We start from the raw sequence: 72,089 nt of genomic DNA, 5'->3' as shown, positions 1-72,089 counted from the left end.
TTTTTAATTTTATATTATATATATGTTTTTATTTATGTAACATAATACGTTCCTTCAAACCCTGCCAAATATCGTCTCAAAAGATGAGGACGCTTCAACAACAAAATTATTACGAGTACATTTGATACTAAAATATATTAGTGAATAAAAAATATAATTTCATATTAATAAAATCATAAATTTAATAATACTGCGTGCTTAATAAACCCGCTACTTAGAATTGCGTAAGGAATAGTATTGAATTGTAAAATAAAAATGCAGTAACATATTCCGAACAGATAAAGCAAATCTTTTATTTTGTGACAATAGCAAAAAAATACATAAATGCCCATTTTTCTCCTAATAATATTAAATAATATTATATATTACAGTACCTTTAGTAAGAGTGAGAATTAACCCGTTCAGTCCGGATATTAATTCAAATATTGGTACCTACACGAAATTTAAAATGAATCCCTACCTTAATTAAAAAGCTGCAAATTTGATTTTTAATTACTGGTATCTCTAAGTACGTCTATTTTTTTTTTGTTTTTGTTGATATCCGGCATTACATAGAAAAGTGCGTGTTTTTATTGACAGCTACTTTTGTTTGTTTTTTTTTTTTTAATATAAGCGTTCTTATAATTTGCCCAAATATTTAAGTTTTGGTGGCCATTTTCAACGAGTTGTAAATAACTCACTATTAGAAAATGGAAACCATGTTGGGAAAGAGTGAGGTTCGAACCTCGGACCTCTGATCCGTGAGTCCGCAACACTAGCCACGGGACCACAACCCGATTCAAGTTTCGGAGCGAATTATTCCTGTCGGCCTTCTGAATAATATTTAAGGAATGTTTTAAATACTAACATTCCACTCAATCTAATTCATCTGAATGTACAATAATAAAATTTTATACTTTTCACGAATTTCGTTGATTTATTATCATTTAATCGGTGGCCTATTGAAACTTGTTAGCCTCGTGGTGTAATGGTCAGTGCGTTTGCCTACGATGCAAGAGGTCTCGGGTTCGATTCGATGGTTGATATGAAATATTTATTTAAAAAGGTGTTTTCACACTAAAATATTTCACCGTTTTAGACTGGTATCTGAAGCGTAAGACTGATCACCTTACCTTAATGTAATAAAATTGATCGAGATATGCTGCGATTGGTGTACCAATACAGTGCCCTATGCACCATTAGGTGCAGAAAGGGAATGATGATGATGATGGTATTGTAGCTACAAAATTATCGAAAATTAGTTATTGACTCCTGAATACAAAATTGCATCTATTATTTAGTGAAAAATGTTGTTTCTTCATCATATCAAATATCTATGTTTGTTACTTGCATATATAAAAGTTAATAGTAAAATATGAATTTTAAAAAAGTTTTATTGAAATTCCCGACCACGATATTTATGAAGTTATAACATTTTGACACTAAGCCATTGAAATGTCAGAAAATGATTGTACACCACTACTTACCGATATTTCTATGTGTACCGGTTTCAAGACGTACCCGTCTCTTCGTAAGGACGTTAACTACACTCAATTGCAAATTGCCCCTTCACCATAGTAGTTTCATAAAAAGAAAAAACCATCGTGCTGATAGTATATATGCTTTTAGCAGTTATTACTGTCGTACACTGATTACATATTTATGTGGGATTTTCATGAAAGTGTAATTAGTGTCCTGACCTCAGAGTAATAATCCACTAGAGAAGCCTTTTAGCTCTATTGCGTAGAACAAAAGCGTTCAGAATTTTGGTTTGGTTTTTTGTTCAGTTTTTAGTTTAACAACAAACGTATAATAAACAGTTTCGGTTTGCGCTTGCAATACTCGACACGAGTTCCAACGGTCCGTTGTATTGCTGTAATCTGTATATAACTTCGTAGTTAATAATCGTAGAACGATTTTTCTCCGTAGCCAGTGGCGTGTTGTTAACCTAAGGTCCTAACAATGAGACAGGTACGTCTTGAAACCGCTAGACATTGAAAAGTCTTATATACAATTAATATGTACAATTATTATCGTTAAATAAATATATATTTATAATCAGTTTTGGACTTGCGTCATGCGTCAATCTATAGAGAAGCCTTATCACTATGTTTCATAGAACGCAAGCGATGTTGGTTAGCAACAAATTGGCGGCCATTTTGTTTGTTTTGACAACATAGGCAATAACGGTTCTGTCGAATGCTTTTGTCGCTGTGCTTGGCTATTTTGTAAATAACTTGAATACTTACGTTAAAATAAAATAAAAAAAACTATGGTAAATTGTAGTATGTTTGGTTGCAGCAGTAGGAGCGTTAAAGGTGTTAAAGGAGTCAGTTTTCACAGGTAAATGATTTCCAATATTTTTCCATGATTAACATTGATTTTTGGCATTTATTGTCCCGACACGTGTATCATGTTGCTTAAGAACTTTCCTTATATCAACATATTTACTTCGAATACTATTTTTTCTCAATTTAGGGGATAAATTTGTAAATGAAAGTATGTTTACTGTTGATATTGACAGTTGATTATGGGCAATATGTCGGTGCCACACTGAGCATCCATATAAAGTTTCAGTCTTTATCGAGTAGAGGTCGATTCAAATTTTACTTGAAAATATCAACGTCAATATTGAAATCGCATCTTAAATGACGTATCCAAATTTCAGGCCGCTACTACTCACCGTTTCGGAAATGTGACGGACAAACGAAAGAACTCAACATAAGACTTTGGTTCCATGGAGTTGGGCTATATGTCTCAATAAATGTAACATAAGTATATTGTGAATAAAATGAATAAATAAATAAAAATAACAAACACACACATGTATTTTCAGTTTTATAAAATAAATATAGGCGAATTATAGAAAAATAAATTGGAATAACCCTGCAATAATAAAAACACAGGTACAATTTTTATAAAGTATTAACAATGCAAATTAATATCAATTTTTCAATTCTCGACCTGAGTACGGCCCATTGTTTTGCTGCGAACTGTGGCTAACTAAATACACAATAGTCATAGAATAGTTATCCTACGTTTGGGCTCCTCTATAGCTTGGCGCATTATTATTAGGTTTTAGACCTTATGTTCATTAAAGAGAACGTACGAAAAGATTTTTAAAAAACATATAAAATGTTAAAATAATACAAGTATTTTTTGTGTTCTCTGGAATACTTTCAGGTCTGAAAGGGTTAATAATGTAACCATATGTTATATAAAATTTTAACCGCATGCCATAAATAAGCAATCAGGAATCGATGAAAAAAACATTTATAACGGCATAAGGTGTGCGTACCCTGTTAGATTTTTTTTTCAAAGTTTTGCAACCCTAATACGTGCATACTAACGTACCGACATTGAAAAAATAACTCGAAAGAAAATATTGAAAAATACTTCGAAAATCATAAATGATCTCTTTGTAGACATTCCGGGCACATGACCTATCATTGGTGGTATGAAGTAATCACCTTCACATAAAATAATGGTGTAAGCGTTAAAATAATAATCATTAAATTAAATAAATGCAAAGAGTTTTTTTGCAATATTTCAAAACATCAAGCTTATAACTTTATGTATTTTTTAAAAGTTTGATTAAAGGTTTTTTTAAAACGACATTTATTTCAATAATCAGCTTTCATTGCTAAGGTGGATTAGTTTTATTAATTATGGGAGTATAATTCAAATATTTATTTATAAGTTTGCGTTATTGTTTTCTATTGAATATTTTATCAATTATGTTCTTATTATACAGTAAGTGCTTTAAATATAAAATAATTGTAAACTTATTTGTCTTTGATTCCTCTTTTTATTGTAGCGTTTTTAGTTTCGTGTTACCGCAAATGATTGTTCTCGTTATTTATTAAGGAAATCATACAGTCTTTATATATAAAACAAGGTACAAAAGAACAATTAAAAAAAGTAAGGCCTTTTACAGATTTCACACTAATTTATTATAAATTTAGGAGTAGAGGGAAAAAATAATGAATTCTAAAAAAGTAAAAATTAGAAGAAGAGTTGAAATCAAAAGTTAAAATTAAAATCAAAAGTAAAAGTTAAAATTAAAATTAAAAGTTCGATTTAAAATTAAAGTTAAAAGTTTCAATTAAAATTAAAAGTTTTAATTAAAAGTTAAAATTAAGAATTAAAATTAAGAATCAAAATTCAAAAGTTAAAATTGAAAGATAAAATTAAAAGTCAAGCAGGAGATAACATAATATATATTTGAAATAGATTTTGTCCGTAAATCTATTTAAATAAAAAATATATATTTATTGAATGGGTCCTTGTAAACATATCAGATTACCATAAGAATGGGTACCTATGAGGCCATTTATGACGTCAGGTGTGCAACCTTACATGGCTAACCATAGTTACAATTTATAACTATGTAACTTATACATTGTAAAAATGACCACATGATCAATAACAGTAGGCAAATAAAATACAGTCCAAGAAAAATATCCCTCGTTGAATATATTTTACATTAAATTATAATTAACACATTACAACAGAGATAAGGATCATTTTATAAATGGAAATATAGAAGTCTAGGCATTCACGGGGCTTATGACCTGTCATTGGCTGGTTTAAGTGGCCACTTTCCCACACTGTGTAACATTGACCATTCTGCCAATATTTCAACATCTACATATATTCCTTTGATTCTTCCGTCTGTTGACGTTTGTGAAGTTACGATCGGTAAAAAGTAGAGCAATAAATTGAGCGGGAAAATTTCTTGAAAATATACGAAAAAAAAGTATTTTAATAAAAACGAAATACTTGGAAAAATGTCACTAGTTCATATGAATCGACCAATGATAAGAGAGTTTATCGCGGGAGACAAAATTAGCGATTCACAATGTCCTGGTGCCGACGCTTATGTATGGGAGCGAAGTTGGAAAAAGAAGGCTAAATACTGTCAAAATGCGATCTTTTAGATGAATGTGTGGTGAAAAAATGTACGAAAGGTCACAAATGCATTCACCTATATCCAGAATACATAGGTATGGAAATAAGTTTGAAAAAATATTTAATATTTTCAATACTAAATCTGTTAATACATTAAAATGTAATCCCACTCGTTATTTTTTAGAAAAGGAATGAATTTATTTTAAAATATATTACTTAATTTAACTTTGTTTTCTTGGATACATATTTTTGTTTATTTCTTTATATATAAATTATACATTTGTGGATTTATTGCCAAATTCCAACTGATAAAATAATGGTGTTATTAAGATTATTTAAGCTTTCATATTGATCCAAAAAACGTATTATTTATGAAGTATTTTTGTTGCATTATTTTTCTTTTTCATTATTACCCAGCTAAATACTAACTACTTTATGTTTATGTTGAATTATTCTTAATTTTACTTTGTTATATTTATATTTAGAGCATAAGATTTTCATACTTTAATTTTTATCTTTTATTTGTCATCTTGGATATTTTATGTTTCTTTTTTACTTTTTTGTAATTTAAAAAAAATAACTTTAACTAATTTGTTTAGTTTTAATTATTCAGTTGAATTATATAGTTATATTTCATATTATAAAGTATTGAATTTTATTGTGAAAGGTTCCTAGAACCGTTAATGTCAAAAATAAAAAAATAAATTAAATTAAATTAAAATATATGTCGTGATCCATATATTATATTGTAAGGCTGCGAATAGACAGCGAAAGAACGGCTAAAGAAAGACATGGCATGAACAAATTCAACAAATACTTGGGATGGACTTGTCAAAAATCGGAGTAATCGGCGGGCGTACATGAGAAGATGTATGAATGTAGAGTAAGCGAGATGTGCATGCAAAGGCAGAGTAATGTGTCGTTTTATATTTTCTGCTTACCCTTATAGGTAAACGGCGTGATAGTTTATTTGTTGTTTGTTTTAAAATAACCTGTGGCATAATTATCGTAATAAATTATATTTATATTTTTGTCACTTTTGCAATAATATTTACACACATACCCACCCTCATTTCATTATAACACCCACTCACCTATCCTTTCACACACTTACACTCACACAAACACACTGGCATGTATTGTACGAGTATTTAACGTATTTTTGTGGATATCTGTCATTGGTTTTATTCTCTCTGTATATTTTATTTGTTATGTTTTTTTACATGTATTACTCTTGATATCCCCAATAAATAAAAATAAAATTAAAAAAACGTTAAATTCAGCTTGTTCATTATATATATATTTTATGAACCGCAATAAATAAAATATTGAAAAAAACAATTAGTTCAATTAGCTAGCTTACGAACATCCTTTTCTTTTTCATTTCGTTTCGAAGATACATGCTTCGCGCCCCGGGAGGGCAGTTTGTCATGTTTCATTATGGCACGTAAGCTGTGACCTTCAGTTATGATGGAGAGCTTCTCGGAGACGGGACAGGACGACAGGTGACGATGCCCCTCCTGCTAGGAACAGGTGACCACCGACCACCTATGACCTTATACTGAAGTCTACTGAAAGTGACGGTTGCGGTATAATTACCAATAATTATTTATTAATGTATTGTTTAATTTTAACAAGCACCCCGTGTTTAAAAAAGGAACACATTTATTTATTTTTGCTCGTTTTGCATAAAAAACGGCAGTCAAATAATTAACAGTCGGAATAATATCAGAATTACGGAAAACGAATCTAGATTGAAACACATTAACAAGTGTTATTAAAAATTTGTATAAAACCACTTACCGATTTTTCTATGACTACAGTAGCTCAATCACAAATAACTATTGACTTGCTAAGAATTTCTTACCATGGTTGTTTATCGAATTTGCGATCACGGTGGAACATCCGTGAACACCTAATATTAAATGTCAAAATATTTACGTTTCGCGCTCAATCACATATTTGAATTTCACCGTTGCAAATATTAAAAATATTCCAAAACTGCTATTTTGATTTATTATTTATCATGCAAGCCAAATGTCAAAAAAAGCAGTCGCCATAGTAATTGTAATTTAATTTTCTAATTTTTTGTATTAGACACTCCTTACTATTTTGCAAATGCAATATATTGTATTATTCTTTATAGTAAAAGCCAATTTTTCGCCAGTGAACTGTATTTATTTACGAGAAAAACAAAAAACAGACCGACACGAGCGTTGACTTGGAGATTACACACGCGTTGACTAATGACTGCGATAAAGCGAGAATATTCATTATTGTTAATTGTGATCGCTAAATGCTTAACATGTTTAAGCACGTCGATAGTGCTTTGTGATTGAGCTTCTGGTGTCGAGACGTACCCGTCGCATAGTCAACCAACATGCAGAACCCTCTCTACACCTTCCACCTTCACTCACCATACACCTTTAATAACAATTAGTAAAATGTTTGACCACGAAGCTAATGCTTGAAATATTAATTATTTATTTACTTACGTAATAGTTTATTACACATTATTTGAGACACAAATCCCAACTCCATGGGACTAAACGTCTTGTGTTGAGTTAGGACGAGCAATTAAATGACAAGTGATTAAATCATCACAAATATTATATAGGATCAGAAACACAACAATAATAATAATAATAATAATAATAAACAAATATACATAAGTCCTTAAAAATGCCTATTGGGCGTATATATATATAAATAAATAAATACAAATAATAATTATTAATCGAACCACGCCTGCTGAAAATCTGGGGTTTTATATATTTTTTTTTTTACATGTACATATTTTCGATGTAATGGAAATACATATATTTCCATAGCAATAAGAGTTTTTATATGTTATAGACTTTAAGAGATAAGATTATGTATATATATTAGAGCTTAACTATAAGCACCTGCTGACGAACTGCATTTTATGCAGTTCAGTAGGACTTAACAATTTGTATTTTAATTTTTGTGGGGTTTTTTTGATAAATAAAAAAAATAAAAAAATTAACAGAATGATTTTTTATTATCATAGTCACCTTAGTATATTTCTATTCTTGTTTCTTTTTTCTCTTCCTTACCTTTAAATGTATTTTTTAATTTTAGGTTTATTCAATATTTCGCAAATTTTTGTTTTTACATGTATATATATATAAATATATATATATATATATTAAAAGGAATTACCCATTAAACAATCTAATCAATTTTACGTCGATCGATAAGGTGGTTAATAGGTTTCCTAATTTAGGTTTATTAAAAAAAAAGATATTTTTTGATAATCATTGTTCAATAAGTCCACTTATATTTACCACACACTCTTGCATACATATAATACTCACACACCCATACACATATACGCACACCAACACACCCTAAATATATATACTCACCCTCACTAACATGTACAATAATAAAACAGATACACTAAATTTTTTGTGACTAAAACTAGTACTAAGAGTAAATATTATTATGTTATAGTAAAAGTTATACTCATAATGTAATTGAGACACATTTAATGTATATATATTTATACCGACATATTGTAACCATTGTATAAATTCCATAATGTGTTTTATTTTTATGATAAAAATAAAATAAAATAAAATAAAATAAAATAAAAATAAAAATAAAAATAAAAATAAAAATAAAAATAAAAATAAAAATAAAAATAAAATAAACCTATATTAAGAGTGGGATAGAGGGTATATGGAAGGAGGTAATGAAAAATTTACTGCAACACCCAGGCCGGTTGAGAAAAAATCTTTCTTGTATTTTTTTCTTGCAACTGGCGGTTCCGAACCCGCGACGCCAGTTTTACAGTTAGCCGTCTAACTAACTTCCCTACGGCGCCTGTCAAAACTAATTATTTAATTTTTTTAAATTATTAATTTAACTAATTTTTACATTGCTCAATCTGTATTGTAACACGATTGTAACTACATTATTAGATATTAGATACTTGACTCACGCCCGGAAGGTTCCAGATTCGATTGTCGGTGAGAACGTTAAAAAAAGTTATTATTCTCTAGATTGATAGAATGGGTGAGATTTATTCGGCTAAACTTCACCAACTAGGCAACTCCTGAAAATATTTTCAGCTCGTTTGTGTCCCTCCAAATCGAATTTTACTAATTAAAGACAGTAATTATGCGCCTCATGTTTTTCTTCTGAAAACAGAATTTCTCCTCAAGGATCAATGGATTCAAATCCATTGTCTTAATAATTTTAAAAAGAGTAGACACTTTTTTTAATACAATTTTCGTGCACGAGAAGGTCACATGACTTCGAAATTGTTTGAAATATAATAAAAACTGCGACAAACTATTCATAACTAATGAAAAATACGACAGATCGCATTCCAGGGCATATTTTTGACAGATAAGCTGTCATGGCCGCCAGGTGATACTGTTTTTCTAGGAAACCACTCTCTAGTCACCGTTACGACGGGTGTCCACCGCATCACCGTTCATTACGGCCGTTAGATATCAAAACCGCTTTCCTAGTAAACCAGAGATTGTTTAATCAACAATGTTTTGAGTATGTCCAAATGTTTGTAGACAGGCTGGATTTCCTCCCAATTTATTTAAATATGAATTTGATGCAACAGAGATGAAAAATATTTTTGAGAAGGAATGTGGAAGTCTGGGCATTTACAGGGCTTATGACCTTTCATTGGCTGGTTAAAATGGCCACTATACGCACTGGTAACATTCACCATTCCACCTTTGTTTAAACATCCACATTTCTTTTTTTCCTTCCATCTTTCCACTTTTGTGAAGTGAAAGAGCTGAAACCTTTATCATATGGGGCTGTGGCGAATGAAAGGTCATAAGCCCTGTAAATGTCTAGACTTCCATATTCCATTCTCAAAAATGTTTTCCCTCTCTGTTGCAACAAATGAAGATCTACCTATGGAGGAAATCCAGCATCAGGAATTATTTTAAAGCAAGGAAATTAAGAGCCGTACGAATTGAAGCTGACAGACGTCGAACAAAAACAGCAAAAACTTATTAAGTCCACAATACACATATTGTTTAATTGAAATCGGATAACACACATTCAAAAAATCTGTATTCCAAAAACGTTTTTATTTAACAGACCTAAACTATTTAACATGATACCGTGTGTTTGAAAATTTGATAAACCATCAGTATTGAAAAAGAGAGTAAAGTTACAATTTGGTTGACTGACATTGGAAGTAAGGAATTTGAGAATTTATTGAGAATAGTAATCTAAATATAATGCAAGCCCATTGAAGCACTTACAAATGTTATATGTTTTTATTTAATTTCATTTTTATATTAACGTAAACTGTACATGTTTTTTTTTATCTTTTGGGCTATAACTGCTTTTCTATTTCTTAAATATTATTTTTATTTATGGGGATCATATTCGATAACCATATTTGCCGCAACAAATCGGTTTCTTAGAACAGGCATTTGCCCATATAGGAAACGATTGCAACATGGGGCATACTAATATTTCTGGCTTGCCGACCCTTCATATACTGAGCCAACTCATAGTACAAGCAGCGCCTCGATTATGAACGCTATCTTCATCTGTATATATCGAGACGGTATACTTAACAGAAGTTAAGCAAGTTAAGTTAGAAGTACTATCTGTATCTTAACTTGGTATGTTCTACCTACTTGTCATATCGACATCATATGATCGAAACAAGCCAATGGAATGACCCCAAACAATTAATCCGCGTTCTAAGGAAATGACGTCAGCGTCATTAACATTTAAAATAGTTCTCATTTATATTTTAAATAGGCTTCTGTAATAAAAAGTGCTTACTTCGAAGCAATTTTAAACTCCAATAAATCCCAATTCAAGCAAAAAATGCTCGCTTGAACATGAATTTTGCATGACTTTTGGAAATCACCTAGACGGTACGCTTAACGATCGTCTGTATGTATCTACCGATCGACTACAAAGCCGGCTCCTATAACGTCTTGATACATACACTCGGAAAGATAGTAAAACAAATGGAAAAATACAATAACTAAATAATTTTTTTACAATGGTAACTTCCTTACGCCTAGATACTCTTATTTGTTAATAGAACAGAACCTAGCGACATTATTTTCACATCTAGGCGTTCGTTAAAACGAATAATTAATAAATTAAAGTGACAGTTATGTCGGAATTTAATTCCACTTCAAAATTTACTTATTTTTCTCTTATATTTTTAATAGGCTTTTAAGAAAAAAATTGCTAACCTCATAACGATTTAAAATTTAATAAAATATAATTGAAGGAAAAATTGCTCTGGGGAACGAAATTTTTGACACTTTTAATTCGTAGATAAACGTATCGAGAGGGTTCTAGACCCGTCGGTATAAACCGATGTACTTACATCAAAACTTGATGGTGGAGGGTATCGGTAGTGTACCTTTATAGTCGGTTGGGAGACTTTTATCTTCAACTATGACGTCATACTGAAGCTGTACGCTTTCCCTGGATTCATATCGATGTACCTACCCAAAACTTGAAGGTGGGGGGTCGGTAGTAAATCTTTATAATCGCTAGAGGGAATTTATTTTCAACTATACCGTCAAGGTGAAGGTATGACGTCTTAATCTTCCCATCATAATCGAGGTCCAGAATTTGTCAGAGTGTTTTTGTGCCATTTTATAAAATATGAAATGTATGTATAAATTAATAAATAAATTCCATTAAAATCAAAGCTGTACTAGTTTCCACATTCGGCAAGACTTCAATGAGTGCCGACTTAGCATGTACTTCACGCCGCGGGCGCGGGATCGTATCTCGAAAATGAAAACATGCAATTTGCATGCCAAATACTCATATGTATGTCAATCGGCGCATGCGTGTGCTTGCAGCCCTCTGGTGGGGGCAAGTGGTGTACTACCTTTGGTCATTTTTTTTCGTATTTGTTTTTTATCGTATATTAACAGAGATTGTTGTTTTTTTCTGTTTCTTCCTTAAGCTGACAAATTTTTAAAACGCTAGAAATTGCAGCCATTTTATTTTATAGGGATTTTCGAAAAGGTACATTTTTATCCACAGGTACACACATATGAGTGCATCCGTGGATCGGTGGTAGTAAAAATATTTTTTAATTAAAAGAAACAACAGTTTGTAAAAAAAAGTTTCAACAATATTATGACTCGTCATGAAAGACGCTTACAAATGTAAAAAATGTACGTAGACACATGAAAAAGTAAGAACGCGAAAACAAATTATGTGGAATTTTTGTTTTGAATGTAGGTAAAATTGATAGAATTTTTCGCGATCGAATGAATTAGATTCTTCTGAAACGAAAAAGCAATTGTGACAGAAAAATATCTCCACCTTCTATTCTCCAGAATGTGCCCTTGAATTTGAGGTTAGAAGTGTCACAAACTTACGCTTAAACAAATAAAGAAAGCTTTCAACTATACATATGTAATACATTTGATATGTAAAAAAGTAGCAAATAAAGTATGAAAACTTTCTTTTGTTACAAATAAATTCAATTCACAATAACAAACACATTTTGTGTGTAATGACAAGTTTTACAGCAATGTGTTGCCAACTGATACAAATGTAATTCAAATAGAATTTTTTCAAGATATTGCCCGAGATATGATTACTGTCCAAAGGTACAATCATTGTCCAAAAGTACAACCGTCCAAGTGTACACAACTTGCCCCTATGCCTTTGTCCCTACTCAGCACCTACGCCTTGCACTAAAGCTAAGGGCTCGAATGGATGCGATTGAAGATGGAAAAGTAATTTAAGCATGTACCCATAATACATGTAATTTCAATAACAGCTTGCCCACCACATACCGCACACCGCATGTTGGTAGTGCCCACATACACGGAAAAATTGCTCGTTGCGGAACGAGAAAAGCCGTCCGAAGGAGCTCTCTGTAATCTGGTACCCTAAGCATGTTTGTGCCGAAAGAAGGTAATCCAGAAGTACATAACATGTACTTCATTGTACCGAAGAAAGGAGGGTGAGCTGGGAGTAAGTTGATTGGACATGATCAATTCGAAGAAATGATTACAAAACGTTTTTAGAACAATGGTTTTTTTTTGGGAAACACCAGATCTGTACATCTGACGAGACCTATTAAAGCACCACGTATAGTAGCGAGAGGTTCCATTTGGTTTTCGTGGATAGAGGGAAAGAAACGAGACAATAAGGGTAAGAATATCTGCAACAGAAAGGGGAATCAAAATAAATAACTTTTTATAAAATTTACCATTACCTGGACAGCAATTAAATGTATAATAATAGTCTAGTCATTTTAGATTTCATTGGACCATCAAAATCAAAATCTATTTCTTCGCACTATTTCCTAGTTTTCTTTTAGTTCTTGGTTTTACTTGGGTGTAAATTATTATTTTTATAAAAAAGATCGAGTAGTTCCAATTTTTAAATTGCAATTCATATCTGGAGCCTTATGCTGGAAAGGTGTGACACTTTGTCACCCACTCGACAATAGTCGATTGGGCATCCGATTGCTTTGTCATAATGCTATTCTTGAAAACCCTCCGACAATTTCATTACAAAGATAAATGAGAAAGTGGCAAACACTAACAAATAGGTATTTATCTATGGCTTTCCTGTCACACGTAAACTTTTATTGTTTCTTGTCAGACTTCTTCCGTTGAATATTTTGTGTATCATGGTAATGAAAAAAATAAACGAAAATGTTTTACTGAGACACTGCAACATTGATAGTTATTATTTGCCTTTGATATAACACACATCTACATGTTTTTAGAAAAATTTCATATTCATTTAATGGATTTTAAAAACATATTTTATTATATATGTAGGATTAGGGTGCTGAGGGTTGGTTGGAGCTCCTACCTCTAGTTAGATATTGACAAAGAAGACACGAGGTTGCTGTTTAATGCGTATTTATTACATGGCGAATAAGATATAGCACTTGGTTGTGTAGCACGAGCGTAACGGCGATGATGGATTGAAGAGACTGCACTTGAACTACATGCTGGAGCTGAGTGACTTCGTCGAGCGGGACTGAAGTGAACTGAACTTGTTGGGCTGACTAAATGAACGCGCTGACTGGCGTTGCGTCCTATGGTCTCTCTTTATAGACGACGTTCTTTTGTAGTTCATTTTTTAATGGTAGGGACGATGTGAATGTACTGTGGAACGATGAACTCCGATTTCATGTGCAATACTCATAGAGTTGCATTTTACGCATGCATTGGATTCGATAGAAAATGATGAAATTGCATCGTCGGTCATTAATCTACCTCAGGTGAACTAATTTAACATGCGTGTCATCAACTATGGACCCTACATGTACATCTCAAAAACGTATTTTGACATTGAGGAGCGATAAAATCATTTTAAAATCATGTTTCTTCGTGAAACTTCATTTAAATGAAGACGAATAATGGATTCAAAATAAGTACACTTATATTTGTTGCACATTTGTTGATACGCCATCATTATACAATTGATCAGTGTATCAAATTTTAAGTTAAAATACAACAAAAATACCCACTCGTCATTCAAATATGAATGCCGAGCGTTTTATAAGAAATAATTAAGAAGAAGAAGAAATAATTTTGGCAGCTGAAGGTACGATGTCGCATTCGATTGTCAATGTCGAGTGCTTTGGGGCACTCGAGATAAAGTCGATTAGTTTTTAATCGACTGTATTCGTATGGGTGTTTCAAGAATGCTGTCACTCGTCGAATGAGGAAGTTCAGTGGTTTTTTTATTTTTTTTTATTTGTTCACAGACAATTAAATTAAGTATAAAAAAAAATCAATTTTTATATGTCGTATTATCAGCGCTACGATTTTTTAAAATTTTGTATTTCTGAAATAACTCCGCGTCAGATGTTCATTTCCGCTTATTCTCATTCAGTTCTTCCCATTGGTCCAAAAGCGACAAGCAGACCGGAAATCTTCCATAGCTCTGAGATCATAGGTTGATTCACATGAACCAGTGACGTCATTCAAAGTAGTGCGTTTTTATCAAAATATTTTTTATTCTTTTTTCCGTAGATTTTTAAGAAACTTTTCTTTACAATTTAATGCTCTAATTTTTACCTCGCTTAAGAAAACATTTTTTTAATCTAATTTCCCATAGGGCTTAAGTTCCTCATTACGGGAGTCACATACGATTCTAAAAATGAACCAGTCCAGCATAAGGCCCCAGTAAACTTAAATTTAAAATTAATTCTTTATTTTTTTACAATAAATTCATCTTACATCCCTAGGTATAAACCTATGTATAAATTTTTACTTTATTATTGGTCCCTGGTGTTTATTTTTTTAAATAATTAAAATGTATCTTATTATAAGATTACATTTGTTATTATTTTGATTATTTTGTTGTAATTTTTCTAGTTATTAAGTACTATCTTCTTTCATTAAGGTATTAACATATTAAAAAAGTATTAACTTTACTGTGAGTTTCTCTTTACTGTTAAATAGGCGCTATCAGGTTTTGGTGGGTTTTTTCTGTTAGTGCCTATTTCAATTTATATTGAAATTTTGTTAGTTTGGTATATTTTAATTATTACATGTATTATTTAATATTATTCCTGGACATTTATTTTTGTTGTCTATTATCTGTATCTATATTGTTATTCCTTTCTGTTTGCTTTGTTCTTATGTTTATTGTAAATTGATGTAACTTGTTTTTGGCCGATGTTATAATGTTTTGGTAGAAGGCCCTAATAAAGTATAAAAAAACTTAAATCTTGTCAACATTGCAAAAATATTTATTTCGAATAGCAATCATATCCTGACATCTATTGTCAGCTAAGTGAAACAGCGACATCTTTCGTGCTGCCATCTGTATTTTATTGACAGTGAGTAAACACATTAGTCGAGACTCAAACCTTGTAATATAATCTTGACAAAATATTATTTTTAAAAAATATGGTATTCGAATTGTCAATTTACTTATTTAAAATCTATTTTTAAATTTTATTATAATAAAATTCTTAATATTAACAGCCCCCTAGGTGGTTGAATCCAGTCCTTGTCTACAAAAATTTGGACAAACTCAAAACATTGTTTACTGTTTAAAAATAAAACAAATAAATCAATCAATAGTGGAGCTAGGTAGAAGTAAAATGGATTGTCTCATTCGCCCATACCAATGCTGAATCAACTGCTCCACAACTGTATGGCTTATGTTAGGTTTTTGTTGTTTTCATTGTGTGTTTTTTAATATAAATAATATAGATGTATATAAATACCTTGTTTTTAAAACTGTCTGAATATTTGTTAATTATGTTTGTTTTTTAAGTGAGTCTTCTTTGTTTATTCTCAAATGTAATAAAAAAAAAAACTAAATTGTTAAGTGTCCTCGGCACGGGAAACCCCAGTGAGGTCACATTATTTTTATTATTAATTATAGTCTGTAAGCGAAAAAATATGAATAAATAAATAAAATAAATCATTTCCTTTCCGCACCCAATGGTGCATAGGGCTCTGCATTGGTCCGACCTCTGCAGCATATTACGTGGATCAATTTTATAATCTGAAGGTAAGATGATCAGTTGTAGGCTTCAGGTGCCAATCCAGGGATTATGTAATATATAGGGAAGTGTAAAAACACCCTTTTGAATGAATATTTGCTGTCAACCATATCGGGAATCGAACCCAAGACTTCTTGGATTGTATAAGAACAAGCTAATATTTTACCACGAAGCGGACTTATCAACATCCATTATATTTTGTAAACCAAAATGAAAAATTATTACAATTATGTCAATTTTATTGAATACCTACTGATTTTCTCTTCTAAGTATGTCTCGCACCTTCCTCTCCAATTTGGCCATATTTCAAAAATAATATACTTTCACATGTCCAACCCAGTAAAGTTGTTAAATAAATAAATGTTGTTGTGTATTTAACAGGGTTCAAACTGTCAGTAGGGTCGTAGTGAGTCACATCTTGCTGGAGGGTGTTATTCTATAAAATACTGAGAACGCCCAGTTGCATTCCTTCGGCAACACCACTGACTAATTTAAATCGTTAGCGCCCATGTCGTGAACCCTGGGCGATGAGATCACACTTGTTACAGTGAGATTACTTTTGTATTAATTTTGTAACTAAACATGGAACAATTTTGTATTTTTTAATCTTAAAATCAAGAAGAAGAAAAACATTACAATACGCATTTTAAATTTTCCGAAATTCTGTCATTTAACATTTGAGAAACAAAATAAACACTCAAACTTGAAATATCTCAGAACTACAAAAATAGACTCAGGCATTTCTTGAAATTGGGCATCCAATTAATTTTTTGAGTTGTTGCACTATTATTTCGGGGGTGCAGTTTGATTAAAATGAGTTATAATTTAGAGTTATATTATAAAAAATAATTTTATTTTTAAAAAATATATTTATCTTAAAACATACATAAAAATTATATTACATGGCAGTGTTTATAATTATTATTTTAATTTTAAGATGAAATCATAAATAATGTCCAAATTTAGGTAGTTGATTACGGAATCAGTGGTAAATAATAAATCAACGGGTATAAAAGGGATTTACAGTTTTGGCAAAGATTTTGACTAGACATCATGAATATGCAGGAATTGTAATATAAATATAATCATTCCTCTAGACAGCAAAAGCAAAATAATGTACAAAAAATAGCACCAATTTGTCAAACATATCTGGAAGTATCTCGTTGTAAAACTATATCTTAAACCATAAAGACAAAAGGTATTTGATACCGTTATGTGGATTAGTGTTCATGAATACATTGGAAGTTGATGATAACCTGGAGAAAGATTGTTATAGGAACCTATAAATTAAGACACTTAAATAATTATACTTTAAAATATATTTTACCTTATATCGTGTTAGTGAATCGATATCATCGCGTAAAATCAGTATGGCACGAGAAGAAATCTCGGGTAAGCTTACTTTTCGTTAGTTTCTAATATGTTCTAGAATAGTAAATGCAACATTCTTTTGGATAGCCTTAAAAATATGAACGTTCTTTATACATTTAGAAATTGAAAATGATAAATACATGACACACTAGGCTAGAACAGTGTTTTGATCATTTTATGAAAAGATATGTAATTTTTAATACATTGGTAACTAAATTCATAAATTAATAGAGAAACTCATCTCATTTATCTGATCATTTCGGTCCAATGAGATTAATCATATACCCACTAGAAATGTTAAATTAAAATAAAAAATTACTTATTATGTAACAATGTAAATTGACTCTACCAATTATTCTTATCTAATATCATTTATTCATTCAGTGGATAATTTCATTAAATTTTTATTTTTTATTCAGTTGAATCGAAAATAATATGGAAAATATAAACTTTATAAAGAGCGTTAACACTGACCACTGTTTATGAACTGAGGGGATTTCTACTAGTTGAGTTAAAACAATGTTTTATTTTGTAAAATACATAAATATGTCAGATCACCGAATAATTCAGAGATGCTTAATCAAACTTTTCAAAGTCCACAAGTTAACACAGAATCAAAAGAAGTATTGCCAGGCGATATTTTCATTCAGACCTACGCACTATGACCAGAAGTGGTATATTAATTATCTCACCAAAACACACACTTCAGAGTATTTTATTTTTCGAGATTGCTGTCATTTTAAGTAATTTCCTAATCTAATGCTAAAGCTCCTACGTGTTCTTGATACAAACGTGGCACCTAGATACTCTGGTTCTCAGTGTACCAGCCTTCAATGTCTGCTTCTGCGGTGTTGTAAACTGATCGCGGTCCTCGATGGTGGCTAGCCAAAAACTAAGCTTGTTCGCGAAGTAGTGGCAAGTACCACGAGCTCCATTGCACTCGATGAACGGAGTGGCGCGGAAATCTTCCAAGCAAGAACCGGGACTAGCCAATGCCTGGCCTCCGCCTTCTCCGCCTGCTCCAGTATGCTGAATGACAAAAGAAACAATTAAACACCATAAAATTTTTGTGATTTTGTGTTATTAAAAATACACAAATAAAACTTACCATAACAAAACTGTATCCAATCCATAAGCTATTCCACCCGTTAGGACAGTCCGGTACTTCTGTTGATTGACTGTGCAAAGCGATAACATTTGCAGGAACTTCACAAACCACACATCTTGAGATATAATCCCTGATACCTTCTTCCTCTACAGGCATCATTGGAATCGCAGCACTTGTCGACAGCCAATATGACCTGTCATTTCTACTGGCGTAGTTACAAACATTATTTAGATCACAAAATAAGAAAGGCATAGTGCTAAACTTTCTCACACAGGAACCAGCGAATCCGAGGTCTTGGTTATGAGCCTTTTCGTCGCCTTCGATGTAAAGCAGTGAATACCCATCCCAAACTTTAATGTGTCCAGGCTGACACTGAGGTACTTCCGCAGACTGGCTATGTTTTACCAGCAAAATTCCAGTAAGATAATCCGGAGTAGTCTCACAAGATGCTCCAGGGTAACCTCTTTCGCCGATTTCACCGATAAGGCCTTCTATTCCTTGTAATCCTGGAGACCCTGGATACCCTCGCTCTCCCATCGGCCCAGTAGGCCCCGGTAAGCCATCTAAACCAGCATTGCCCTTTTCTCCGGGGTATCCGTCTTTGCCTGGGAGTCCACGGGGCCCTTCGGGTCCAGGAAGTCCATTGATACCGGGCAAGCCTTGAGGACCGCGATCTCCTTTCTGCCCAGGCGGTGGTTGGTACGCAGGCATTCCTTTATCACCCTTTTCCCCTTGTACACCATCCAACCCTCGCCTACCTTCGAAACCTCGATCTCCCTTTTCACCCTGCATTCCACGTAAGCCTACCAGACCGATCGCACCTTGGAAACCAATATCACCCTTTTGTCCATTGAGTCCAGGGCGACCTTCGCGACCTTGAAGTCCCCGTTCACCTTTCAGGCCCTGCACACCAAACAGTCCCGGTGGCCCTTGATCTCCCTTGAGACCGATAAGTCCTCGGACACCAGGCTCACCGGGCCTACCGGGTTGACCGTCTAATCCCGATAGTCCAGCGATGCCTTCTCTGCCTTCATCACCCTTTTGCCCGGCCAAACCTGGGGACCCTGGATATCCAGAGTTACCTTGTAAGCCGGGAAGCCCGACAAGGCCTTCATCTCCTTTGGGTCCCGGTGCTCCGGGTAAACCATCTCGTCCGTTCTTCCCTAAAATTCCGGGTAGACCCTTCTCTCCTTTTACAGTCAGCCCTGATCTGCCTTCTGGACCAACAGGGCCAGTATCACCTGTTAATTAAATAATTATTAGTTTGCAAAAAATAAATAATAAAATCGTTTTCATTTGAATTATTGAAATTGTATTACTGTTAAATCAATTAATTTGTAAATACTTTTGTTTTCTTCATGGCTATATATTTAATTTGTTTGGTTAAATAAATCTGTAAAGTGAAAATAATTGAAACAGACAATTGTTTCTTCATTTATTTTTTATTTTATTGGGTATCAAACAGAAATATAGTCTTTTTTTGTGTATTAGTGTAGGACCCTCATGCGCAAACCAAGAAAATTGAAATTGCAGGTGTATTTTGTTTTTTTATGAAGAAAACGTACTATGTGTTGTATAGTTGGGTGATATTACGCAAAATGTGTCAAGCCACAGAATATAAAAAAATGAGTTAGTGTCAGAATCCTGATCCAAAGGTGATATTCTTACTTTGAAAAAATAGTTCGATCAGTTTGAACATACAAATTCGCTTTATTTATTAAAGTTATATTTTTACCTTTCTGTCCCTGTTGACCAATCAATCCTTGAAGACCACGCATGCCTTGCAATCCTCTTTCTCCTTTCTGTCCTTCTAATCCTCTGAGCCCAGCAAAACCAGGAAGACCCTTGTCTCCTTTTAATCCATCATACCCTGGAACTCCCATATCTCCCTTCTCCCCTTTGACATTGACCGTTGGGCCAGACGGTCCGCGATCACCTTGCATTCCTCTAGGACCAGGTGGACCCATGGGCCCATTTAATCCTTGTAAACCAATATCTCCCTTCAGACCATCATAACCATCACGGCCTGGGAATCCCCTATCTCCTTTTTCGCCTCTAAATCCCGTAGACCCAGGCATACCTATTTCGCCATCTTTACCTGGCTGTCCATCTAATCCTGATAATCCAGGCAAACCAACTTCTCCGGTGAACCCGGTTTCTCCTTTCTGTCCAGGTAATCCTGGATAACCTCTATCTCCCTTTGATCCAGGCAACCCATCTAAACCATTTATTCCATCTCGACCTCTTTCTCCTTTTTGTCCAGAAAGGCCTTGAACACCGATTCCAGGTAAACCAGAATCTCCTTTAAATCCTTGTTTTCCTGGTAAACCTGGAAGACCATCTTGCCCGCGTAGTCCGGGAAGACCGGCTTCGCCCTTTTGACCCTTTTCAGACACTGGGCCAGGTTCTCCTTTTCTTCCAGGTTTTCCAGATAACCCAACGTCACCTCGAGGACCAGCCAAACCAAATGGACCCGGAGGACCTGATAATCCAACAGGCCCTCGGTCTCCCTTGAGACCCTGTGGTCCAGGTTCTCCTGGTAATCCTTCTAATCCTGGAGCTCCATACGATCCAGGTAAACCTGGCCCACCCCTCTCTCCCTTTTCTCCTGGCAAGCCATCGAGTCCTGCAGAACCTGGCATTCCAGGCCTTCCTCTAGTTCCAGGGAATCCCTTAGAACCATCTTCCCCAACATTACCTTGCTCTCCTTTATTTCCAGGAAGCCCTACTAACCCTTGTCTTCCGGGTTCACCAGGATAACCTTGAACACCTTTCATTCCATCAAGACCACCCCTCCCCATGACTCCTGGAACTCCTGGTGGACCAAAAGGTCCCGGTTCTCCCTTTTGTCCGGTAGGTCCTATCAGCCCAGCTAATCCTGGGACTCCTTGTTCTCCCTTTTCCCCGATAAAACCTTTAGCACCGGGGAAACCATCCGTCCCCGTCTTACCGGGAAGACCTCTCAGTCCTTTTTCACCTTTTGGACCCTCAGGACCTTGAATTCCAGGAGGCCCAACTGCAGGTGACCCAGCTTCACCTTTATTGCCTTTCGGAGAAGACTGGCCAGGAAGACCCCGTGCACCATCTCTCCCAGGCTCACCAGGAAAACCCATGGCACCGACATCACCTTTTTCTCCTCTTGGGCCTGGTAAACCACGTGGACCAACTGGTCCTGGATTTCCAGGAACACCAGTTAAACCTGTTTGTCCGGTCAAACCCTGCAGACCTTTTTCTCCAGGGTACCCAGGCGGTCCTTCAACACCGGTATTACCCTTGTCGCCTCCATGTCCCCTGTCACCTTTCATTCCTTCTGTTATATTTTGTGGGGCACATTGCCCTGGTTCACCCTTCAATCCGTCATATCCGGAGAGACCCTTTTCTCCTTTACCACCTTTCTCTCCAGGATACCCTCGTTCTCCTTTAGTGCTTAAACCACTTTCTCCTGGAGTTCCAGGTAAACCAGCTGATCCGGGGGTCCCTTCTATTCCTTGATAGCCTTTTGGACCAGTATCTCCTTTTTGCCCAGGCATTCCAACGGGTCCGACGTCGCCTCTCGTGCCATTAAATCCCTGCGGTCCTTGAGGTCCTGGTCTCCCGGTTTCCCCTCTATTACCCTTTAGACCTCTTTCTCCCTTCACCAAATTCACTGATACCATTGCTGGTTGCCCCGCTTGTCCATCATTTCCAGGAAGACCCATTTCTCCTCTTTCACCCTAAAAATACGTATTTAATTTATCAACAATCATTTGGAAACACTATGATAGACTCTTAAAAAATTTGTTTTTAGTTGGTTCTTAATAACCGTATTCCAGAAGCACGTGAATTTACTAATAGTAATAACAAGTTTTTTTCCATATTTTATGATTTGTAATCGTTTAAAAACATATATAGCAAACAAAACTATTGTGATATGAATCTATCTATTAGAAGGTCGGAAAATTGTAGGGCATAACATTTACACCATAAAGAAATAAAGCTCAAGTATAATTTTACTGGCTTTTGTGCATTCAACGTTTAGAAAAATATACTTTTAAAGGAGATTTATTTATTATTTACGATTATTAACATCATATTACCGTAGGTCCTTGCAATCCGATTAAACCATCTCTTCCATCATGTCCCCTTTCGCCAGACGATCCTTGTTCTCCCGGCGGACCTGGAGCTCCATTGAGCCCTGGACGTCCATCGACCCCTCGGTCTCCTTTAAGACCCGGCAATCCTGGGGCACAGTCCGAACACCGGCCACCTATATCACCTTTGGCGCCCGGTTGGCCGGGAATACCTGGGAAACCTGGTCGGCCCCCTTGCCCTTTCTCTCCCTGAGGGCCTGTCAGACCAGGAGATCCGGGAATCCCAAGTAATGAATCACCAGGAAGACCTCTGGTTCCTGTATATCCTCGTTCCCCCTTTTGGCCTTTGTCGCCATCTCTTCCTAGTGAACCGTCCGTGCCTCTGTTTCCCTAAAATAGAATCCAAGTAGAATTTCATATTATGCAAAATATCAAAAATATTTCACTTCATCGTAGGTTGACATTTTACAATTTGTTTGTAAATAAATTTGTATAAACCTTAGAGCCATAACCTTATAGTCGCCCATACAGAGAAAACCATTCTATGATTATTGACCGCGAAGTTAACTACAGATTACAGCAATACAACGGGCCGTAGGTACTTGCGTTGAGAATTGCGAGCGTAAACCGAAACTGTCCGTTACACGTTTGTTCGGTGAAGACTTCCATATTCCCTTCTAAAAAATGTTTTCCTTTTTTGTTGAAATCAATTTTAATATTTTATGTCGACTCAGCCAGGAATCGAACCAGGGACGTTGACTATGGTAGGCGAACGCACCATAGAATCTATTATATAACACTCGCTCAGGATACTGGTTTTATTTCACATAAAAAAGTTCATGGTTTACCGGAATCGACAATCCCTTCTCTCCCGGAGAACCTCTTGGTCCAGGGGATCCTGGAGATCCAATATACCCTTGTGGTCCGATTATACCAGGGAACCCTGGGGACCCTGGTTCACCTTTGGATCCTCTCTCTCCGGGGGCTCCTTCATGTCCCGGAGTACCTGGTGTTCCCTGTCCGCCTATTGGGCCGATGGGACCGCGAGGACCATTTTCACCTTTTGAAAAAACATGTTTTAATATAATTAATGTGAAAGCATTATTATAATACTGGCTGGATACCACATCATTTACTAATTCATTAATTGTAATTTACGTGCATACATTTTTTTTAAAGAAAAAAATAACATTTGGGTTCTTACAATTTACCCAAATAGTTCAATTTTGGTGGCCATTTTTAATGAGTTGTAAATAATTTACCATTAGAAAATGGGAATCATGTTGTGGTAAAGTGGTGTGCGAACCTTGGATCTTTGATCTGTGAGTCCACAAGCCGATTCATAAATTAATATATACAACTTTTTTTTTTGTATTTATTTTTATTTAAGAAGGTAAACATGAACAGAAAATATAAAACGAAAAATTATGAAACCCACTAAACGGCGAAATCGGCTTGTCAGCGGGTTTTCTATTTTCCTTAAGGAAAAATGTAAGAGAAATAATGTCAATTTAAAAATTAATATAAACATTATTAAGACCTAAAAGCATATGAAGTTTTTAGACAATATTTACTTACAAAAATTTAAATAGATAATTGTTAACATAAAATAATAATCAATATAAAGCCGTGTTACATATTAGCCATTTAATTATTTTTTTCTTGAAAGTTTTGTCAACATTTTTTTAAAGATATGCTTAGGAATCTTATTGAAAATTTTAGGAATTGTATAATGAAGTGTTTTTTGACCTTACTTGTTTACAAACCTCGGTACTGACAAGCTTCCACGTTGTGCTAGCCTTGTATTATGTGTATGTTTATACTTTTTCTGGTAGTTACTATCAAAACGACATGTAGTAACAAATTTGAGCCAGAGAATAGCATTTACGGACAAGCACAGGCATTAAAAAAATTAAGTGCCCTAACTGGAGAGTCCTTTGCCGACGCCTTTTTTTTATTTACCTATTGAAAGAGTTCGCAAAGAAATTTCAAAAATAAAAATAATTGAATAATTAATATATAAAATAATTTGCACCCAGCGGTGCATAAGGCATTACACTGGTGTACCAAATGCAACGTATCTCAACCATCTAATACATGAACGTAAGATGACCAGTCCTATGATTTAGCTACTAGCTCAGGGATACTGAAATATAGCTATGGAGTCAAACACACTCGTCCATTATTTTGGTTTAACTTCGAAAAAAAAAAAATTTCAAAAGGGGAAACAGGTGATAAGTTTGTCTCGTGCCAGTTAGCGCTTTTGCCTAGCGGGAGTAAGTTTGAGATTAATCATTTAAGTAAAACGGAAAATTTCAATCACATGTTTTAACATTATATTAACCCCGATGATGGATGCTGCAGTGCGATTCTAAACGCCGGCAAAGAGTATGAAAGACAAATGGCATAATAACCCACCCATCAAAACTCAATTTGCATTTTCAATGGCGCTTTACAATTTATAATGACTAAGTTATTTACTTACCGGGGTAACCATCTTCTCCCTTTGGTCCTGCATTGCCGGGGTAACCGCGTGGCCCGGGGGGGCCAGGAGGCCCTGCAAAGCCCTTTCCTCCGCCAGGTAGACCGGCCGGGCCTCGGAGGCCAGGTTCCCCGGCAACGCCGTCTCTCCCGGGCTCGCCTTTACCTCCAGGCCGACCTGATAGGCCGGGAAGGCCATCCATACCACGATCTCCTTTCTGCCCTATGGAACCTGCTGAGCCAGGATATCCATCCCGACCCTGGAAAAATCCAACCGAAACAAAATATACCTGTTTTAGTTCTGAGTCATAATCAATTTACACTATATTGCTTTGTAGGCATGTAAAGGTAAGAACATCATCAATGTGTCAGCCTCCATGGTGTAATGGTTAAGATGCGGAAGGTTTCGGGTTCGATTCCCGGTTGAAACAAAAAAAAATGATTTTCCTCAAGCCTGAGTGTTTTGTAATGTAATTCACCACTGTAATTGGACCTCCTGGCCTGTTGTGGGGCAAAAAAAAATGTTCCCTTAAACGCACGCAATGGTGCATAAGGCACAGCATTGAAGGTAATGTACTGGATAATATTGGTATTGAGTCAATACTAAAAGTAAAAGGTAAAGGGGTATTAACTGGATGTTAAAGTATTAACCGAATGCTGGATTAAAAATGATTATCTACAAAAGAATCTAACCTAAAAAATAGGCTACTCACATTTAAGTTCTAATTTAAATAATTTTTCAAAACAATGGCGTTGTGATACATGTGTGTGCATTGACTGCATTGTTTATAAACAGAGAAAAAAATATTTTTTGCCCTATAACAGGCCAGGAGAATCAATTACAGTAGCGGATTGCAGAACTCCCAGGCTTCAGAAAAATCATATTTGATGTTTGCATTCTCACCGGGAATCAAACCCGGAACCTTCCGTGCGTGAGTCAAGCATCTTAACCACTTCGCCATGGAGATCGCCGAATATATAATTAATTCCCATTACCTGCATGTAGGCTCACATAACTACCTTTATAGCAATCTGCAGACAATCTGAGACAAATGTAAGTCAGTTTCTCAATTTGCTTCTCGCACATCATTCTGATTCCCATTGCTCACAAAGAGACTTGCATAGTTTTGAACATTAATATTCACATTTTAGAAAATATTCATTCTCAAAACTCTCATGCCTACTTTGATCTCGTGATGTTCTATGGCCTACGTGGATGTACCCACAAGGGAAAAAGCAACGACCAGGTCATGTTTAGCGCGCATAATACGCAAAACGCAACTTCAATCTACTGTTTATCAGAACTTCATAACAGATCACTTTACTCCCTTTTAATCTCTGCAAGATTCCACTGAAAGAGGTTTAAGAAAAAGTTTAAAACAACACTCGATTCGGCGTATTGATATCCCATGTTTCAGACTTGGAAATGAAAGTCGGAACAATATTACTGCATTTACAGATGCAAACTACTCCACGGGTGAATTTGCATCAAAATGTAACAATAAACGATTTTGATAAAAATTTAAAAAAATATAAATAAAACTTCTTGATTTAGTTTTACTTTTATTTCATTTGAAAACGAGCGCTTTCACCTAAGAAGACTTCTTCAGGACTGGTTAACCCTGTCTGTCACCTAAATCTAAATCGTTTTATTTTCACCTTAAAGGCAAACACACCAAGCAATAATATATGAACAGAAAAGTACTTATTTCAAGGTGTAATGTTTACCACTGCAATTTAAGTGCAAATAAAACAAATACGATGATTTGCATTGTACCATTTTCGTAAAAATTATTTGCATTTGCAGGTTGTTATCTTACACGTTTTGTGGCTGCAAATCAAAAAATTATATCGACTGATTGAATAGTAAAGCTCACCCTTTCTCCAGCGATTCCCGGCAGTCCCTTTTCTCCCGTCATGCCCTTTGCCCCCGAAACCCCAGTCTCTCCCATGGGACCTCGGTCTCCCTTTTCTCCATAAAGTCCTGTCTCTCCTCTGTCTCCCTTGTCCCCGCGATCTCCAGGGACACCTTTGACCACGCCTTTAAGATCCGTAAATACTGAAGCACCGGGTCCCCTGGGCCCTCTGTCCCCCTTATCACCCCTGTCTCCTTTTGGACCCATATAGGATTGTCCAGATTCTCCTTTCATACCCTTTCCTCCTTTTGGTCCCTCAGGCCCCTGAAAGCAAAATGATCATGAACTATGAATATTTTTAATTTTTTTGTAAACATAAAAAAAACTATTCAAAAACAATTCAAATGTCCTTATCTACTCTCTAAAATAATTATAGATAGTTTACAACACGGGTGCTTAACAACAGTGATTCACAAAATTTAAATAAATACTAGAAACGATTAAAAAATAACAAAATGGGTACAAAAAGTAACAATAATAACGTTAAAAAATCCCTCAAAGTATTGGCTTGTTCATTGGCAGGTATATGAAAAAAGAGTACGGTTTAAAAATGTTTGATTCTACTAGTACCTATTATTGTGAAAGCTGTTTCAACTTTCCATATTAAATTACAAGCCTATTATGATGATCGCAAAAAATACAAACTTTCTGACAAAAATGTGAGAGCCAAAACAATTTTTTATTTTTGTCCAATCATAAAAAACGTGTTTAAAGAAAAAGAAAACGGCTTCATTTGCGAATCAAATGATCCATGCAACCTTATTTCATTTTCATTTGAAAGAGACGAAAGTCTGAAAAATAATAATAATTTTATCGGTCAGTATTAATTTTATGTATTTACAAAAATAATATTTGCTGGAAAACTGTTTGCGGAAGATTCAAATGACATAATTGAACCGGGTAGTGGTCCCGTGGGTAATGTTGCAGACAAACGGATCAGAGGTCAGAGGCCATTTTTAATGAATTTACATTTCATTAAAAATAGCCACCAAAATTAAAATATGCGGGTAAATTATAAGAACGTCAATATTAATTCGAAAAAAATTTTAATAAATAATAATTATGACAATGTTCTATTGTATATTAGTTAAACTGGTAATGCAATACTCAACTAGCCATGTTATATATTATTTTTTCATTAACCTTTTTTGTTGAAAGTTGTCTTTTTCTTTTATTGTGTATTTTTCTTTTATATAATATTTTATTTCAAACTTCAAATGAAAATTCGTTTTTTAAAAATTAATAACAATGAAAAAAAATAATAAGGAAATAAGGGTAAAGCAATTACCACCGGTCCGGTATATCCCTTCGGTCCTCGTTGTCCCGGAAGACCCTCTGAGCCGGGCGGTCCAGGAGACCCCTGAGACCCGTCTGCCCCCGGCTCACCCTTCTGTCCTTTGGGATGTATTCCCGTGTAGGCGGGTTCTCCCTTCTCACCTTTGTCTCCCGACGGCCCGGCCCAACCACGCGGGCCTGACTGACCCGGTGGCCCACTCAATCCAGAAGCCCCCTAAAACATATGTACATTTATTTCTTAATAAAATTGATTTTCATGTTTGCATAACATCGTCAATCGATATTTAGTATTTTTAAATCTATTTTTACGCGAATATTTTCGTCAAGCAATAAAAGTGTTAAAATATAATTATTTATTTATTGGTTCAATACTTTACCACAATTTGTATAATGGAATTTACAGTGTATTCCTTACTGGGGCCTGTGCCGAACACATTTAATTTTTTTATTGTAGTTTCATTTATTTCATTTTTAAATAAAGAATAGTTTAAGAATATACTTTTTATAAATATACAATAAATTTAAATCGAGAAAATCATCGATGGATTTTATTTTTAATTACAAGATGGATTTTGAAAAGGATGTACTTTTCGCTGGCATCTTGTTTCTTTTAAATTCTCTTTCATTTTATTTCTCAAATAATTTTTCACTATTTATGCATGTAAAAAGCAATTTACTTGTAGAAATAAATACATAGCTTCACCCTAGGAAATTAAAAATCGGTTGCAGCTGCGTAAACTATCGTATGTTGAATGCAACAACTTTTCAGGAGAGCTGATTAAAGCTTCACAAATTATTATTAAATACTAATTATTTTAAAGAATTTTAATTGAATTTAGGATTACACTCAGTAGATTTCATGTAAATAAATTATGTCTATAATCAGCTCGTTTAAATGTCTATTCGGCTGTCTTGAAAATCTGGTGTTTTCAACATACTATAGTTTACGTAGCTGCCATCGAAAAAAAAAGTTAAGTTTTTCGCTCACAGCAAAACAGCATCCAATTAGCAATATAATCAATTAGTATGTGATAGTATCAAATATAGATTAAAGGTCCCTTTTTTATTATCATTTCGTCACTATGGTGCATAGGGCACTGGCATTGGTGCTCAAATTATAGTGTATCTTAATAAATTTTATTACATTCAAGGTGAGATGTCTTACGCTTCATGTGCCAGTTATGTAACAATGAAATATTGCAGTGCATAACCACTTTAAAAAACAATATTTTACGTCCACTCTACCAGGAATCGAACTTAGGACCTCATGCATGGTAAGCTAAGCTAACAAAACGTTTATTATTCTTACATCTGTTCCGTTACATCCATCTCTGCCAGGTATACCCGGGGCCCCTGAGGACCCTTGTGTCCCGGGCACACCGTTTATCCCGGGGAATCCGGGGATGCCGATCTTCCCCCTCTCTCCTTTAGGCCCGCGAATGCCTTCCCTTCCCGGATCTCCTTTAGTTCCTTTAGGGCCCATGATACCCTCCACGCCGGGAAAACCTTGCTGACCCTTGGCTCCCATCAATCCCGGTGAGCCGGGAATCCCCTGAGAAAAAAAACATTTTTATAATAAAATAGTCAACATATTTCTCATCGCATCTCGTTTTTTGTCAAAATTGAGTTATGAATATTTCAATAAATATTCCGTTATATTTATGGAATAAATGGGCATCTTATTCTCTTAAAATGATTTTAACAACTCAGCAAAATACAGTAAGATTATTTTTAAAGGAGAAAACTTTGCAAGCAAAATCTTAAAAAGTCGTCTCAAAAATTAATTAAGTCGAGATACGCCATTTTGAAAAATGGACGACGATATGCTCAGGTGTAAAATAACTCATATATCTCTTATACGAGTATGCATTTGATGAAACTAATCAGTTTCGGTACATATTTGAGTAGATTCAGCCATTCTGAAGTAATTAGTTAGCAAAAATTCCTCCTTGGGATCAGTTTTGCGTAGAGCTGTCACCTGTTTAACTGTGTAAAATTACGACTCTGTATTGTACCGGTACGCAGTGTGCAAAATGGCCACTTAAACCAACCAATGACAGGTCATAAGCCCTATAAATGCCTGACTTCCATATTCCCTTTCCGTAAATGTTGTAAATGTTTTTATTTATTTATTTATTTAACTTTTTGTACATAATGTTATTTGTACATTGGCGGGCTTATTGCCAAATGGCAATTTCTTCCAACCAACCAATAAAATAAAAGTTTTATTTTTATAATTCAAGTTACAGAACATATTCAATGGAAAAAAAAAAAAAAGATTAAAAAGTGAAAAATATATAAAAATAGAAATAAACGTATTAATTATAAATTACCTTAAATCAAAACTATTACTCAATGGGAAAAAGGAAAAAAGCGGAAAGAGGAAAAAGGAAAGGAGGAGAGATTAAGGAAGAGAAAGGAGATGTTTCTTCAAATGTTCCTCTCTGTTGCAACAAATTTAGATCTAAATACCCCCTGAAACTGACCAAACATTTGGACACACTCAAAACATAGTTGACATTTTAAATTCATTAAGTAAACCACAAGTTCAACAATGTTTTGAAAATGACAAATTATTTGTTGCCTAATACTGGATTCTATTTCAGAGGAGGCCTTACTTATAAACCTGGTATAAAGTAACGCTTAGGCATAGTGGTAGAATACGGATGGAAATATCATCCTTATTATTTCCTTCCCTATTCTACCACTTTGCCTATGCGTAACTTTATACCAAGTTTATGAGTAAGCCCCAGGGAGTTTTTAAAAAGTAATATCGACGGTGAAAATGCAAAAATTGATGAGACATGTAGCCAACTTTACAGAAGAGCAAATGATGAATCGTTGGGTTTAAATATTTTTTTCATTTGTTATGACTATTAAACTAAGACAAATGAATTTTTTTCACTATTTGTTTGTCGTGTTATCGACGATTAAAAAAAATTGCGATTAAAAAAAATGCTATTTTGAAATTACTTCGCGTGTGACATCTCAAGTTCTATTCCCTTCTTCTCGACGAGTTCTTCTGATTGGTCAGTTTACTTACTATAAACTGGAAATCTATCTCAACTCTTATCAATGGTTGATTCGGAAGAACTAGTGATGTGCAAAGTAGTTCGTTTTTATTGAAATCATTTTTATTATTTCTTTCATAAATTTTCAAGAAACTACGCCGTACAATTTTATGCTCTAGTTTTTACTATCCAATGTATTTATAGCCAATTTCCCATAGGGCTGAACTTCCTCATTAATGTTTTTTTTTTTAATTATTAAAAAATCTCATAACATTTTGAGTTTGTCCAATTTTTTGTAGACTAATACCCGTATGCAGAGACAAACCTTAAGGTGAGGTAAGTACATTCTATTGTCTTCACCTTCGGGTTAATCTCTGCATATGAGATTAGAATGTACTTTCCTCACCTTAAGTTTTGCCTCTGCATACGGGTATAATTTATTTATTTATTTATTTATTGTGGATAACTTATATAGCGCCATTTTCGTAATAAAATACCTCAAGGGCGCTTTACATGGTGATTCTACTGTTAAGTTAATTTAATTGAAGCTTTAAATTTGTAATTTGATTAAAATAATTTATTTTGTTGTCACGTGCTACGGATTTATTCAAATGATTTAGAGAACAAGTGGGTTTTAAGTTTTTTCCGAAACATCACTTCACTTTCACAGCCTCGCACCTCTGCTGGGACAGGACAGGCAGGATTCAACTCCCCGAGGAGCAGTTAATATTAACATACTACAACAGAGATGTAGAACATTTAAGAGAAGGTTATATAGAACTCTAGACATCTACAGGGCTTATGGCATGTCATTGGCTGGTTTAAGTTGTCACTTACACACTGTGTAACATTCACCATTCTGCCCATATTTGAACATCTATATTCCTTCAATTCTTTCATCTGTTGATGTTTGTGAAGTTAAAGAGCTGAAACCTTTATTTATGCGAGTGAGATTCATGTAATTGAATTATTTCACCTACATAGGTACTAAGCAACGCTTGAAATTTTTAATTTTAGATTTATATACTTCTTCATGGACCAGGTGGATTTATCAACAATACTTTGAGTTTGTCCAGATTAAAATTAAAATTTTCCAAATATGGGCAGAATGGTGAATGCTACAGTGTGTAAAGAGGCCACTTAAACAAGTCAACGACAGGTCATAAACCTTGTAGATGCCTAGACTTCTATATTACCTTCTATCAAATGTTCTTCATCTCTGTTGTGATATTTCTTTTTTTTCTTTTAATACCTTCGAGAACTCTTCCAACTGTTGACTTATGTGAATATACTTTTTTACACCACAACAGGTCAGGAGGACCAATTACAGTGGTGAATTACATCACCGAAAACCCATCCTTGACAAAATTCAAAAGTTAATTTTTGTCGTTTCATCGGGAACCGAACCCGGAACCTTCCGCGCGTGAGTCAACAGTCTTAACTACGACACAACGGAGGCCGCCTAATCAACAGTCTTAGTCCAATGTAGACAGGAAATAATTTATTTTTTTTTACATGCGAATTAAAACACAACCCGTTAATTTTATTGGTCGGTTGGAGGAAGTTTGTATTTGACAATCCCGCCAATGTAAAAATAAAATGCGCAAAAAGTTTAATAAATTAAAAGAATGAAATTTCTTGGTATTTGTTTTTTATTGTTAAGATTATTTACAGAACCTTACCGCTTTTACTATGTGAAAAGTAAATACGTTATCCATCACCGACTAATAAATCGGCAAAGGATAACTTATTAGAGAGGAAAAAAATATTCAAGGGTCAAAACTGTGATAAATTACTAATTAATTTCTTTCTCGTGACCCTTAATGGATTCACCTTATGTTAGCCTTCCGAAGATAGAAGATAGCGTCTTAGAATGGCAACAGGACGATCAAAAAGGTAACATTTAACACTGAAATTACTACTTACTCTGGCACCTTTTTCGGCGAAGCATTTCGGTATACAGCACCCCGGTCCGGAGCAGTTTCTTGGAGGTCCACTTACTCCGGCTGTGTTTAGGATATCGTAACTCGATATGGACTCCGGAATATCAGGCCTTCCGTATAAGCCGACCTTCGATTCATTCGAAGCCCCAGCGGATGCAGACCAAGTATTCCAATATTGCTGAAAATTGGAAAAAAATATACATATTAGATACAATTTTCATTTATTTTGCATCGCAAAAGCGTTTGAAAATATTATGTGTTTGCAATTATGAATTCAGAACTTATTGTTGCATTTCGTGCATTGCCTTTATAGTTTATGTTTATATTTATAAGGCATTTTGATTGATTAATTACTACCTATTGTTTTATGAGCACCAAAAGTAAAGCAAAATGGAAAAGATTATTCTTTATTCGGAAGAAAATTTTCGGCCCTACAAGTAGACGAAAGTGAGCATTTTCGACACCTTATTTTGTTCGCGTTCAATCGAGGTAATAAAAGATAAATCAAATAAAGAGAATAACGGAGAATACATTATTGACTAATCTGTTATAAAATAACGAAGGAGAATTAGAAGGGTTTTATTTATTTAATAATTTATATATAAAAATATATGTTAAATTTATACATGGACAACAGTATGGGTATTGGAGCAAAAATTGATATTTTTTCAGTAAGCTGCTTGTTGTATGCTGATGATGCAGTTCTGTTAGCAAGCAGCAACGAGAACTTGCAAAAAATAGTCTCTAGAATGTATATTGTTTGCCTGGAGAGCGAATTGGCGATGAACGAAAGTAAGTCAAAAGTAATGGTATTTGAAAGGGGAAGTAAGGTCACTGACTGCATAATAAATGAAAACAACGAATGTCTCAAACAAGTAGAAGAATTTTCGTTTCTGGGAAGCATGTTGGAAGAGTAGAAAAAGATGTTAAAAGGAGAGTAAATGCGGGCAACAAAATGAACGGCGTACTAAGCGCAGTAATTGCTAATAAAAATTTGTCAATCGAAACTAAACCGGCAGTGCACAACGGAGTTTTAGTCCCAACACTTATGTATGGTAGTGGAACATGGAACTGGCAGAGGAAAGATGAAAGCCGAGTGAACGCGGTCAAAATGCGATATCTTGGATGAATGTGTGGGAAATCAATGTACGACAGGAATACGAATGATGAAATCAGGCGAGAGTGTAAAATCTGAGTCAGGTATAATTGATAAGATTAAGAAAGGGTCACTGAGATGGTTTGGTCGTGAAGAACAAATGGATGACGAAAGAATGGTAAAACAAGTATTTATGGCGAAAATGAAAGGTAACGTAAGACGAGGACGAGCAAGGAAGACGTGGCATGATAAGATGAACCAAAATCTTAAGTCTGGTCATTTAAAAAGCAGGCAAAACCGAAGGGCATTTATGACAAGATGTATGAATGAGGAAGAAGCTAGAAATGTATGCCAGGATAGACGTGTGTGGCGGTCCATTCTCTCTGCCTACCCTTACGGGGACATGGCGTGATGGTAGTAGTAGTAAAATGTAAATGCATACAAGAGCGGGCATATTGCTTTAAGGCAATTTTATCCTACCTACCCAAACCGTTCGGCTTGAGAAAATTACAAGTACATGGACATATTCTCGGTAATTTTGCAGAATCTTATGATTTCATACAACAAAATTAACTAAAAATTTACACTTAACTATAAATACAGGATGTAATTGAGGTAATCAGTTTATTTTGCTTCATTTTTAAACCGCTAGAATTAGTGCATAAGTACGTGAGTATTTGTTGGTTCACTTGAGATATTATTTCTTTTTCTTACCAATAACGGGACCAATCTTGTAAGTTTATTTTAAAATATACTATTTTAATTTTCTTCCGTCATTTTTGCGATAAATACGGAGATACTTTGGATCCTCATGCACCAGTTGTAAATGTTTAAGCATTTCAAAGCTTTGGCGTGATTATTTAAGTTACATGATGATAAATGATCTGATGAGTCTCACCCTTCACGTCGCGATCCACGAGAAATGGAATATTCCAATGCAGAACCACTTTTAAAACTAATATTGCACATCTGACCTATCAGGAATTGAACATAGAACCCCAGGCATGGTAGACGAATGCGCCAACCACAACAACACAAAACGGAGTTATCCTCTATTCAGGATTTTCACTGGAGAGAAGCCATCCAGTCGAAAACAAAACGCAGCAAATGGAGTATCAATGTAGTTCCCTATGCATGTAATTCTCTTTTCATCGCTTCAAGCTCTCCGAGATCGACAGCTGCCCAAGCGACGATGTAACTCCTCAAGATGTCCCTCACCTGTTGATGCACTGTCCCTTTTTCAGCTTCAAAGACAACAGCTGGAGGCGCGATGCGGAAGCCTGGTTGAAGATCTATGCGACATTCCAACGGTGATAGGTAATAAAGAACTCACACGAGAGGTAGTACCATACATGGTCAATATAGTGCAGGCCATTGGTAAAATAAACCAAAGTAGGGAACAAAACAAAATGCCGAACACTCCTCTAGTGGAACGGAAAACCTGTTGACTACTGCCAACAGGCCGGCTTCTCCTGAAGAGTTTTAAGTGGTTTCCTATCCACATGAGCAAATGCTGAGAAGTTCCTGATTGGCCCATATTAGTATATCCCTCCTGATCTCAATAGTTTAAAAAAATTAAATTGCAGAAAAATCCACTTTTTAAATATAAGCCTTGTATATTATAAGCAAAATAAATAATAAAGCAACTCCTATATAATAAATAAAAAAAAGTTCCCCATGCATCAATGAATGCGAAACGATGATTATAAAGAAGTTATTTAAAGTTATATTTTATATTTTTTAATGAAACAAATACATTTTATAAGGTCTATGCGATCGACCTAGCAAAAACATATTCTGTGAGTGTTCTGATATAGTTTTTGTAATAGAACCTCAAGGATTGTTCTTTGTGATGATTTGGTTGCTGCTCCCCATCCCATAATGCCATATTCAAATTGGCAAAATACAAAATATAACCTCAATAATTAATAGTGTCGCAGTCGCAGTCGCAGTGTCCTTGCGATGGAATCAAACCATATTCATTGACCTGTTGCTGTATATTGCAATCCTGGTAATTCACGATTGTGGTTAGTATAATATCTCGGTCAGTGGTCTCACTGGATAAACTCTAGTATGGAAATACGATACCACCTTATTCACCTGAATACTGTGAGTGTTTCTTATGTAATCGAATTACGCTTATCAGTACATGGTTTACCTCTTCATTTTAATTCTCAAGGCACTCTCTTAGTACCCATCCACAATTCCTCTTTCTTCTCTCAATCATATAGTGTCCATGCGACTCGACTGTGGAATCATCTGCCATCCACCATCAAAGATGTTACTACATTATCTCTGTTTAAATCACGTCTGTAGAAACATCTCCTGTCTCTTTCTTAATCTCTCCTCCTTTTCTCTTTCCTCTTTTTCCTTTTTTCTATTGAGTAATAGTTTTGATTTAAGGTAATTTATAAACAAATACGTTTATTTCTATTTTTATATATCTGTAGCATTTCAATCTTTTTTTTCTATAAATGTAACTTGAATTATAAAAATAAAACGATAATTTTATTGGTTGGTTGGAAGAAATCGCCATTTGGCAATAAGCCCGCCAATGAACAAATAACATTATGTACATAAAGTTAGTTAAAAAAATAACATACGCACATATTATATGTATCGTGTTGAACGGAGGTCTTGTTGTAAACAATAAACTAATAGTAATACGTATTTAAAAAGTCTATTTTTTGTATGATTTCTTCCAGTTTTTGCATTCATTTGCTTACACCGCGGCTTACTTACTGCTCCAGAATAGATAGAGGATAGTAATATAAAACTACCAAGTCGAAAAGCTCAAATTTTTTTAAGGTTCTTGGACGGGATTCCTTAACCTTTTTCATTAATTTAGCGTTTTATTTTTCTATGTAATCACTATAATTTTTTTTAGTTTTAGGGTGTCGTTCTGACAGCATTTTTTTAAATGACAGATTCTTCTTTACTAACTCTACAATGCCCGATGTAGACGATCTTTCACATACCGATAATCGGTGTACAAAAGTTATTTCAAACATGTTCATCACTCGGCGACTAGTTTATTATATTGTATAGGTACATACTAGCAATTAAAATTTATTTTAAAAAGCCGCCACCAGAGTAAAACTTTTCGATAAAATTTGAAATGAAAATTCAGTTGTTCATATTCTGTCGAAATCGTAATTTAACCAAAGTTCAAAGGGTATATATATTTGTTTTTTTTTAAAGATTTTAAGTTATAATTCGGTAGTCAGATAGCAAAAGGGACCATCTGTAATTTTCAAAGATGTTCAGGAGAGCTAAAATGCGTCTAAATTTCAAGACTTTAATCCACAAACTAAAATATTTTAGTATTGCTTTTCAATAATAAATTAACATTATAAATGACGCTGAATTTTTTTTGCTGCGTGTATTTACTGAAATAATAATTAAAACATTTGAAAACTAAAGCATAGACAAAAGTACAGATGGTCCCTTCTGCCACCTGACTACCGAATTGTTTCCGCAACTTTCATTATTATATATAAAAATGGTCAGAAAAATCTTTATTTCTTGTTTTCCTTATATTCTTGTATTTTTAAATCTTTTAATACCCGATGTAGCACATTTTTCACATAAACTAAAATATGAAATTAAAACTGGAAAAAATTAACTTTTTTTTTCATCATTATTCCCAGCATAAAAAAACATACATAAAAATATGTTTTTAGTTAGAATTAGAAAAATTGGGCAATGTGGTCAAACATTTGAATTAATGTTAATATTTACGAGTCGGCCTCGTGATGCAATGGTCAGAGCGTTTGCTTATATAAAAGAGGTCTCGGGTTCGATTCCCGACATGATTGATATGAAATATTTATTTAAAAAAGGGTGTTTGCACTGGAGTATTTCATAGTCTTTGGACTGGTACCTGAAGCGTAAGACTGATTATTTTACCTTCATTCAACAAAAATGGTCAAGATACGCGGAAATTGGTGTACCAATGCAGTGCCCTAGGCATCATTATACAATAGTGAGTGACCTAATATCGAAAATTGCTTAATTTTAGTGAAAAATGTCTGAAAGAGGCCTTTAATATTAATTAGGAAGATTAAAGGAATTTGCTTCAAAAGAAACAAATCAGCCAGAAACCAACTGTTAAACTCAAGACGCATTTTGTGTCTAATATCGACTACCGACATAAGCATAAAAAAAGTGAAGTAGTTGGGAATACGAGTAATTAAAAAATAAACACACCACTTTTTAATTTAAAAAAAAATGTAAATGAATCCATTTTTAATTTTGTGAATATTTGAATGAACGCCAGGCTTGAATTGGTTAAACAAAAGTTTCGCCTCCTGGAAACATATTTTCTTTTCATCAATGTTCTCCGTCTCAATTGTAATATCAATCAATGTAAATAATTATTATTAAGATGACGCAATTTTCCTGTTATCGTAACATTCAAGCATCCGTCAGAGCACAAATAGTTTACTAGTACTTAATAATAAACAATAATAATTAAAACACAACTCGTTCACGGAGATAACGTCCGCCATGTCGGATTTCAGGACTTCCGGTCATGTGACATGCAGAACACGGAAGTGAAGTGAACATATGATTACTGTTTATTGCGAAAGCTCATATTATAAAAGAGCTTTACCGTCAAGAACTTATCTTGGTTTGTAATTTAATTATTTATTTTTTTAGAAAAAATAATTTTAATATTTGAACTTACCGCATTGGTACTCGCAACCAGTAAAGTCAGGGCGGTAAAAAAACTGAAATAAAAAAAGAGATATAAAGTACATTTGTTTAAAAAATCATGTTAGACAAAATTTAATACACAAAAAAACATTCAAACAACCGGCTTATAAAGTCGCCAGTGCAGACAAAATCCATTAACCAAAATCCATAAACTGGTAGAGTTCTTTGCATGGCAGGAAGCTTATTTAATAGCTGTGGTGAAATATATTCAGTCGACCTGCTGCATAGAAGTTTTGTGCTCTAGACTCTACCAGTTTCATGGCTGTTATGGATCTCGTTCCATGTTGGTGACTGAGCAGGGTTTTTTCATTATCAAAATGCTTTATTAGCTGAAAGTGGTAAAGTTGCTTCACCGGAAGTACCCCACAATGCTTAAATAGGATTGTGTCATCTTCTTTGCAAATCTTTTTGACATCTTCATTTTCAATCATTATCTTGAGAAGTATTTTCTGAAGATTGAAAATATATCAACGTATGACTTGTGAGTTCCTCCCCGAGACAGAATTCTACTACTACTACCATCACGCCATTTCCCCGCGTGGGGGTAGGCAGACATAATGGACCGCCACACACGTCTATCCTGGCATAAATTCCTAGCTTCTTTCACATTCATACATCTTGTCATAAATGCCCTTCGGTTCTGTCTGCTTTTGACATGACCAGACTTAAGATTTTGGTTTATCTGATCATGACACGTCTTCCTTGGTCGTCCTCGTCTCACGTTGCAGTTCATTTTCGCCATATTTACTTGTTTTACCATTCTTTCGTCGTCCATTCGTTCTACGTGAACAAACCAACTCAGAGACCCTTTCTTAATCTTATCAATTATACTTGACTCAGATTTACACTCTCGCCTGATTTCATCATTTGTAACCCTGTCATTCATTGATTTCCCACACATTCGTCTAAGAGGTCGCATTTCAACCGCGTTCACTCGGCTTTCATCCTTCCTCTGCTAGTTCCATGTTTCACTTCCATACATAAGTGTAGGGGCTAAAACTCCGTTGTGCACTGCCAGTTTAGCTTCGATTGACATATTTTTATTAGAAATTACTGTGCTTAGTGCTCCGTTCATTTTGTTGCCCGCATTCACTCTTCTTTCAACATCTTTTTCTACTCTTCCATCTCTTGAAAACATGCTTTCCAGATACACAAATTCTTCTACTTGCTCGAGACATTCGTTGTTTACATTTATTATGCAGTCAGTAAACTCACTATCCCTTTCAAATACCATCACTTTTGACTTACTTTCGTTCATCGCCAATTCGCTCTCCAGGCATACATCATACATTCTAGAGACTATTTGCTGCAAATCAGCCTTGCTGCTTGCTAACAGAAGTGCATAATCAGCATACAAGAAGCAGCTTACTGAAAAATTATCCATTTTTGTTCCAATACCCATACATTTTATCTCTTTCATACTGTTGTCCATGTTTAGATTAAACAACCATAATTGATTCTGCAAGACTTATGTAAACTAACTTAAGTAATTTAGAAGGTAATATTTTCTTCAGCTAATGAAGTTTTACCATACATACTCTCAGTCTCGTGCAGATGATGTTAGTGTGGTTTTCAAAGTAAATGTTAAACCAAGGTATTTACAATCACTTGCAATTTCTAACATGTTACATTAGCATGGCGTAGTGCGTTCGAGTTCGTTATAAAGACACGCGTAAGTGTGGGCTTTAATTCTAAGATTTTCTCTTTTTACTACTTAAGACGATGTAATATATAGAACTTAGTTTTGTTAACATCTATAATTAGACCATTATCATGGGAAGCGCTCAGGGCTGGTATTTCGAACCCGTATTTAGTATGTAAAAACGCGCTATATTTGTGTTCGGAATCCTAGCGCAGATCGAAAAATGTAAGCGCAAAAACCGTCCATTACAGGTTTGTTGTTAAACCAAAAATTTGGAAGGCTATTATAAAATCCAACTGCCGATAAGTCCGCTTTGTAGTGTGGTTAGCTCGTTTGTCTACCATGCTTGAGGTCCCGGATTCATTTTCTGAGAAGATTGACACGAAATTGGTTGGCCGGAAGACATCGCTTTTAGCCTTAAGTCTGATAAAGTGCTTATTCTTTGAACAAGAAGTTTTAAAATAAAAAAATAAACAAATGAAATATTGAAACATTTAAATTTGTAAGTGAAAATTCTTGATGGAAGTTCATTGTAATTTATTATATAAATAAAAGACGAGTGATACTTTAATCCACAAATTTGGAATATCCAGTGGCCGGTTTCGTCGCTTTCGCGACATCTTCGAGACTGGTATCTTTATCAAGGAGTTTAATGTATTTATACAAAACAGAGGTAAGGATAGATAACTCAAAGTTATATGAAAGTAAAATAAATAAAGTTATTTTTATCTTGAGGATTATTATCAAAAAAAAAATTCCGGATTAACTAATGAGTTGATATAATGCTATTTTAATGAGTTTAAGCATTTTATTTTATTTTTAGTGTCTCATTCTTCGTGAGTGTGAAAATCACAAATTACAAAAATCACAGCGCGGGTTTAAACTGTGCAACTCGGTTATAAGCTTAGACTATACCTTGTCTCCGTAATCTATAAGTGTGAAAGCACTTCAATTAATGATGTGAATCGTAAACATATAGATGTTCAAACATATTTATTTATTTTATTTGACACTTCATATACATATACAATAAATATACATATAAGGGCGGGCATATTGCCTTAGGGCAATTTCTTCCTACCTACATAGGCAGAATGGTGAATATTACACAGTGTGTAAAGTGGCCACTTAAACCATCCAATGACAGGTCGTAAGCCCTGTAAATGCCTAGCACTATTATTATTATGGATAGCTTATATAGCGCCATTTTCGTAATATAATACCTCAAGGGCGCTTTACAAAGTGATTATATTAAGAAATAATTTAATTTCAACTTTTTTAATATGTAATTTAAGAAAAACAATGTACTCTGTCATCACGTGCTAAGGATTTATTCCAATTTAGGGAACAAGTGGGTTTTGAGTTTTTTCCGAAACATCAATTCACTCTTGCAGTTTCGCACCTCTACTGGGAGAGCATTCCATGCCGTAGGGCCTGCGACCGCAAATGCGATGCCGAATGCCTGTTCGCCGAATTTAGTGCGCTGTTTGCGAAGAGGTATAATAAATTTTACTCTCGACGTAGATGTAGCTGATCTAAGCGTAAGATGTCTGTCAGCTAGTTCATTTGGAATGCAGAGTTCCCTAGAATTCCCTAGGTCTAGAATTTCAACCGTCCATGCGCTCAGTAGCTGCAAGACTTGTTGTTATCTAAATTCTAATTTTATAAATCTGCTTTATATTTTTATATTTATTTTTTTCGTTTTTAAAATATCACTTAAACTCTAAACTTCATTGTGAAATAAAAAATTTCAAAATAAAAATGTAAACAGGGGCTAGATTTCTTATTGTCCATGCGCTCTGTAGCTGCAAGACATTCTGTTATCTAGCTCATATATATCATAATTGGAGACGAGGAACTAGAATCCCAACCGTCCATGCGCTCTGTAGCTGCAAGACGTGTTGGGATATTTATTTATTGTACAGCGCCCTTGAGGTGATTTTCACAAAAATGGCGCTATATAAATTATCCAAACATTATAAACATTATATATTCTGGAGCAGATTTGTGCAGTGACTTATACATACGCCAACAGAGTTTGTATTCCACCCTTTGTGGAAAACGTAGCCTACGTAACGTAACGTAACTTCTTTATTCCCTTCTATAAAATGTTCTTCACCTCTGTTGTAATATAAAAGATAAAATATGGATTAAAAAGGAAGTTCAAGACTGCAAAATTGTATGTTCCTGGACTGACTGATCACCCTACCTTCATGTAACAGATGATCGACATACGCTGCATTCGGTGCACTAATGCAGTGCCCTATGCACCATCGGGTGAGGACAGGGGTATGAAAATGACAACTGTTTAAAATAAAAAATTCCAACAGGATTCATTCATGTTCAAATAAATATTCCAACTAGAACCATGATGCCAGTCACGTATACTCTGTACTAAACAGCGATTACAATAATTGTTCCTATGTTAGCACCCTCGCGTCTTCGTTTTTTTCCGTATTTTATGCGCTCAAAATTTCATTAGAATAAAAACATGCGAGTTCCCATTACAATAAAAATTATTCAACTTATCTGTCTAGAATGTAATAATGTTTATAGAATAAAATTATGCGAACTATTTGTTTTATAAAAATAGCTTTAATTCAATAATTTCATTTTGTAAACTCGGGCATAGAGATAACGTCAGAAGAACTTATAAAAAATAATATCTCCCGATTTTGTTCAGTGGAACACGAAATGGCAGATAAAGATTTTTTTAATCATTTTTTTTAAATTAGTTTTATTCGTGTAAATTAAATTATTTTTATTTCAGTTTTGATAAGAAAATAAAAGTATTCGGTAGAAGTCAAGATGGGTCAACTTCGAGTACTCTGATATCACAAAGCAGAAACATTAAAATCACATTTAATTATAATTAATAAAATGATAAAAATAACGTAATTGTAATTTTATTCCGTGGTACATTTTTCATAAAGCTCGCACGATTCACAACATATTTCATAAAATTTATTCACTTGCCGAAAACTTTTTACTGACACAGAGAGAGACAATAATTAATAAACCCTTAAGCAAAACGTGACCACGTTACAAACTGCAACCCTTCTACTTAACTTAATGTAAATATGAAGTAAGTATAAAAAAACTCCTGAAAATATATTAAAATTAATATAAACACTCGATTATAAATTTTAAGTAAATATTTTTTAACTCGTCTTGAATAACACAAGAATCAAATGGTTCATATTCTACAATTAAAAATCAAAATATAATCCGATAAAAAGTAATATGGTCCATTAAGTACTCGAATAAAAAAGCGAGCTTTTTAAAGCTCACCTAAAAAAAAATCTTAGCGATGGTTTTTTCACGTCAGAAATAATGCGAAAAAATAGATTTGGCTTTTTTTTGTTTATTTAAATGTGTAATTTTTCAAATGGTACATACCTCTTCCCCGTACCCGCCATGCTGGCGGCTCTGTTAGGCGCCCAAACTCGTAGAGCACTGACGTTAAGAAGTATCTGCCGCCAACGGACACGCGCACACTCGCAGGGACGCGTGCCTGCGCGCAACTGATGCCGCCTCGGCCAGCCGCCTGCCGCCAGACCGCCCCCCCACCATCCCACTAAAAATTTAAATTCGAAATGAAAATAGTGCGGAAAAACCGCTGAACGCCCCGAAAAGGCATTATAAACCCAGATAAACCTACTGAAAACCACTAATTATCCTTCCAAAATTAGATTTGATCGTCTTTTTGTGATTTTGTCTGGTTTTTTTGCGTTTTTAAAGTTGTTTTTCTCTCGTGGAGGGGTGGGAGGGCGCGGAGGAAAGCATGGCGACGCGTATCGAGAGAGCGAGCGCCTTCAGTACGGGCTTTGCCATGGCGCGGCCACAATGGCGCGGAGGGTCCGTCACGCGCGTTTCTAAAATGTTCTTCGTATTATTCTTGTTTTGTTTTGCAACACACGTGCGAATCGCCGAATCGGTAAGTCATTCTACAATGTTTTCCTAGTGCACCACATGTTTTGATAAAAAAATTAGTTGAAGTGATACATTTTATTATTACGACGTTTAGCGCAATAATTTTCACGTCAAAAAAACGATGTTAATATTGTAAATTTAAGAAATTTTTAACTACTATACATAAAACAATACACCAAAAAAGTGACTGAAATTTCAATTCATTATTATTTTTTACACACTTTTCTTCGACTTCCATTAAAAACCACACGGTTATTAGAATCCAACTTTTACTATTTTATTATTATTAAAATAAATAATAAGTCTAATGGCAATGAAACTAAAACACAAAACGTAAAAAAATATTAAAATAAATTTACGATAATTTTAAAAATTATTTTTGCAAAATAGGTTATGTTTGTGACCACCCGTTAAAATAAATTCACGACCGAATTTGCCAGCCGCAAAAAAGTTTAAAAGCTCGCGCATTCTGACAAGCGAATCGCAGAGCAGAGCTTTCGGGTATATCGAAACTAATCGTTTTTATATTTATACATGAGAGGATTTTACCGTATGAAAAATTTTGAAATACGTATTTTTAATTGTTTTTTTACAAACAATGTACATGTTATGTTATAGTGTAGTGAATTTAGTAGAAATATGAAATTGTAAGGGCGTATTTTTAATGTGTATAAACAGAATTTACTCACAAAGAAATTAGTTTAACGATTAGTTAAAAAATATAAGGAACATTTTATATCATTTTTATTGAGGTTGGTATAATTTTTATTTAACCGGGTCGTGCTCCCGTAGCTAGAATGGCGTGTTTAATGCTCAGAGGTACGAGGTTCAAACCCCGCTCTACCTCAACTTGATTGCCATTTTCTAATAGTGAGGTATTTACAAATCGTTGAAAATATCTCTAAAAATCGAAATATTTGGGTAAATCGCAAGAACATTTTTATTTTAATTTCAAAAAGTGCAGTCTTTTGTATGCGTCACTCGAATCGATATAATTTTTATTTTCAATTTTTATCCGTTTATCTACGTTTGTTTCATTATCAGTTTTCGGATATTTTCTTAAAATTTTATGAACGAACATAATGTTTACGATCAAATCGATTCAGCAATAGAAACCTCTTTTAACTCACATTTTTTAAACGTGGTACATTTTTTTTCCGTTAATGGCTTTTAAATTTTAATTATTAATACCAACTAAATTTCAAAATAATAATACATATTTTTGTCATTTTACAACCGCTATGAGATTTTTTAGACTAAAATCAAAAATTATATTTTCTATTAGTGTATCAGTAGACAAAAAATACCTACTAACATTTATATTTAACTATTTGCTGTACGTAATTCTGCAAATACCATTTAAACTTTTTTATGAAATATAAATTAGAAAAAAAATATATTTTTAATATTTAAAATAACAATTGAACAATGCATTGAATTTATGTTGCCTTGTTAAAAAAACATTAATTAAATTTATACTTAATAAATTTGACCGTAACATTTTTAAGACTTTAGGGCCACGTGAACATTATAACAAAATAATTTAAAATTTCGCGCATTACCGGTTTAAATTCATGAAAGTTTTCTCAAATAATATGTAATGTAATTTTAAAAAAAAAATTTTTACGAAAAAATACAAGGCATCCTCCAGTGATCGTATCTACATAATATCTTACCTACGAGTAGGTATATTTTTGCTCGTTTAAAAAATTCATAAATATTTAATGATTTGATTAAATACGGTTTTTTGATAACTCATTAACCCAACCTTTGACTCGAGATATAGATAGTGCTTTGCTTAATGTTTTCTTCAATACACTGGCATCTTTGTTCCAATTAAAAATACGGTTTTGTTCCTAATAAAATAAGTTTACTCAGGGCCGAACGAATATTATCTAATAAAGATAAAAGGGTCGCTTCACGTATAAAAAAGATAAATAGGACGCCATTTTTTTTCCTGACCAATTTCGTCTTATTTCTACAAAAATAGACCATTAATAAACATGTTTTTTCCACGAAACAAATTGATTCAAGTCCGTATCTTGTTTACTTTATCAAACAGTGACTTAGATGCATTAATTAATGATTCAATAATATCTGGGACTTTTCTCAGAGAATCTATTTTGTTTTTAACATAGTGATAAATTTTATTTTCATCGTATTATTTTAAATCATGAGCGGGTATCTTTAAAACCATTTTTTTAATGAAAATAATCCACTACGTGAGGCGCTGATTTCATACAAATCTATAAACTTCTCGCAATATGGAGATAGTAATTATGTATTCCGGATGTGAGTTATCACATCATATAATACTTTATTCATAAAACTATTAAAAACTAGTATTTCTTCTGTAAAAATGATATAGATTTATATTAGACGGAATGCCAGACGTTAAATATTAAAAATAATGACATGTGTATTCTTTAGAATTGAAAATGAGATTTGTTTCGTAATTTGTGTGGTTAAATATTAATATAATTATCGTAATTATGATTCATGGCCTGTATTGTACAAAAAAAACCTTTTGTTTCACTATTTAAACCGATATATCAATTAATGACACTTTTAAATGAATTATTAAATATGAACTTATTACGTCTTCTTTGGCTGTGTAACTAAACATCATGTATCGAAATACACAAATTTACATTTAAAGTAATTTATATGTCATTTTTTTACATTTATTTTGGAGGAATGTAAAAAACTAGGAAGTCCCTAAAAAATATGGTAGCCACCAGAATCGTGCCGTAAGGTTTTTGATTAGGAAAGCAATCGATATATTTATTAGTCATTGGTACATGATAATATAAAAAAATTAAAGAAAAACTAAATACTGTATAACACATGATCAGAAATAATAATGATTATTATTATTATTGTTTATATATATATATACATACTATATGGTAAAAATTTTTAAAACAAAACAAAACCAACTTCACTAGATACTGCCTACTATAAATAACTGCGAAGTATTTTGTGGCGTTATATTGTATTTTATTAAATTGCCGAAAAATCAAACTAGGTCTTAATGTGTTAGAAAATTTAATTTTTCGACGAAAAAAATGGTCGTTGTTTAAACGCGAAAAACAATTCAAAATATTTGGGGAGCTCGCAGCCTTATTTAATTTTTTTGTAAGGTGATAGTAAAACTCCTCCGCCATTTATCAAGATTGTTAATAATAAAATTATTATTATATTATGTGTTTAAAGTGATCAAAATGTAAAGTATTATGAATGATAATTGAAATATTAAACATAAAATATTTCAAACATTATTTGGCTAAATTTAGAGGAAGCAATGGTTCCATGCGTTCTATGGACGGACCGCGCATGGTAGCCACAGTCTTACGTCGAATTTTACAAATAAACCTGTGTTTTTTTGCTACACGTAGGGGGCCTGAGACATGGTTTTGGCTTCCTAATAAAAGGTGGCTAACAATCAAGCAAAATGTATATTTAAAATTCAATAAGATAAGATAAATAAAAATGTGTATATTTGTTTCGTCGGTAGTCTGTAATTGAACGTGTTAAAAAAAAATATTTTATATAAACTTTTTATATAAAAAAATTCAACGCATAATAACCATATTCAATAACTTGCTTAGTTTATGACAGATATGGTTATACAGAATATTCTGTATATTTTGAACTAAACAGAAATATTTATAAACCCTGACTATACAACTATTAACTAATATTATTTAAAGAAAACATCTCAAAATAATCACGCCTCGTTAAGTTTTCGTGAATTCTTTTTCATTGAGATAAAGGACAAATGCCTTGATTTAGCAATGGACGAAACCCAGTACGGGTTATCAGAAATCATTTGAACTTTGACACGGTTTTCAAATATCTTGTAAAATTTGGTAAAACAACCTCACGTTAAATGAAATAACAACATAAAAGAACCGATTATTTGTTCGTTAGTTATTATTTTACATTATATTTCCGTGCCTAGGCGAAATGAACAATTCATAGTTCTGTGTTCGAAATAGAACCAGAGCCCTTGCCTGTTTTTTACTCGTTAGCTGCTGAAAAACCCTGAAATCGTAAGGAAATAATTAATCAGTTACCTACACACTTTCAAAGATCAAAACTCATCGTATCGGATTAACATAAACCAACTTTGTTTTTAACCACTTATTTTTATTTTTCTACCGACAGGTTTTAAAGCTACGGTTCAAAGCTAGCTAAGCTAAAAAACGGTTGATGGAAAAAAATAATAATATTTGATTAAAAACAACATTGTTTTATATTTACCATATTATAATAAATAACCTCAAAGTTAGTGCTTCAAATATATTTTTAAAAACATTTAATTAACCGCCTACCCTTTTACTAAAAAACATTAAATTACCAGTAATTTTAATTTAATTTAACTCTACCGCTTTCGTTGCTTTTCTTACTGCGAGTTTGGCTAATTTTACTGGAGGTTAATGTCAGATATCGTCATTCTCCCTGATGACCATATCGAAGTTAGATACAAGAATGGTGGCAAAAACTGTGTTCATTTACCTATATTAAATTCGGTTACAAAAATATATTTCCATGAAGGTATTTTATATCAATTGAATTTATTCCTTTTTAATATTATGATCATTATTTTGAAAAATAACTTAAATTCGACGCCCTTCGTACAAGTCATCAAATATCAATGGCGCAATCATGCAATTAACATCCCTTTTTCGAGGTTATTTGTCCGGGATTCTGGTTCTGTTCCACACTGAGGACTAAATTTTTTATCCGCCCAGACGAGGACAAAATCTGTTTACTTGCCAAATTAAAAATACAACAAAAAACTTATCAAATTAGTGAACAAGTTCTAGAATTTACGAATGAAATAAATCATGTGGGATAATTTTATCACACCAGGAAGCGAATAATACTTCCGCGTTGTTTTCCGTTTTCATTGAATTTTTTCATTACTTAAATAATATCAAAATAATGCGTATTTCATGTGTAAAGGAGTGATACATGACAAAAAATGAATGATTGCAATTGTCAAAAAAACATACACATTACGGACAATCTATTTTTGAAGGGAAGAGGGGAAAGTCTTGGAATTTCGGGGATGTCTTTATCTGATTAAGTGTGTAACATTCACTTTCTACCTCGTAGTTCGTCCGTGCGTTTGCCCATCCCGTCATGGTTTGTTTATTTAAAAACCTTTTTTTAAACTAAAATATTTCATAAATATTTATATTTGGATAATTTATATTGCGCCATCATTGTAAAAATCACTACAGGGGCGCTGTATCTATCTATACTATGTTGTCCTCAATAGACTGAATAATTACCGTATCGATTTATGTGCGATTTTCAGATTAATATCTGTACATCATTATTGAAAAAAAATTAGGAGCGTAAATGTTTTTTTTATCCATCACCATGGTTGCATTCGCCAAGAATGCGTATACAAAAAATGTATGGATGTTTTTTTTTTGTGTATGAAAAAAGTTTGTTTTTGAATGTTTACAAACAACATTCGTTTTTTATGGATCCTATTATTATTATTATTATGGATAACTTATGTAGCGCCATTTTCGTAATATAATACCTCAAGGGCGCTATACATAGTAATTCTATAGATAAACGAATCTAATTGAAGCTTTTAAATTTGTAATTTGATTAAAACAATTTATTTTGCTGTCACATGCTACGGATTTATTCAAATAATTTAGAGAATAAGTGGGTTTTAAATTTTTTCCGAAACATCACTTCACTTTCACAGCCTCGCACCTCTGCTGGGAGAGCATTCGATGCCATAGGGCCTACGATCGCAAATGCGCGTTCACTAGATTTAGTGCGCTGTTTGCGTAGAGGTATGATAACTTTTCCTCTCGCCTTAGACGTAGCTGATCTAAGCGTGAGACGCCTGTTCTTGCTAGTTCATCTGGAATATTCATAGTTCCCTTAGATATTCCGGAGCAGAGATGTGCAGTGATTTATACATAAGCCAATTTGTATTTGACCCTCTGTGGAAAACGTAGCCAGTGTAATTCCCTAAGTAGTGGAGTGATATGACTGAACTTAGAGATTCCGAAAATAAGTCTCGCTGCAGCATTTATTACAGATTGTAGGTGAGTCATTTTGTTCATTGGTAGACCTGCATAGATACCATTACAATAATCTACTCTAGACACTACAAACGCATTTATTAATTGACGAGCGGCATCCTAATCAGATTATTTCATTAAATTCTTTATAATTTCTACCCATTTATTTCTTTTTACTGGATTTTTGGTAATACTAAAATAATACCAAATGACATTCGATATATTCTTGAAAGTCGCAAAGTGTGACTGAGCAGAGTTTGACATTTGCTAAAATAATTCCATATTTAAAAAATTTATTGTTTTGGAATTAAAACATAACCCAGTACTTAGGTACCTACTGAAACTCAGTATTTAAAAATGAATTATTTTAAGATCTGGAATTCAATCATAAACAAGTATCTAGGTCTCGCTCTACCGAGAATCAAAACTACCACGGCCAAACATCATTATACTTACGTAGGACGGAAGCTTTTCAATAATTTACCTCAAAATCTACGTCAAGAAATAAATTACGAAAAATTTAAGGATAGATTAAAGAAAAGCTTCTTGACAAAACTCTCGACATTAACATTAACTGTATTTTAAAAAAAGAGATGTATGTTTAATATGTGCCCGTGTTTACAAATTTTGTGTTTTTATTTAATATATATTCTTTTTATATATATATATATATATTTCATTTTTTTTTTAGTGTTATATTTTCTCGATTTTTAAAATTGTTTAATTTTTTATTTATTTTATTATTTTGTTTTGCATCTTATGTTTTATTTTTATGTTATTTTGTAAACTTGCCAAACACAAGAGCTAGACTCTTTTTTGGCAAGTTCAACCTTAAGTGTTTCATTTTTCTACTGAATGTATTGTTTATTTATGCTAAAAATAAAGGTTTTTTTTTTTAAAAAAAAAAAGGTACCTACTCACTAATGAAAAGTTACTTATTTTTTACGTTTATCCGAACGGTGTTTACTGAGGATTTTTTAGTAAAGTTTTGTAAGTATTCTTAAGTATGTTTAATCTTATGAGGAAACGCGGACCGACTTTTTTTCGTGCAAACGTATTCACGTATTTTCTCTTTGAATTATGGCATTTAAGAAATGTTTTTTTTACAATAACAACAACTACAACAAACTATTACGCTACATTCATAGATCTTCTCATGCACTCTTGACATGTCCATCTTCAAGTATTTATTGGACTTTTTCTGCATTCATCAACACCCGCGTTGTTAATATTCCTAGCCGTTCTTTCGCTGCCCATTCGCTCTACATGTCCAAACCAGCGCAAAGCTCATTTCTCGATTTTGTCGATATGCTTATCTCAGCCTTACACAATGTACGGACCTCAACATTTGCGCATCCATAGTACATAGTTTTACCACACATTCGCCTGAGAGATCGCATTTCGACAGCATTCAGCCTACTTTCATCTCTGTTTTTCTAAGTCCATACTTCGCTCCCATTCTTTAACATTTGTTTTAACATTTTTTTTTTGCACCACTACAGGCCAGGAGGCCTAATTACAGTGGTGAATTACATCACAGAGCACCCAGGCTTCAGAAAAATCACATTTTAATTTTTGTGTTCTCACCGGGAATCGAACCCGGAACCTTCCGTGCGTGAGTCAAGCGTCTTGACCACTACACCACGGAGGCCGCCATTCATCAGGGTTGGGACCAGGACTCCATTTTGAACTGCTAATTTTGCCTCTTGCGATAAACATTTATTTGGCAAGGTTGATTTAAGTGCACAGTGCACCGTTCACTCTGTTCCCGGCACTCACCCTCCTTTCAATATCTTTCCATTCCTAGTAAACATACTTTCCAGATACACAAATTCTTCCACCTCTTTTAATTTAACCCTATTCACAGAGATTTCACATTTAGTCATACTTTCATTTCCTTTTCGTAAACGTATTATGCATGAATATATTTTTTGTACACCTTGTGAATATTTATATTTATTTTGTTGGATAATCAAAATAAAAAGCCAGCTGATGACAGGTCATAAACCCTGTAAATGCCTAGACTTCCATATTCCCTTCACAAAAATATTTTCCCAGTTGACAAAAGATAAACGTTTCACATGAGATAATAATTGTCTGATTTTTTATTATGATTTTGTCCATGGCGGGAGATACATATTACATTCATACGGCATGGCGGAATTTCGCAATGGTGCCAAGGGAAACCGGGATATATTTTATATATAACTCACATGTAGAAAAATAGTTATCTGTCACCAAAAAAAAAATATTTCTGAACATTAGAAGATAAAACACGGGAGTCCACTTTTTGCCGTTTTGAAGTTGAAAATGCAGAAATTATCGCAATAAACTATTTTATACGTGAATAAATCACATAAGTCCTCTTTCACCATAAAAATGCTTTTTGAGATGCAATTAAAATCTGTACACTTTGTTTTAATGCAAAAAAACATCAGTAGTCCCGGATATGCTATTTTCAAATGTACTATTACTACCGAAAAAAATAAAGTGTTAAGTTTTTTATAGATTGATTTTTTTTTATAGTTTGGTTCAAAAGTTAATCCATTTATTTATTTATACATCAACGGTTTAAAGAACCTTTTACAAAATAATAATAATTTACAGAAATCACAGCAGTGCACAATATTCATGTTACTACATAGTATGAAATAATAGAATAATTAAAACTAAACAACTTAGTAAACATATAATACAAAAAGTTAAAAAGAAACATAACATATTTAAATTAAGATAGCAATAACCATGAGATAATCTTTCATACTAAATATAAATATAACACAGTAAAGTTGAGAATAACTAGATTATAATAATAAAAAAGTTAAAACAACATTATTACTTAAAAAATAAAAGTTTTTTGAGAAATAAAATAAAAATAAATAATAAAAAAAGTTAAATTACTAAATAATAATACCTCTATTTAGTGAAATCATCATCATCATTTGGCAATTTATCCGCCAATGTATAATTTAAAATTTTGGAAATCGCGCTATCACAACATCTTGTTTCCTGAACATTTCGTTCAATCTGGCTCCTGTGGTTTATCCTTTAAGGAACAGATTTATGAATGAATACGAATGATTGATTATTATTTGATCTATATCCGGGTAGATGATGACTACAGTTCTTAGTGTGAAATGCAGAATGTGAATGCGGCTGCTCTCAGTTAAAAGTCCTAAAAAAGATACTTAAGTCAAAAAAGTCCACCTTGTGGTGTAGTGGTCGGCGCGTTTACCTAACGCGCTTGAGGTCCTTGGTTCGATTCCTGAGAGGATCGACACGAAATGTTTTTTGGTTAGGATTTTTGCGATGAAATATCTCATTGGCTGGCGCCTGAAGCTGAAGACTGATCACCTTACCTTCCAGTAACAGATGATCGAGATACGATGCATTTTATTTAACAATGCAGTCTTCTATGCACCAGTTTTGGGGTTATAAGAAAAAAAATGATTAATTAACCCTTTTAGAGTTGATTAATTCCGTGGATATAAAAAAAATATAGTATTAAAAAATGTTGGTTTTTATAATTTTATTGATTTTTTATACCTTGATTGTTGAGGAGTGAACGAGGTATGAAGAATATCTTTGTAAATTCTAAAAACTGTCATATCTCAAAACATGACTTTGGCAAAAAATTGTCTTTCTGCTTGTATTGGCAGAGTTGTGAGAAACTGTGAGAGAGAAGTTATATATTTTTTTATTTTTTTTAATTTGTTTTTTTTATTTTATTAATTTTTTTTTTAAACATACAGTCATACATAATAAGTATTAATAACAACAATTTTTTAACATAAAAAAACCAATTAAGTTTTCATAAATTATGCAAAAGATGTAAACATTAAATGTGACAAACAAAAACAATAAATAAGAAACTCATGTGAGAAAAGAAAAATCGTTCACATTTGCGTTTTCCATGAAGGTTGTCGTTTGTAATAAATTAAAATAAATAAAAATACCGAATGCACACACATAAACGCACATATAAAACTTACACAAACTTATAAATTACATGTGGCACATATACATAGCATAAACCACTCAAGATGCACATACAGCAACTATCCCAAATAATCAGCCCCATGAAGAAATTTTCTGGATAAATGCAACGTGCAGTTAAAAATGTCTACATCAGTACTGAATCCATTATAATTTCTGCAGGTACGTTTAATTAATGAATTTGAGGTAAAATTGTTTTTACAAGTATAAAAAAAGGGAATTTAATCTGGTTTAGCGAAGAGGACAACGGAAACCAATATTTTGCAAAAGGTACGGCGAATCGACCATATTATTTAGAATTTTGAAAAGAAAAATTAAGTCACATGTAAGACGCTTTTTATTTTTTATATTAACATTAATCAAAGATGCGCCGTAAAATGTTACCAAAACGATATTCCAGGCTCCTAAGAAATTTCCGAAGCGATGGTGATGAGAATAGCTTTGATATTCGTAAGATAAACCCTAGAAGTCTGTACGCTTTATCCAGTATTGTATTTATGTGATCCCTAAATAAAAGCTTATCATCCATCAGTGCACCCAAATCTTTCGCTTTCATTGAACGATTGTCAATTTTTCCAGTTAGTTTGTAGTCAAATAGTATACTTTTTTTCTTTCGAGTAAATGACATGACAAGACATTTATCAGAATTCAATAAAAACTGATTGTCCTTGCAATAGCAACAGATTCTATCTCAGTCAGCTTGAAGAACCGCAATCATTTATTGAAGACACAATTTTAAATACTTTATTATATTTTCAGGAAAAACTCAAAACCCGCCCATTCATTATTTTTTTAATGACACCGTAGCATTTGATAACAAAATAAATGGTTTTGGTATCAGTTTTACTTTAATTAAAATTTGAAGTAGTTTTTTTTGCACAAAATGTTTTTTTTTTCTAATTACCCGTTTCACTAAGTAACCCTGAATCGAGGCAGGAATTACTCTTTATACTCAATTGAGTCAGTGGGTATTCAACAAAATACACTACAAATTTAATATTTCTCTAACTGCTGCGATAGGTTCATAATCCATTTTTTAATTTCCTAGGCTTCTACGACAAGCCGTTGAAGATTAAAATAAAATTAATATTCATAGAATCATTTTGTGAAGAACCCTTGAGGAATTAGATATAATACGAAAATATCGCTGTAAACGTTACCCATAATAATATTTTTATTTAATTTTTTTTTTTTTTTTTTATTTTATTAGGAAAATCAACAGTTCTACATACATATTTTTAGTAAACAAACAGATATAGTGTATAAACTCAGAACCAATAACAGATTTCCACATAGTATACAAAGTTAGTAAAGAATATATATATTACATATCAAATAAATACATACAATTTATACATATAAAAATGTTATTTTCAAGTACTCAATAATCAAAGATTTTTTAAATATTAATTTTAAGAACATTAAGTTACTGTAAATTGGGCGGGATAAGGACAAAAATGCTTGAAGAGAGGATAAGGAGGGGGGGGGGAGATGTACATATTTATTATTATAATGTCTACTAAGTTACATAATACATTTTTAGTTTAAATTTTAAATCTGACAGAGTGATGTTTGTATAATCTATATTTTTAAATTTTGTATTGTACATTGAAAAAGTCCTTCGAAAAAAAGCATTTTTAACATACGATGTTTTACTTGTTGGTACATGAAACAGGTGGTACCGTCTACAAATCCTGACTGGCACATGTATTGTTATTAAACCAAGCAGCTCTGTACAGTCAACCATTCCTGTCACAATTTTGTAAAGCAGTAGTTGGTCCGCACACACTCTGCGGTATTGTAGAGAAATGATTCCATGGAAGGTGGAGGCAGTGAGAGTAGATACATAAGAAATACCGGTTTTGTATTTAAGGTACTTTATAAATTTGTTTTGAATATTTTCTATTCTACTTATATATATGGCATACTGGGGATTCCATATCTGAGAGGCGTATTCCAAATGGCTTCTGACAAATGTATAATATAATGAAATAAGGGCCTTTGGATTATCAAAGTATTTACTCATTCGAATTATGAAACCTAACATGCTCAATGCTTTAGAGGTAATTTTATTGATATGCGATTCAAAAAGTAGTTTTGAGTCTAAAACAATCCCAAGATCTTTAATTTCGTGCTTTCTCTAATGAGACTAATGTACTAATGTACATTATTGTTTAGTTTGTAATCAAAATTAAGAATTTTTCTTTTCCTTGTGAATGTAATACAGACACATTTATTTATATTCAAAAACAGTTTATTTTCAATACAATAGTCAGTTAGACGATTAAGATCGTCTTGAATCATTAGGCAATCTTCTTGAGATTTAACTTTAGCGTATATTTTCATATCATCGGCATAAAGAAGAAATTTTGAATAACGAAAGCAAACATCAATGTCATTTATATATATAAGAAATAATAGGGGACCGAGTAGACTTCCCTGGGGAACACCAGAGGAGATTTCTGCCCAGTCAGATTTATACCCACCAATTACTACCGATTGACATCGATTACTAATATATGATATCAGCCAGCGCAGAAGATCACCATGTATACCTATAGCCAAAAGTTTGCGTGTTAAGACTGAATGGTCAACTTTGTCAAAGGCTTTGCTGTAGTCAGTATATATAGCATCAGTTTGGAAACCACTTTCCATTGTGTTTAAAATATCATTTGTAAATAAAGTAAGGTTTGTAACGGTCGAGCGTCCGGAGAAAAAGCCATGTTGTTGAGGACAGATATAGGATTTTACTGCATGGAATAATTTTTCATAAATAATTTTTTCAAATAATTTAGCGAATGTCGATAGTATTGAAATTGGCCTATAGTTGTTTGCGTCATTTTTTGATCCAGATTTAAATATGGGTGTCATGTTTGCTTTCTTCCATTGAGATGGAAAAACACATTCCTGGAGAGACTTTTTAAATAATATAAAAAGTGGGAGAGATAAATTTTGGTAGCACGCTTTATTAATGACAAATTTGGATGGTGCTGTTTTTTGGCAAATCTATTATTTTAATTTTACACGTGATTATTTGACCACCAAAATCTGTATTTTTTTAAAAGGTGTAGTTGATCTTTTTGCTAAAAAGGCATTTACATTAATTTTTTGAATTTCGAATTATTCCGTTTTCCGTTGTTGCCACAGAATTTCGGTCAGTATTCCTGTGAGGTCAAAAAGGTCGTTTGGGCCCGTCTGGTAAGGGAGAGAGAGATATAAGATAGAACACGTGCTGAAGGCCGAGAGAGAAAGGAGAGGAAACCGTTTCAAAAAAATTCAACGGCTGAACTTGGGCAAAAAAAGGTACAAAAAATATTATTACTTTTTCTATTCCTTTATTTCAGTTGTGATTTATTGTTCTTACTTAGTTACAGTGCGAAAATCGTCCGCCTAGTAGCCTAATGGTCAGTGCGTTCGTCTTTCATGCAAGAAACCTCGGATTCAAAAGGGGCAAAAAGGGGCAAAACCGTTTTATGAATATGTTACTAGTACTAATGTTGTAATGATTTCGCCAGTTACCCTGCTCCTTTGTTCACAAGTATATTTTTCCGTATATATATAGTAAAACGACAAACAAATGTTACGCGTATGCGGAAGGGAGCAACATACTGAACAAATCTCACAGTAGACCAATATAAACAGTCCGTGCTTTTTACTGAACTACGTGTTTTGCTTGCCAAAGTCGATGTAATATGACGTGATGACACTTGCATCCCCCGCTGACCATTCCGTTTCCTCTGTGGACGACTTTTAAGCTCGGATTTGTTTGGAGTATTATGTCTCTATATTAAATCGCAATGATCCACCCCATGTTTTCTATCGGGCCAGGTGGATTATTGCTGTGGCGTGAAAACCACTAGCTTAGGAGTAATCAACATATCTTCGTGTAAAAGATGATCGAGATTTGCTGCATTCGGTTTTCCAATGCAGTGCCCTGTACGCCATCCGGTGCGGATAGGGATGATGATGATACTTCATTTCTGGACCAAAATAGAGAAGAAATGTTTCATAAAGTTGAAATTAAATCATTATCACAGTTTTAACAAAATGGGTCGCCTGAAAAGGGGGATGTTAAGGACAACCATTTTGTCGAAAGCGTTTTTTAACCTAACTTGTTTTGGGTCAACTTCCCCTAGAACATTGTTTCAACCTTTCTGAATGCGCGACATGGAAATTATAGAATTTTTATAGTCGTATAGGGCCCAAAGCTTTCGGTTTTTTTACATTTACCCAACTTGCGACCGCAACCTCCGAAAACCGCTAACCCCCCGGGAGGTCGCATCTCACGGGTTGAAAAACACTGCCCTAGACCATATTTTTTATAATGTAATAATCCCATATTTTTATAGCCTATAGCAATGGTAAAACAGTAGGTAGACATATGGCAAATTCGAGTACGAGTAAGTTTTGATTGCGTAAAATTGGGTTCTCGAATAACGTGGATGCAATTGTTAATCTTTATTTTCTTCTTGAGAAACAGTTTATGCGTCATCCTGCAACTGTTTATAATCTGATAAAGTAAACATGTCTGACGAACTCGGTACCAACAAACCAGGTCATTGAACACTACTCCCTAAGGCAGCTTTCAAAATGTCTCTCATAAAAATAACGCTGTTCAATGTACATAATTACTGGCCACATTGCAATCAATAATTTTGGATAAAAGAATTATCATAAAAAAATACATAACATTTAATATTCTTTTTTTTTCAAGTTTGTTTTCACAACTGAATAATTTAATTTTGTGTTAGGCCAAAACAATGTGGAGCCCACAACACACAACATATATTAAAAGGTTTAAAAAAGGTTAAAATACCTAGATTATAAAAACAATGAAACGTTTTGCACTTACAGCCAATCTACTAAAAGTATTTTTTACCCTTGAAAATAGACGCACTTTATCTGAATTATGCTATTTAAATAAAATATTAAATACTAAACTGGACTCTTTAAACCTACTCTCCAGAATTAATTTTAATGTTCCCTTTCGCGTGACGAGAAATAAATATTTATTCCATCAGGCAGTCTGTAGCACTAACTATGCACAACACTCTTTCCTCTATCGTTCTTACTCAAACTATTTTTTTTTTCATCTATTGATATATTGCCCACTAATTTGTTTTATAATAAATTAAGACTTATTCTTTCTGGCTGCGATACACTCCCACTTGCTTCTATGATGCTCACGCTTACACACCTGAACACTTACTCCCACACAAATACACACAAACACACTTCTTCACTTACTCTCATACAAATACACTCAAACAGACCGTTTTGTTGTACCATAATTTAATATGTATGATTTTTATTTAGAAACTTCGCTGGTCTGTCTTTAAACCCTATCTTTATTTTGTCATTGAATCATTGTTGACTGTTTGTTTCTGTAAAATAAATAAATAACCATTATCGACAATACTGCAGAATGGAGTTTAAAGAAAGCTTTTAAATGTTATTAAATATTTGTGAATAACCACTGACCGACTTTTCTATGTCTACCGGTTTCGAGACGTACCGGTCTCTTCTTTTTAAGGTGTAGGTATAATGGGTTTTGCACGTTGGTTTAATTGGCGTCCTGACAAAGAGACGGGTACATCTCGAAGCCGCTAGACATAGAAAAGTCGGTAAGTGGTTACATACAAATATTTCATAACATTTAGCAAAATATTTAACCACAAAATTAATTCTTTAAATATTAATAATAATAAAGCTTTTAAAGTGTGGTTTGTTATTTTGGCGATTTGATTGTAAAGAATTTTTTTTTTTTTTTTTTTTAATTGTTAGTAAATATACGCGAAACTGAAGAAAGACACTAGTCTGTATGAACTGTTTCAGGAAAAGAGTGGGCTCTTTCATTGCAGGTGAAAAAATATGCTGAGTACTTGCGTGTAAATAGCGTTTATTAGCATGTTTGGTTTTGAGTTATCGTCAAACAGTTTATCTGGTGATTATTTACGTAGAAATATTTTACTACAAACCAACTTCCGTTGCGTTATCCCACTCGTCACTCGTCTGCAAAATGTCGCTCTTATTTTGTCCCCGATTTCAATACATTTTTACTTGTGTTGTGCAACTGACAATATTTATTAAAATTTATTTTTCATTGAGAAAGCCCATATTTATTTTTTGGTTCAGTCAACTACACTGTGTCAGGCCCATTGTAACACTAAGGCTGATGCAGTCAGGATAGAAAGCTTTCATTGGACGTCTGAGGTGAGAGTACTGAGCACCCTAGCAGGGATGACTCTCGAGGGCAGGGTTGGAAATTCTGAAATGAGAGAGACCTGTCAGACAGAAGGCATCTCGAGATAGGACAGGAACAGACGGCGGTACTGGAGAAACTTCGTGGTTAGGATAGATAGTACGAGAATTCCTCGCGTGGTTGCCCACAATATACACGTGGGAATCGCCGAAAAATTGGAATGATAGCTGGTACTCCACTTTCCAGGAGAACGGCTCCCGTTTATGAACAGATAAATGATATTGAACAAGTAGAAGAAGAAGAAAAATTAGTACATCCTCATTTTGGGAATATCATTTTTAGCTAAAAAATTAATCTAAAAAAGCTTTAAAAAGGCGTTTTCTGGTAATCTAGATAACACATCAATAACATTAAAAAATTGCCAGTTGATGCTGCCCGTCAATTAATAAATGCGTTTGTAGTGTCTACAGTCGATTATTGTAACGGTATCTACGCAGGTCTACCAATGAATAAAATGATTGGCCTACAGCCTGTATTGATACTACAGCGAGACTTATTTTTTGAATTTCTAAGTTCAGTCATATCACTCCACTACTTCGGGAATTGCACTGGCTACGTTTTCCACAGAGGGTGGAATACAAACTCTGTTGGTTTATGTATAAGTTACTGCATAACTCTGGTCCAGAATATCTATGGCACTAAATTCGGCGAACGTACATTTGCGGTCGCAGAACCCACAGCATGGAATGCTCTCCCAGCAGAAGTGTGAAACTGTGAATGTGAAGTAATGTTTCGTAAAAAACTTAAAACCCCCTTGTTCTTTAAACCATTTGAATAAATCCGTAGCATATGATAACAAAGTAAATTTAAAAAAAAGTTCAAATTAAAATTATTTATTTATTAAAATCACTTTGTAAGGCGCACTTTAGGTATTAAACTACCAAAATGGCGCTTTATAAGTTATCCAAAATGATAATAATAACATAACATTTTATATTATGTTATTCTTAGAACTTGCATAAAAATATGCCAATAAGTATCCTATTTTAAGATTTAAATAAATGTGCATGTTTGTATTACACGGATTATAATACATTTAAACAAAAGCAATAGTTACAGGTTACAAGGAAACGATTATAAAATATTTTTTTAAATATTTTTTTAAGTGGGCTTCTTTTGCACAATTTAGCATTTCTGGGGACAGGGCGTTCCACAATATATGAATACACACCAACGTACCTACCCACATGTTTAAAAAAATTGTATAACAGAGTGACATTTGAGAATATTATGTTTTATAAACATTTATAACAATGAAATTATTGTAAGAAAAATTTCGTCAAATACCCAATAAAAAAGGATTTAAACAATGTATTTACTCGTAAGAACTATTTAAAATATATACTCTTAGCTAGGCGAATGGCTGCACCCACTAATTACAGATTACAAACCCTATTAAAATTTGTACTCCTTTCCACAATCGCTTCACAAAAAAAAATCCGTTAGTACATTCATTTAACACTCAATTTTGGTATTTTTTAAATTTTCTTTTATTTAGGAAACATACAGTACAGTTATAAAGTTTTATATTTTACACAGTTAGACTTAACTCTAATGGATCAGTAAAGTTTCCATATTATTAAGTAATTATATGTAAGGTTATTGATAAAAGTACAAAAAAGAGAAGGAAAAAAAACATAAATGGAAGTTGTTTAAAAATTTAAATTTATGTTGAAAAAGTTATTTTAAAGTTTGTAGTTAGTAGTTTGTATTGACAAATGGAAATAATATTAAAAATGAAGAAAATTTGTAAAAGTAATTAAAAGTTAAGAATTAAAATAAAGAGTGAAAAACATGCCCAGATGTAAAAATAAAATAAAATAGTAAAAACATTTTTAAAAAAAGGAAAAACATAAATATACACATTCGTATTTTAAGGGATTCAAAGCAATGAGAAGAATTTTTAAGTAAAATATAAGACTATAAATTTAAGTAAATTTAAAAAACATCTTCAAAATTAATAACACATTATAGTGAGAGCAGCAGTATATTGATTATATATACATATTTAATATAAGTAATTAAAAGTAGTTTAAAGGTATAAAAACATGTCAATGCAGCAGAGAAAAAAGAAAGAATAAAAGGTGTAGCAAGTAATTTTTAAAATTTTAAAAAGCAATATAAGGAGAAGACTTTAAACCAAGAGTAGTCGATAAAAATTATAAACACAGTATACACAGTAAATAATAAAATTTGGAAGATAGTTTTTCAAGACCGAGTTTTCGTCTTGATTTCGCTAAATTACCCACAATTTCCCCCACGCAACGGCCACAACATCATTTTGTCCATTAAAACTAACTGAAGTGGCGCCTGTTCCTCGAATTGGAGTCTAAGGTCGAGGTAACCTAAATTACCTACACAGCGTTTCCTATATTCGATATTGTATATTATTTTTTCAAAGTGCACGATAAATGCGTATGTATGCATGGATGCCCATGCAAAAAGTTTCAAGTCTTATTCCCGGATATATCAGCTTGTGATGTATTCATTTTATTGCCCTGGAAATAAACAACAAAAATACCACCACAAGGAACCACCAGAGAACATACTTATAAAGATATGTTTCCTTATTGGGTGATACCGTGTGTGTTGGATTTGTTCCGACGTTTCGGCTACCATCGCAGGAGAAAGGGATTGACAAACACACAAAAGAGCGTGTAAACTTGGGCATCCTGACAAATCTGCAATAGCGGAACACTTTAAAGACACTTTATAGAACCGAAAATTTTTGCATAAGCCCAGTAATTACAGTGCACGAATAATAAAAGAGGCAATATTTTGAGTTTGTTCAAATTTTTGTAGACAAGGACTGGATTCAACTCCCTGGGGAGCTGTTTATATTCACATATTACAACAGACTGTTTATATTCACATATTACAAAAATTTGGACAAACTCAAAATATTGTTGATAAATTACCTGGTCCATGAAGAAGTATAGAAATTGAACGTTAAACGTTACTATTTAATGTAAAATATTATTATTATGGATAACTTATATAGCGCCATTGTCGTAATAAAATACCTCAAGGGCGCTTTACATAGTGATTATATTGTTCAATTAATTTAATTGAAGCTTTTAAATTTGTAATTTAATTAAAATAATTTATTTTGCTGTCACATGCTACGGATTTATTCAAATGATTTAGAGAACAAGTGGGTTTTAAGTTTTTTCCGAAACATTACTTCACTTTCACAGCCTCGCACCTCTGCTGGGAGAGCATTCCATGCCATAGGGCCTGCGACCGCAAATGCGCGTTCACTAAATTTAGTGCGCTGTTTGCGTAGAGGTATAATAACTTTTCCTCTCGCCGTAGATGTAGCTGATCTAAGCGTGAGACGCCTGTCAGCTAGTTCATCTGGAATGCATAGTTCCCTTAGATATTCCGGAGCAGAGTTGGTATTTTTTTAATACATAACATTTCGAAGTATTCTAATGTACTGTAATTTATTTAAAAAATATTTTTTTTGGTTTTTAAATCACCGAACTTAGCACAGTACAAAGGTCTAATTGATTTAGTAAAGAGTTGATTTTGAAAATGTATTATGGACAACTTATATAGCTTCATTTTTGTAATTTAATACCTCAATAGCGCCTGTAATTGAAGGGTTGTGGTTGAAGAAATAAATATATTTTCCTGAAAAGGACCTAAAAAATAAATGAAGTAGGTACCTACATAAAAATACTGAAATAAAAATTGTTGTTAAGCGTTTAAGAAACTGTTGAACCAACCAATGATGTGAGAACTGTAAAGGATATCCGGTTTGCTTACCGTAAACGAACCTATCAGGAGAACTGACAGAGAAGAACCTCTGACGTCACACGCGGAGTTATTTCAGAAATACAAAACTTTAAAAAAATCATAGCGCTGGTAATACGATATATAAAAATTAAAAATTCCCCTAGTTTAATCGTTAATTAACAAAAGAAAAATGTTAATAAAACATTGAAGTTTTTTTTTTTTTTTGGAAGTTCAACAAGAATACATAAAATACATACATTTTTTAAGTAAGCATTACTAACGTTCTTTATATATATTCTCAATTATAGAACTCCACCATCTTTCATAAATTATATTGAATAAGTGTGTAAAATCAATTTAAGTAATAATAAAGATTAAGTTTAGTGAAAGATAAGAATAAAGATTGAGTTAAAGAAATAAAATTGAGTTAAACATACGAAACTAATATTTTATTTTTTTTTAAGAAAAGAAAAGAGAAAATAAAAAATATATAATAGAATAACTTGCTGGGAACTGTTGCATTTTATAAATCTTCGTGTCCCATAAAAACCAACTAGATTTTGTTTGACAGTCATCCTCATAATATTAATTATTGGTCATCCTCATGCAGCGGCTTACAAATTAATAAAGATTTATTTATTTAATGCACAAAATACACAATTTTACATAGACACAATTATATGTTTTTTATGTCCCGACTTCGGGGGACTCTTCGATATATAAATCAAAAATATTTATTTACATATTAAAACAATATACAGGTTATCAAAACAATATGCAAAATAATCAAAACAATCTACAAAATATACAAAATAATAATAGAAAAATAAAAATAATAAAAATTTATAATACATGTCGAAAATGGAATCAAAAGTTATACAATAATACGTATGACAGTGATGACATACACATATACGATATACGTATATGGATAATAATGTAAACAGCAGCGATGTTATGCATTTATTCCCGAAGCAATCTCATACAGTCGTCTCTACCCCTCGATACAATCCAGTTATGGATCCTCATCTTAAATATAGACGTTGTTTTGGAGAACTTAATATGTTCATCCATGACGTTGAACACTCTTGGAGCTATATATGAAAAGTGTCTCCGAGCAAACATCGTACGCGTTATTGGTATTAAGATTGATTTAGATTCGTTTTATACATTTTGTCAAGTGTTCTAAAAAATAGTGAATTGGAAATTTAATGAATAATTTGTTTTTTACTCTTTTGCCTTTGTTGTGTAGTGATTTATGCATAATATATTACTGTATGCCATGCCACTTATTAATTGTTTTTCATTATTTAACTCGTTTAATTACGCGATTATTCAATTATCACAACTAATAATAATAGCGAATTCAGTACATAAAATGCGGTCATCACATTTCATACCACCTACGGACTCTAGATAATGTACGCAGCATGCGGCTATGCAGTATGCAAGATTTTAGGTATTATATGTCTCCTCACAATGTATTTCTGTACGGAATTTATTTGTTTGAATTTGTACGTTGTTTGTACCGGCTCTTGTTTGTATTTTGAATCTTAATCGGGACATCACATGCATTAGTCCACTTATATACATTATCGATGTTGATTATTTGAAATAATCGTAACGTAATCATCTAGCCATTATTTAAGATTATAAGAAAGCAACACAATAAAGCTTGTTGAAAATTTTATTTCTGGGAAAAAATAAAGTTTGTGAATGTCAAGTTCAAGAGATAAATAAAACAAAAATATTACATGAAGTTTATATTTGTAGCACTAACTTTGTGGTTATTCAAGGCAAACAAGCTTCTATCATCTACATTGTAAAAACTAAAAGAAACTTTAATATTAGAGTAAAAGAACACTTAATATGCTTAAATAATAAAACCGTTTTTAAGAAAAGTGGCATGGTTGCTCGGATTACAAAGGGGTAATTATTCTTATTTTGAAATAGAGCAATCTCTTAATCTGTCTTCATTGGAGAGACGTAGAACTGAGATGGACGTTATATGCATTTTCAAAATACTTAATGCTTTAAGTGATGTCCCATCTCTGTTGCAATCAATTTCTTTTCATGTTCCCAACCGTGTCAGAAGAAGTCAAAATCTGCTATTTATAAAATCTTCTAAGAGCAACTTTGGTTTTTATGCCCCAATGTCCAGAATGTGTAGATTGGTCAATTCATCACACGACTTGGAATTTTTTGGGATTGATCTTCCGGCTTTTCGTAGATCTCTTCGTGACTAAACAGTGTGGGATGAAGTTGGATTGGCATGGTTTAGCTCAAAGTTTTTGATCTTTCGTTTATTTAAATATATTGTATACTATTATTGTTTTGCCCTTGTTTGTCTTTGCTAAATAGTTTTTTGTTCTTTTTGTTTAGTTTCTTGCATTTATGTTTCTTCATGTAACTGTTGTAATTGGCTTAGGCCGTATATATATATAATAAATAAATAAAAATAAAAAAATAATTTTTCTGAATTCACAAATCATCTGATTTAGATTAAAAGTACTTTATGTTGAAAATAAAATATTGAAATTAGACAACTTAGAAATCTTAGAAATTAAAAAAGCGATTGATAATAAGAAAACAATAATTAATAACCAAATAAACAATATTTATTTTAGTCCTTTCCTGTCTAACTTCGAAAATAGTGATATCAAATTACCACCTGTATAAGAAAAAACGACTTGATTTATTGGGTCCACGTTTAGTATTTAGTGAACATGATAAAAATAAAAAAGGAATCAATTCATCAGTTATGTAAACCTTGACGAAGAAGTTTGTTTGCTTTGAATCCGGTCGGTGGAAAAAAAATATAATAAAAAAATAGTGGTTAAAAACAAAGTTGTTTTATTTAATACAAAAATAATACGTTGACAAAGAGAAATCGAGGAAGGTTTTATCGGAGTATGAAGTGATCGGTAACCTGACAAGGGCTATTGCGTCATTGTACAAGGACAGCACAGCATGTGTGAAGGTGAATGGGTCATTCACATCGTGGTTTAATATTCCGAAAAGAGTCAAATAGGGATGTGTAATGTCACCATGGTTGTTCAACATATACATCGATAGCTATATGAATGAACTGAAAGACTTAAGAATGGGAGCAAAAATGAGTGGTATAACTGTTAACTGTCTTCTGTATGCTGATGATGCCGTGCTTCATGCTAGCAGCAAAGAAGACCTGCAATTATTGGTAACAAAAGTCTACGATGTATTCAAGAAAAGCAATTTGCTTATAAATGCTAATAAATCGAAAGTCATGGTTTTGAAAGGGATGAAAATAAAACTAAATGTGAGATCAGTTGAAACGGAGATATTTTGAATTAGGTAGAAGAATTTGTGAATCTGGGAAGTTTGTTTACTAGGAATGGAAAGACCGGGAAAGATATTGAAAGGAGGGTGAGTGCCGGGAACAGGTTGAATGATGCACTGAGGCTACTTTGGCAAATAACTGTTTACCGCAGAAGGCAAAACAAGCAGTTGGTCCAAGGGTGTTGTGTATGTTTGCTTTGCTTTTTTTTGCTTCAGAACAGATCAGGATACCCAATAAAAGTGGTGAACACTCGGGCTTGAGAAAAATAACATTTTAATGTTTGTGTTCTCACCAGGAATCGAACCCAGAACCTTCCATGCGACAGTCAAGCGTCATAGCCATTACACCACGGAGGCCGCCTTTCCTCACTTCCTTCGGTATCCTTTCTTTCCCACCTACTAACGATAAGCCTTTAAAAACATTAATATGCAGTTTACATTCGTATGCATAAGGGTGGGCATATTGCCTTAAAGCAATTTCTTTCTAACTACCCAAACCTTTCAATTGGAGAAAATCGGTGGTACATGAACATATTGTTGGCACTTTATAATATTTTCATTATGAAACAAAACATTGATTTAAACATATATTTTTTTTAGAAATAAATAGTGACAAAATATCTACACTATACTATGAAGAGAGGAGTGGGTAAAGAGGAGAAGGATGTGGGAGGAGAAAGGAAAAACTTAAATATTCAGAAATTGACATTTGAAACATGATTTGAATGTGAATAAAGTAAGAGCGTCTCTGAAATTAGTGGCTAGATTATTTCATAATCGAGCAGCTACTACTGTGAAAGAGAAGGCTAAAAAATTAGAGCGATGAATGGGTTTTGAAATTTTTCTCACGTTACTAGAACGAAGAGATAGCCCATGCTGTGGTTGAGGTTGGAAAAGCTCTCTCAGATAAACAGGCGAAGTGGGATAACTTAAATTATTGTGAAGAAGTGATGGAATGTGAATGTTTCTTCTATGCCTGATACTGAGCCAGTGTAATAGGGAAATATCGCTCTTTTTTTTCATTTTTAAAGTAGGTAGGTAATAAAGGTCCATTAAATACTGTCCAGTAAAAAAAAAAGGCAAATTTTTAGTAGCATAAAAAATACTTTTAATCTTATAATTTTGATTTCCTGCAAAAACGTTAATTCCATTGGCCACGCCCCTAATTCGTCACTATTCATGTTTATTTGTTCCTGGTTATTAAAATTTGTTTAGAAAAATTATCACGAATCTTGACGTCACAACAACGAAGGCCAAACAAGTCGCATTTTTCTAGTAACGTATTTTTATAAATAAAAAAAAACACATTTATGTATGAAATCATTTCTCCACAATATCCATATTGATTTTTTTTAAATATTATTCTAAATCCATTTAATATATTTTTATCGGTATTCGTAGTATGTGATATTTCCCTATTTTGCCTGACTCAGATTTGCACTCTCGCCTGATTTCATCATTCGTAACCCTGTCATACATTGATTTCCCACATATTCGTCTAAAAGATCACATTTCGGCCGCGTTCAATCTGCTTCCATCCATCCTCTGCCAGTTCCATGTTTCACTTCCATAGATAAGTGTTTTTTTTTTTTTTCCTTTATTAGGGCCTACTACCAAAACTTGATAACATCGGCCAAAAACAAGTTACATTTATAAACATAAGAAAAACATAAACAGACAGGAATAACAATATACATACAAACAAAAGACAAGAAAAATATAAGTACAAGAATAACATCAAAATATCAATTGTCATAATAAACACATATCCAAACCAATAAAAATTTCAACATAAATTGAAATAGGCACTAACAGAAAAACCCACCAAAACCTGATAGTGCCTATTTAACAGAAAATAGAAACTTACAGTAAAATTAGAAGGAAGATAGAACTTAATAACTAGAAAAATTACAACAATATAATCAAAATATCAACAAACTTAATCTTATATTAATGATAAATTATAACTATTAAAATTAAAATTAAAAATTAAACGTCGGAAGTAATAATGACAAAATATTTTACATATACCTAAAAATGTAAGATAAATTTATTGTAAAAAAATAAAGAATTAATTTAAACATAATTATTTCAATGACACAATTATTACAAATCATAATAGGGAACAGTTTGAACTTAAAAAAATATAAACAGAATTGATCAATAAACAATTTGTACAAGAAAAAAATTGAGATAAATGAATTGGAAAGGTTGTAAAAAACATAAGTAAAATATCAAATAATTTAGTAGATAATAATAATATTCAATAGATAAGTGTTGGGACATTTATTTTTTTAAATATATACATATGAACCTATAAGCTTTTTTCTGAAATGCGAAATCTTTCGCAAATCCATTTTCCTTAAATAAGATAAGGAAAATATTGAACTGAACTGAATGTCTGTTATACTTTTCTAGGAATCCATAGCCTTGGCAATTCCGCCGCGGATGTCAATAACCCTTCATTATGAAATATTTCCTTCCGGTATGTACTTGGCCCTCGTATGGGATCTCCTATAATTATCCATGGTTTGCGTTAGGTTACTCGCTCACTGTACAGAGATGGAAATTATTGCTATTCATAAATTATTTCATTAACACGCGAAACGGAATAGCATTCGTTTTTAAATGTATTGCCATATGCTAAAAACGATGTAAATTCACGATACGCTAAAAAAACTCCAACAGCTCAATTGCAATGACCGCACTCGTCGGTAATTACCGACGCAATAAATTATTAGTGCTGGTTAAGGAATTTTAATCGGCGTGATAAACATCTGCGATTGATCACCAGTGGCTCAATCACATGATAGATTTTAAAGATTAGTAGATTTCTGTAGGAATCGCATTCTGAAGTATACTACAGGTAATACTTTTATTTGTGAGAAAACATTTTTAGTTCTGAATTACAGAAAAAACAAACATATTCATATTCAGACTCAATACTTAGCGTCTCTACTTCAAAAATGCAAACCGTTATATTTTTCAAATTTACTAATCAAATAATAATGCAGCCACAAAACAGTCAGTTTTATTAAGTATAGTAAATCGTAAAAATATATGTTAAAATTAGCGTATTAAAAAAAAAACTAAAGTATTTAAACACGAGTATTGTATGTATGCTGTAATGACAGTATATGGCGCAAGTAGGGCCGGGCCCGCACTAATCCGCAAGCAAAAAATTTGACCCTCTTAAAACAAAAAGTTGCCGACCCATGCAATTAAGCATTACATTGCATGAATATGAACGACACTCCGATTCCGCGTTATCATTCTTGAGTCAACAAATTTACCTGTTTAAGTTTAATTTAAGTCGATATATATTTTTTTTAAATTATCTTGCAATGTGCTAATGTTCATGTATTATTGTATAATATATATATAAATATTTATACATATTTTAAATATGTTTTAATACCATTTTGTCATCTCGTGTGTAACGGTCGGCCTCGTAGTGTAATGGTCAGCCCGTTTGCCTACCATGAAAGAGGTTGCGGGTTCGATTCCCGACATGATTGATATGAAATATTAACTTAAAAGGGTGTTTTTACAGTAGAATATTTCATAGTCCCTGAACTGGTACTTGAAGCGTAAGACTGAACATCTTCAGTTCAGTTGAGTGGCGAAAATTGGCGTTTTAGTACTAGCGTAATATTATTATATTCTGTTTGCAAAACAGTGAAAGTAAAAAAAATATAGAAATAAGCTTAATTAAAATATAAGCAAACATATCAAGTACTGTA

The 72,089-nt window shown here is 33.2% G+C and overlaps 1 protein-coding gene across 1 annotated transcript; it reads right to left on the bottom strand.

The window, feature by feature from the left end:
- Positions 1-18,153: 18,153 nt before the first annotated feature.
- Positions 18,154-44,565, bottom strand: Col4a1 (Collagen type IV alpha 1). Its single transcript, XM_088225131.1, has 12 exons — positions 44,434-44,565; positions 39,364-39,406; positions 33,561-33,755; positions 29,933-30,175; positions 28,616-28,837; positions 27,289-27,591; positions 25,416-25,671; positions 23,779-23,990; positions 22,937-23,320; positions 20,596-22,573; positions 18,861-20,101; positions 18,154-18,781 (listed from the first exon to the last, which is right to left on the bottom strand). Exons 1-12 carry the CDS (start codon positions 44,451-44,453, stop codon positions 18,524-18,526), a joined length of 5,355 nt encoding a protein of 1,784 aa, XP_088081257.1. The 5' UTR covers positions 44,454-44,565; the 3' UTR covers positions 18,154-18,523.
- Positions 44,566-72,089: the final 27,524 nt, after the last annotated feature.

This window comes from Micrasema longulum, unplaced genomic scaffold (genome assembly GCF_059751315.1).
Source record: "Micrasema longulum isolate JH-2025_06_02 unplaced genomic scaffold, ASM5975131v1 h1tg000333l, whole genome shotgun sequence".
Classification (NCBI taxonomy): domain Eukaryota; kingdom Metazoa; phylum Arthropoda; class Insecta; order Trichoptera; family Brachycentridae; genus Micrasema; species Micrasema longulum.
Note: the sequence above shows the minus strand (reverse complement) of the source record. Positions and strands in the feature narration are given on the sequence as shown.

Bases quoted from the DNA above. Each gene is read 5' to 3' on its own strand.
- Col4a1 (XM_088225131.1), bottom strand. From the start codon at position 44,453: ATGGCGGGTACGGGGAAGAG. The intron at 27,592-28,615 runs GTAATTGCTTTA...TTTTGCTTTCAG, and splicing joins AGGGATATACCGGACCGGTG to GGGCCTGAGGGACCAAAAGG. The intron at 23,321-23,778 runs GTAAACCATGAA...ATTCTATTTTAG, and splicing joins AGAAGGGATTGTCGATTCCG to GGAAACAGAGGCACGGACGG.